Source organism: Chiloscyllium plagiosum, unplaced genomic scaffold, assembly GCF_037043375.1.
Source record: "Chiloscyllium plagiosum isolate Xiang-an unplaced genomic scaffold, Cpla_swu_hap1 HiC_scaffold_41, whole genome shotgun sequence".
Classification (NCBI taxonomy): domain Eukaryota; kingdom Metazoa; phylum Chordata; class Chondrichthyes; order Orectolobiformes; family Hemiscylliidae; genus Chiloscyllium; species Chiloscyllium plagiosum.
In genome coordinates, this window is record NW_028270179.1 from 38,599,457 (window position 1) to 38,671,545 (window position 72,089).

Here is a 72,089-nt window from a genome sequence, read left to right on the forward strand (position 1 = left end):
TTGTATGTAGTGTGGAGTTCACCATAATATTGTAACAATATTATGATATGTCCCTCATTAAGTATTAATAATCTGGATCTTGGTATGTGAGGAGTAAAATTTCAAACGTTTTGTCGTTGATACAAATATTGACGGAAATTAAATCATGAGGTTGGCAGCCAGAAACTCCAAACTGAAATTGGCAATTGGTTCAGTTGGCTGGTCGTGTGCAAATATAGTTTAACAATTTATTAGATAAAGTTGAGGTGATGCGCTTATATTGAGAGAACGTTTAAAGACTGTATAAAATCAGAGGTACACTTGTCAGGAGGGTGCAGGAGTAGAGGGATCTGCGTGAACATATGCATATTCAATGAAGATGTAAGAAGAGTGGGAGAGAGCAATAAATAATGTATTCACTATCCATGAATAGTAAACTATGTACAGAATGCCAGTGCAAGGTGGAAATGTTGAACTCGTGCCAAACCTTTGTCATACCTCACATCGTGTATAGTGTACATTTGTGGGTGCCACATTAGCAGAAAAATGTGAACGCATTGGCGATAGATTGCAGAAGACATTTAAAGGTATGTTTCAAAGAATGAGGAATTTCAGTGGTGAGGATCGATCGAAGAAAATGGTTCTGTTCTCCCTAAAGAGATGGAGTCTGAGAGGTGACCTAATAGATGTTTCTGAAACCGTGGAATGGGATGTGACAGAAGAGATAGGGAGAAGGTGTTCCCGCTCCCAAAAATCACAAAATCAAGACACAATTTTATTTAGATTAAGGTAAAAAAGGAGCAACAATGAAGTGAGTAGAAGATATTCTTCGCCCAGCAAGTCGTTAGGTTTTGGAATGTACTGAGTGGAAATATAGTGTAGACAGGCGATGTCGAACTGCGGGAAAGCGACATTTCATGGTTATTTAGTTAGATATGGTGTGCAGAAATACAGGGGAGAAGGAAGAGACTTGCTGGAGGGAAATGTAGAGCAGATGCAGTTTCGATGGACTAATTGTTTCTGTCGCCAACATGACACTTCCGGACAGTGAGTGATTCTGTTGCTACTTGATTTATCATATTCTCTGCTCTCCCTTGTCACAAGTAACTCGTCATGAGTATGTTACATTTCACAAGTGTTGTTTGGATATTTTATTGCCTTCAATCAATTAATTTACTTTCGAATGATCATGAAATGGAAACACGTATATAGCTTGTAATAATTCTACGTTGACAGACATATGATTGGCTGTAAAATGATGGTGATATGGGATATAGCAGCGTTGTTCAATTTGAAGAAAAAGCTTTTTGCCACTGTACGTTCCCAAGCAGTGAGTAAATTCTTTTTTAGCGAAAAGTAAACAGGTGACAATATGTTCTTTTTCTAAACAAAAAGAAATACTGATACATTATGCATTAAAGTTTACAGCTTTGCAGTAGTTTTTTTTAACATAAAAGGACACGACAAGGGGCACGACAAGGGAAAGAATGACATAAAGCCAAATCAAATCGGAGCAAAAGCAAATTAAAAGAAAGCCAAACTGTGAAAGCGATCCAGTTTATAGACTGATGTTGAACGCTTAAGTTAGAGGGCAAAAATTTAATGAAAGGATTATGATATGAAAAATCAGAGTTTGCTCGTATTAGAATACGGAATAAAAGTACAGAGACTTTTTTTTTAAATTGAGTGAAACTACAAAACTTTGCAACACAAAAAGAGTTGTGAGCACTTGTGCAGGAAACATAGAAAGCTAGCACACAGAGGAGTAGGTAATCAGGAAGCTTGATAGAATGAGACAATATACCATCGATAGTAACAGGTGCGGTGCCGGAAGACTGGGGGTTGGCTAACATGTTGGCACTGTTTAAGAAGAGTGGTAAGGACAGGCAAGGGAACTCGGTGAAAGTGAGGACTGCAAATGCCGAAGATCAGAATCAAGATTAGAGTGGTGCTGGAAAAGCGCAGCAGATCAGGCAGCATCTCAGGAGCAGGGAAATCGACGTTTCAGGCAAACGCCCTTTTGTTGATGAAGGGCTTTTGCCCGAAACGTCAATTTTCCTGTTCCGCGGATGCTGCCTGACCTGCTGTTCTGTTCCAGTACCACTCTAATCAAGCAAGGGAACTATAGACAATTGAGCCTGATGTCGGTGGTGAGCCAGTCTTTGGAGGGAATCCTGAGGGACAGGATGTGCATGGATTTGCAAAGGCAAGAGTATTTAGGGATAGCCAACATGGCTTTGTGCGCTTGAAACCATGTCTCAAAAACAGGTAGATGACTGAAGGTGGAGGTGAAGGAATGTCTTTCAGACTGGAAACCTGTGACCAGTGGAGTGCCACAAGGATTGGTGCCAGGTCCTCTTTTTTTTGTCATTTATGTACATGATTTGCAAGTGAGCACAAGAAGTATAGTTAGTAAGTCTACAGATAACACTTAAATTGGAGGTTAGTGGAGAGCGATCAAGCTTACTTCAGGTAACAACGGGATCTTACTCAGATGGGCCAATGGGCTGAGAAATGGCAGATAGTGTTTCATTTGGATAAATGTGAGGTGCTGCATTTTGGGAAAGCAAGTCTTATCAGGACTCATTCACTGGGCATGGATAGCTTAAATATACAGAGTCTCCTCTTGGAGTGGGTGAGTCCAGAACTAGTGGGTGTACGCTTAGGGTGAGATGGGAAAGATGTAAAAGGGACCTAAGGGGCAACCTTTATCATACAGAGGGTGATGCGTGCATGGATTGAGCTGCCTGTGGAAGTGGTAGAGGCTGGTATAATTGCAACATTTAAAAGGCTTCTGGACTGGTACATGAATAGGAAGGGTTTGAAGAGATATGGGCTGGGTGCTGGCAGGTGGGACTAGATGCATTGGGATATCTAGTCAGCATAGCCGAGGTGGACAGCAGGGTCAGTTTCCGTGTTGTCCAGCACTATAACTCTATGATTCTATCTCAAGTCTCTTATTTCAAGTATAGATTAGTGGGCGGCACGGTGGCACAGTGGCACAGTGGTTAGCACTGCTGCCTCACAGCGCCAGAGATCCGGGTTCAATTCCCGCCTCAGGCGACTGACTGTGTGGAGTTTGCACGTTCTCCCCGTGTCTGCGTGGGTTTCCTCCGGGTGCTCCGGTTTCCTCCCACAGTCCAAAGATGTGCAGGGTCAGGTGAATTGGCCATACTAAATTGCCCATAGTGTTAGGTAAGGGGTAAATGTAGGGGTATGGGTGGGTTTCGCTTCGGCGGGTCGGTGTGGACTTGTTGGGCCGAAGGGCCTGTTTCCACACTGTAATCTAATCTAATCTAATCTAATCTAATTTAATCTAATCTAATCTAATCTAATCTAATCAAATGTTACTGTTACTGTACTGCAGGACTGCGGACGCTGGAGCTCAGAGTTAAAAAGGGTGTTGCTCGACAAGTGCAGCAGAGCAGGCATTTTGGACATGAACCCTTCATTCTTGACGAAGTATTAATACCCTAAACATCGATTCTCATGTCCCTTGGGTGCTGCATGACCTGTTGTGCTTTTCCATCATCACACTTCTCAATTTTCATGAGATCGTATCTGGAGGACATTATAACCGTTATTTCATGGAAAGCAACCTTCTGTGTCTTCTCGATGGTGATCCCCTTATGGAGGCAGTGCCGTCTGAGCATAAACTAAACAGTTTGGGTCTCTATTTTCAGCAATGTCGAAGAAAGAGTGGTGATCTCATTTGAATAGAGAATTTTTAATGGGTGGTAAACGTCAATGCTAAGAATATGTTTCGCATTCACACAAGAATCTAAGACCAGAGAACGTAGCCTTAGAAGACAAGGAGTACGACTTTGGACTCAGAAGGGGAGGAATTTAATCTGTCAGAGAATTGTATGTCTTTGGAACTTCGTATAGAGCTGTCTGAGTAAAGTTCTTGTGTATATTTAAAGTTGAGCTGATTGATTCTTGACTGCAGTAGAAAATTGAGGCTTGGTTAGAAAGGCGAAGGAGGTGAACCCGAGATATGCCAGACCATCCGTGCTCTGATTGAAAGGTGGAGCAGGCTCAAAAGGCCTCTTTGTCCTACTTCCCATGGTCTTACGAACACCGCAGCGCTGCTGACTCATTAGAGAGGTGACTCAGTGCTTAGGCTATCCAGAGAGTCATCATGTCTCAGATGAGTGGTCATATGGTAACAGAACACTTTGCCCGATAGCCTCAACATTTCTGAGCAATCGACCTTGTTCTGCTGCCATCACGCTGCATTGCAAGCCTGCTATCCAGTCAACTGAGCCAGAAAACTCCCTCACCCACAACCGACCCTTTCGTCCATTACATTCCTGAAGAAGGGCCTGTGCCCGAAACGTCGAATCTCCTGTTCCCTGGATGCTGCCTGACCTGCTGTGCTGTTCCAGCAATAAAGTTTCAACGTCCATTACTTCCACCATTACTTTTTTAGTAATATCAACACAGTCCAACCCTCTGAGCTAATTAGCTGCATTATGCTTCAAACTGCTGTCCTGCAGAGAGATTTGGGTGACCATTTGTAAGTATCAAACACAACTTGCATGCACGGATAGTAGGAAATAAGGAAGACAAATTAGTTTTTGACATTAATTGAGAAAAGAACAGAGCATAAGAGTTATTCGGTGTCACCGCATCACTATAAGACAGTAGTCAGTATACTTGGATTATTGCATGTAACTTCGCTCCCCTCATTTGAGGAGGTATGTAGTTGCATTGGACAGAGTTCATAGACGTTTCATTCGATTTATTTCGGAGATGAGAAGTGTGGCTTGCATTGTGGAGTTTGGTAGAATGCGAGTAGATCAGTAAGATGGGACAGAGATTGATACAAAAATGCTTCAACATCAGTGCAAATCTGGAATGAGATGACTCTGTTTAAGGATAAGGGGTAATAGATTTAAAACAGAATTAAGGAAAAGGCATTTCTCTCAAACGGTTGCGAGTATGTCGACTTCATTACTCCAGAGTACAGTGGATGCTTGCACTCTGAAAATAAGTATTGGAGAAGACGTGCTAATTTCTAAATTGGTCATATGTTGAAGGGCGTGTGCAGAAAACTGAAGCAAAGGACGAGATGGCATTAACCACACTCGCATTAAATGGCAGGTCAGACTCGAGGGCCTGAATGGCTTTCCTCTGTTCCTATTTCTTTTGTTCTTAAGCTACACCTGGATAAAGAAGGCGGTGATGAGTAGGTAGAATGCTAATTGGGGAGTGGGGGCGAGAAAAGGTGGGGGGAAAATTCTAAATCATGTCTTCTAACTTGAAACTGCACCTCCGCCCCATCAGTCCAACTGATCAAATTGTCAACGTCCCTTTCGAGTTCCATACTGTCATCCGCACAGTTGTAAACAATGCTCCCAAATTTAGGGACAACCACAAACATTGGCATTGCTCCCTACGCAGCAATTTCCAGTTCTTTCATATGGATTGCAGTTGTGCATGTAGAAAAACCAGCATTAGGGGACTGAATCTTGGAATGGGCGGTAATACAAGGACACAATGGAAGAATGTGGAAGGAGAGCCTGTGCTGTTTAGAATCGGGATTTCAAACGTGACAGCTGTGGAGTCTGATGTCTGATTCAAGGGAAGGTTTAATAATGACAAGAGACACTCCAGGTATCCCTTCCGCACTTCTCTTCAATATTATGCTGGACAGCGCAACTCCCAATTTCTGGGGTGGGCAATCCTTGCATGCAGTGTTGGATCAATACCTGTGTTACATCTTTTTTTTGGAAACATGCGGGTAAAAAGAATGTTACACTGGAGGAATTGTTAACAAAATGGAAACCCACTCTCACCTGCCTTCTGCACATAATCCTTCCAAATCCTTCTTTCTCTGGTGAACAATCCTTACATTCATTTTTGGATCAATAACCTGTGTTAGACCTAAATCTTTTGACAATATGAAGGTAAAAAACGATGTTGCTTTGGTAGATTTCCAAAAAAGTAACCCACCCTCACTCGCCTCCGACACATAACGCTTCCAAGATGATCAGGGAGCCCGAGTCTAAATGGTAAAATGAGATATTGTCCATTTGGTTGTTATATTTTATTTTTAAAGCAAATAGAGGAAATGACGACAGGACGTAGGAGCAGAAGTAGGCCATTCGGCCCAGCGACTCTGTTCAGCTATTCAATGAGGTCGTGGTTGATCTGATCATCCTCACCTCCAAATTCCTGTCTCTTCCCACAGTAACATGGTTGCAAAGTGAATGCACTGCAAAGCTCCGTGGCGCAGTGGGATCCTGGTGTGTGAATTGCAAATGGGTAGAGGTAAAGCAACCATTGAGCCACAGACTCAGAGTCCTAGAGCAACGCTACCGTGTTGTCGGCCCAAACAGGTCCATGCCGATTAAAATGCCGATCAACATTAATTCTATTTCCCTGCAGTTGGTCCATATCCTTCTCAACCTTTCCTAACCATGTATTCATCCAAATGCCTTTTAAATGTTGTAATATACCCGCTTCAACAATTTCCATTGGTAGCTCATTCCACATGCAAACCACTTACTGTGTAAAAAAAGTTGCCCCTCAGGTTTCCATTTATTCTTTCCCCTCTAAGCATAAAGTGAAGCTCTCTAGTCCATGATTCATCACTCAATGGAAAAGACTTAGAGCATTCACATTATCAATGCCTGTCATGATCATATAACATCGGAAAGAACAAAGAGCAAAGAAAGTTACAGATCGTCTGTCTAAACCTTTCAGCTATTTTTTCAGGGTTTTTTTTAGATTAGATTACTTCCAGTGTGGAAACGGACCCTTCGACCCAACAAGTCCACAGCGACCCGCCGAAGCACAACACACCCATTCCCCTACATGTACCCCTTTATCTAACACAATAGGCAATTTAGCATGGCCAATTCACTTGACCTGCACATCTATGGGCTGTGGGAGGAAACCGGAGCACCCGAAGAAAACCCACGCAGACACGGGGAGAATGTGAAAACTCCACACAGTCAGTCACCTGAGTCGGGAATTGAACCCGGGTCCCTGGTGCTGTGAGGCAGCAGTGCCAACCACTGAGCCACCGTGCCGCCCACAAGGGTATCTTTCCCTTTTTTCCATGCCCATTCATGTATCTGTCCAGATGCATCATAAATTATGCTTTCGTTCACGTTCACTGACAACGCGTTGCAGTCACCTACCAAACTCTGTTTAAAGAGTTTTCCATGCATATCTCCTCTGAGTTTTCCCCTCTCCCGTCACGTTGAATTCGTGATTCCTAGTAATTGCGTCCCCTAAGATGTGAATAAAAAACTTCTTGCTATACACCCTGTCCATACTTCTCGTAAATTTCTAGATCTTAGTCAGGTTCCCCCCAATATGAATCTTTCTGACGATAATAATCCAAATCTGCTCAACCTCTTTTCAAAGCTAGCAGCATCCATACCAGGCAACATCCTTTTGAACTTCTTCTGCACCGTCTCTAAATCATCCACGTCCTGTTGGTACTGTTGCGATCAGAAATGTATGCAGTATTCCAAATGTGTCCAAACCAAAGTCTTGTAAACCTGCAACTTGGCCTGCCAACTTTCTAGTCAATACCCGAATGATGAAGGAAATTATGCTGCATGCCATTTTGATCACTCCATTGACCTGCGTTGCCACCTTCAGATTTCTCTGTACATCAATTTTGCACAGTACCTTTCCATTTACTTTATAGTTTACTCTTGAATTAAATCTCATCACTCGCATTTTCCCACTTCTCTGCTCTCCAGTCATTCTCTCTTCTGCTGCAATCTCAGATAGTCCCCTTTTTTACCTGCGACTCCACCAATCTTAGTGTCATATGCAAGCTTCCTAATCTGACCACATAAGCCTTCCTCGAAATCATTTATGTATATCATAAACAGCAGTGGTCTCAGCAGGGATCCCTGTGGAGCATCATTGCTCACAGTTCTCCATTTTGACAAACGTCTTTCTGCTACTACTCTCTGTCCACTGTTGCCCATCTATCTCGTTCACCGTGGACCCAATGCGATTTCACCTTCTCCATCAGCCTACCGTGGGAAACTTTATCATGCACCTTACTGAAGTCCATTTATATGACATGTACACCCCTTCCCTCAACAATCAACTTTATCACTTCCTCAAGGAATTCAGTTAAGTTGATAAGATATGACCTTCTCTGCACAAAACCACGTTGCCGATCACCGAAAGCTTCAGTCTGTCTTCAGTCGCCGAGACCTTATGTACGCGTCGATTTTTCTGTTAGTTTATCTCACAACTTCATCTGTCACCATGGTTCCCAAATGTTGTCATTTCTACCCCTCAATTTCATGGGAACATATCCCTCCAAAACTTTCATCAACGTCTCTTGAAAAGCCTCCCACATGTCATATGTGGATTTACCTCCAAACAGCTACTCCAAATCTACATCGCCCAGCTGCTGATGAAGTTTGGCACAGTTGGCCTTACCCCAATTTAACTCTCTTCCTTTCAGATCAGTCTCGTCTTTGTCAAACAGTTTATAAAACTTACGTAACTGTAATCACTATTTCCAATCTAAATCCCCGACTGAAACTTCAACCAACTGGCCCGGCTCATTCCCCAACTTCATGTCCAGGAACAGACCATTGCCGAGTTGGACTATTTACATGTTACTCGACAAAACGTTTCCTGGATGCTCCTACAAATTCTGTTCCATCTGGAACCAGATTCCACGAAGTGAACCTCAATCAATGTTGGGAATATCAAAATCTCTGATCATCCGCGCCTTGCTGCTCCTACATCTTTCCACAACCTGTTTACATCTTTGGACCTCTGTCTCATGCTCACAGTTGGGAGGCCTGTAGTACAGCCCCAACATTGTTACCACACCCTTGCTCACACTGAGCTCCGCCCGTTTTACCTCAATGCTCTAGTCATCCTCCTTCAGCACAGCTCTGATATCCTCTTTGACCAGTAATGCATCTTCTCCACCCATTTTACCTCCCACTAGATCCCACCTGAAGCACCAATAACCTGAGATATTTAGTTACCAATCATGGCCTTGACTCAACCAAATTGCACTAATAGTTAAAACATCATCCAAGCCATAAATTAATCTGCCTTACCTACTACACTTATTGCATTAAAATAAATGCACCTCAGCCAACCAGTCCCTTTGCGTTTATCATGTGCTCCCTGCCTACTATTCCCCTTAGTCACGCTGACTTCATGATCGAGTTGCTTAGAGGCTTTAGTTCCTACCTCCTTACTGTCCACTAATGACCACAGCTGGTTCCCATACCCTTACCACATCAGCTTAAACGCTCCCCAACAGTATTTTAAAAAAGCACCCCCAAGGACATTGATGTCAGCATGACCCAGGTCCAAACGTCCGATGCTTAATAGCTCCACCTTCCCCTGAATCAGACCCCTTCTCCCAAACATCTGAAACCCTACCACCTGCACCATCTGTCCAGCCACCCATTCATCATGTCTATTCTTTCATTCCTTCTCTGACGTGTGCGGGACACTGGAAGCATCCTGAGATGACTGCCGCTGAGTTTCTACCATTTAGTTGGCTTTTAAGGCCCTAAAATCTGCTTGTGGAAATTCATCCTGTTTTGTTTTATTTTAACCTTTGTCTGTGGTGCTGATATGCACCACGACAACTGGCTGATCATCCACCATCTTGAAAATGTCCTGCAGCCGATCTGAGACAGATCTGGCCTGTGCACCTCGCTGGCAACATAACGTTCAGGAGCCTCGTTTTCGAAAGCAGAACCGCGTATCTGCTTGCCTTACAATTGAATTCCCTATGACAATAGCCCTTCCACTCCTTTTTCCCGCCCTTCTGAACAGCAGAACCGTCCAATGTTACACGAACCTAGCTTCTGTGGCCCTTCCCAGATGAGCCATCGTCCACAACTATGTGCAAGGCCGTATCCCTATTTTGGAGGGAGATGAAGTCAGGAGACACTTGCATTGCCTTCCTAATCTTTCTCTGCCTTTTGGTCACTCACTTGCTTTCTCCCTCAGCAATCCTAATCTGTGGTGTGACCAATTTATGAAACGTGTTATTCACGACCCCCTCAGTATTGCGGATGCACCAGGGTGAGTTCATCCGCAGCTCCCGAGCAGTCATGCAGTCTGACAAATGCTGCAGATAAACAGACATCCTGCACGTGAAAGAATCAAGGACATAACTGTGTCCCTGAGCTCCCACCTCTCGCAGTCTCTTAACAAAAATGTTCTACATTGTCCAACCCCACCCGATAACTCAGACCCTTGCGTCTGGAAGCTTCCTTGTAAATTTCGTCTGCACTGGTTCCATTTTAATGGCATCCTTCCATTCGCTAAGTGACGAAATTGAACTCAATATTCTAAGAGCAACCGCACAATTGCGCCAGCACTACCCAACTTCTATATTCAATGCCGTGATTGATGAAGGCCTTTGTGACAATATCCTTCTTCATTGTCCTCTCTACCTATGATTCCAATTTCAGGAAATCGTGCACTTAATATCCAATATCCCTCTGTTCCATTACACGCCTTCGCATGTTTATCTGTCTCATCTTATTTTGAGTCCAGTAAGTCATTTCTTTCAGGAAGCATGCTTGGAGACTGAATGAGATTAACATTTTAAGGCCAGTATGATTTAAATATGCACAAGTGCTCTGGCCACTACATCTCTCTCAAATGATTTCTAAGGTAAAGAAATTCATCGTTGTCCAAAGAAAAAAGAACAAAGAAAATTAGAGCCTAAGAATAGGTTCTTCACCCCTCCAGGCCTGCGCCAATCCAAATCCTCTATCTAGTTCTGTCACCTTTTCTCAAATGGTCTGTATCCCTCTGCTCCCTGCCCATTCCTGGATCAATCTGGAAGCATCCTAAATGATTCTTTCATTACCACCTCGACCACGTCCACTAGCAATGCATTCCAGGCATCACCACGCTCTACCAAATTAACTTTCCATGCATATCTCCCCTAAAATGTTTCCCTCTCACCTTGAACTCGAGGCCCTCATACTTCAGTCCCCCATTCTGGGATACAAGTTCATCTTAAATGAATGCTTCTTAATTTTGAGATTATGCCCCTCTATACGTTGTCAAATGGCATGCGTGTGCTGCAACTAATGTATAATTTCCCGGTTTTATTGCTCTTTCTCACAGTTAACACGCTGGCGATTGCGATCCTCTCTTGTTATCAGTGCGGTCTATCCAAATGTGTTATCCGATATCTGGTGTACATGGCAGTGGCAGATCTACTGGTCAACATTCTTGACCTGATACTGAGACATATTCCAATTGTTTATGTGGACGAATTTCGGTTTGTGAAGTCCATCCCAGTGTGCAACATCCATGCCATCTTTGTCCACGCAGCGACGGACTGTTCTGTGTGGTTCACTGTTGCTTTCACCTTTGATCGATATGTGGCTATCTGTTGCCAAAAACTGAAACATAAATATTGCAACGAGAAAGTTGCATCTGTCGTATTGGGAATAGTAGCAATACTGAGCTGTTTAAAGAATATCTTGTGGTATTTTATGTTATCAGATCAGTATCGGCTAAAGAACCTTCCTTGGTTTTGTGAGGTAAGATCGGGTTTAAAATTATCTAAGTTCTGGGGAAGAGTCGAAATCAGTCATCACCTTCTCACACCATGTTTGGCAATTCTTCTGACTGTGCAGTTCAATGCTTTATGTGTCAGGCATATCCTAATGGCCAACAGAGCCCGCAGACGTCTAAAGACATTCAGTAAGGAGAACAACGTCACAGACTCAAAAATGGAGAGTCGAAGAAAATCCATAATTTTACTGTTTCTCATTTCAGCCAACTTTGTACTATCATGGGCAGTCATTATGTTCTATTCAATATGGAACCGGGCTTGGCTATTGGGACATAAGATTATGTTTCTACATTATTGTGTCCGGGAAATTGGATATATCTGCCAGCTCACAAGTCATTGCACAAATATTTGTATTTATGTTGGGACACTGACTAAGTTCCGGAACCAAGTGAAGGATGTGTTCAAATATCCAATTACTCCATTGATAAAATTGTTTAATTAATGAAAACCAGCTTTAAATAGAGAAATCAGTTCCAAATCAAAATCTCTGCAATTCACTTTTTCATGGTGGCAGAACGATAGGCCAAAGCAAGCCAATGAACGTGCACTAGCAGGTGATAAACCCACACAGTGGGATCAGTTTATTCTCTCATCGGTGTCAGTGATAGACATACATTGGACTCAGTCTGCTCTCTGCCCGGGCTTATTGATACACCAGTGGGGAGAGGAGTCAGACATATGTGTTCTGGGATCAGTGACACACACTCAGTGGGGTCTTTCTCTTTCTTCACTGAGTTCAGTAACACACATACAGAATCATTCATCTGTTGTCTCAGTAGTTTACATCATACAGATCAGTTGGGTGAGTCTGCAAACACCTTGGGGTCAGTGGTGTCAGTGATGCACACACAGTGGATTCGGTCTGCACTCTCCCCGAGGTCAGTGAAATACACATGGTGGACTGAGTGATGCATATACAATGGGATCAAACTACTCTCTCCCCAGCGTCATGAAACTCACACAGTGGAGTAAATCTGCCGTCGTTCTGGACTCAGTGATTTGGAAACAATATGGTAGGGACAGTGGCGGTTGATGTCCAGTCAGCAGTCTTCCCGTGAGCAGTGCTGGACACACAAAGCATTAGTCTGCTCTCTCAGCAGGGTCCGTGTTACACACTCAGTGGTGTCATTCTGTACCCGCCGCAAGATCTGTGATACATTTACAGTAAGGTTGGTCTGCGACTCGTCGAAGTCAGTTAATCACACAATGGGGTCATTCGGCTCTCTACCTATGATCAGTAATACACACTCAGTGGGGTCAGTTGTTCTCTCCGTTGGTCGGAGATACACGCACAGTGGGATCTGTCTGATCTCTCGCCGTGATCAGAGATGCAGACAAAATACGTTCAGTCGGCTCTATCCCTCGGGCCAGTTGTAAATACAAAGTATGGTCGGTCTGCTATCTCCCCACGGTCAGTGATGTACAGGCAGCAGAATCAGCTTTTTCTCTCCCGGTGGTCAGCAATACCCACAGAGTGAGGCCAGTCTGCATTCTCCACAGTGTCAATGATGCACATACAGTGGAATCAACCTGCTCTCTCCGCGGGCTCAGTGACCAATGCACAGTAGGTTCAGTCTGCTTTTTCCACAAAGCTAATGACACACACACACAATAGGTCAGGCTGCTCTCTCCCATGGATCAGTAATACAAACTCAGTGCTCTAAGTCTGTTCTCTGCCCAGGATCAGTGAGACAAGCACAAATGGGTCACTCTGCCCTCTCCCCGTGGTCAGCGACACAGACTTACTGAAATCATTCTGCTATCATCCGGGGACATTGATGCACGCAAAGTGATGCCAGTCGGCATGTTCTGTGGTCAATGGGACGCATACAATGGTGTTGATCTGCTGTTTCTCCCCCGGGTCAGTGAAATTTGGAAAATGGAGTCGGGGACGGTCTCTCTGGGATCAGTGATACGCAGACATTGGTGTAAGCCTGTTCCATCCGGGGTCATTAATGCACATAGATTGGGATCAATCTGCTGTCTCCTCTGGTACCATTGATGTAACTGAAGTCGTGGTCAGTCTGCTGTTATCCAGGGATCAATGATACAGACACAATGGGTTACTTCTGATTACTCCGTGGGCTCAACGAAACGCATATTGACGGGTCAGTCTGATCTCCCCCGGTGGTTACTGATATAGACTCAGTGGGATCAGTCTGCAGACGCTTTGGGTCAATGGAGAGTACCTTTTCCCTCCCGGGTCAGTGCTGGACGCACAATGACGTCAACTGCCTACTGCCTGTGGTCTGTGGCAAAGACACAGTGGAGTCAAATTGCTCTGTCCTCTGCGAAGCCTCTTCTAAGGCTGGCTACCTTGAAGACATTCTCCTCCTCTCTCGAGAAGGACCTCAGTGAATCCCTCTCTCACTGTATCCCTCAAGTCATTTCCTCTGCCCTGAAACTCTTCAGCAACGTCCTAAAGCTGACTCGCTATCACAGCCATAACTCCTTCTTCGATGCCTACAGACGGAACGGACTGATCCCACATGGACTCCAGACTACATCCAAGCCAACACAATTTGGAAGTGAACAAGTCAGTCCTGATGAAGTGCTTTTGCACAAAACGTGGATTCTCCTGCTCCGAAGATGCCGCCAGACATTTTGTACTTGACCAGCACCACACTCTCGACATTCTCTATCCCCATGACCAGTGTTACGGACAGAATGGTGTCAGTCTCATGACTCCCAGGAGACAGTGTTGCATGTACATTGGTGTCAATCTGGTCAGTGATGCACACACAAATGGGTCATTCTTTTCTGTCCATGCCATAAATGTTAAAAATTGGAGTGGTCAGTCTGGTCTCTTCCGGGATCACAATTAGAAACAGACAGAAGTGTCAGCATGCTCGGCCCACAGATTCAGTGATATCCATGCTGTCGGGTCAGTCTGTTCTGTCGCCAGAGTCAGTGACACACACACACAAAGCGGCCAGCCTGTTTTCTCCCCAGGGTTAGTCATAAACGTATAACAGGGTCAACATGATATCTCCTCGTGATCAGTGATGCACAAATGGAGGAGTGCGTCTGCTCTCGCCCCTGGACCGTTCATGCACACACTGTAGCGTCAGACCCCTCTCTCCCTGTCTTAGTGATACGCACAGAGTAAGCAGTCTGCTCCCACCCCAGGTTCAGTGACATACTGACAGTGAGGTAAGTTTGATCTCTTCACGGGATTACCGACACACACATTTTGGGTCAGCCTATTCTCTCTCCGCGGCCAGTGACACACATGCACAGTGGAATCTGTTTGCTGTCTGCCAAGGTCCAGAAAAACAGGCACGAAGACGAGTCAGTCTGCTCTGTCCCTGGCTCCTTGATACCCACATAGAGAGTTTTCCTTATGATCTCTGAGATACATATACATTGCGGTTAAGTCTGCGCTCGGGCTAGGCACTGTGATGCACACACAGTTGTGTGTTTCTGCTTTCTCACCAGTGTCAGTGATGCACACACAGTGGTATCAATAAGATCTCTCCTCATGGTCAGTGATGTGCACACAGTTGTATTATTCTGCTTTGGATATCATACTGGCTGGCTGGAAGAAGACTGAGTGGTAGTGGATGGAAAGTATTCAGCCTGGTGTTCGGTGACGAGTGGTGTCTTGCAGGCATCTGTCCTTGGGGCTCTGCTCTTTGTAGGTTTCATAAATGACGTGGATGAAGAAGTGGAAAGGTGGGGTAATAACTAAATTATGACACAAATGTTAGTGGAACTGCAGATAGTCTCGAGGAATTTTCAGGCTACAACAGCATATTGGCAGGATGCTGAGCTCGGTTGAGCAGTGGCACACAGAGTCCAACCCGAATAAATGCGAGGGATTCTTTGTGGAACGTCGAATTTGAATGATGAATACAGGGCTAAAGATAGCATTCTTTGCAGTGCGGAGGAATAGTGGAATCTTGGACTCGGCGAACACAGATCCCTGAAACTTGCCACCCAAATTCAGAGGGTAGTTAAGAAGGGGTATGGAGCTTTGGCTTTCATTAACTGCGGGATCCACTCGAAGATCCATTAGAGGATGCTTTAGAGATGGTGCACAGGAGATTTACCAGGATGCTGACTGGATTGCAGGACATGCCTGATGAAGGGAGGTTGAGTGAGCTCGGGCAGTTTACGTTGGAGAGAAGGAAGAGAGGTGACTTGATGGGCATGTCCAAAATAATAAGAGGCACAGATAGACTAGGTAGCCAGAGACTTTCCCCAAAACAGAAGTAGCTGTCATGAGGGGTCATATGTATATGGTGTTTGGAGGAAGGTACAGGGAACATGTCAGAGGTAGGTTCTTTTTGCAGAGGGTGGTATTTGCGTGGTATGCACTGTAAAAGATGGAGGTTGAGTCAGAGACATTTTAACAATTGGTGGATAAGCACATAGACGTTCTTAAATTGACGGGTGAGTAGGTTCGGTTGATCTTCAGAACCTACTCAACGTCCCTTCATCAGGCATGTCCTGCAGTCCAGCCTAGAAAGTTAAAATCCCCTTCCATAACCACCCTATTATTCTTACAGATAGCTGAGATCTCCTGACAAGTTTGTTTCTCAAATTCACTCTAATTATTGGGAGGTCTATAATACAATCCCAATAAGGTGAGCATCACTTTTTTATTTCTCAGTTCCACACAAATAAATTCCCTGGAGGTACTTCCAGAAATATTCGCCCTCAGCACAGCTGTAATCCTACCCCTTATCAAAAACGACACTCTCCTTCCTCTCTAACCTCCCTTTCTGTCCTTCCTGTACTGGGAGTAATCCAGATATTACTACTCTCGAGAACCTCCTTTTTAAAATCATCCGCAATCACATGTCTCCTCATTTTCTCCAAAAGCCTACCATGATTAACCTTATCAACGGCTTTACTGAAGTCCATGTACACCACGTTAACTGCCCTACCCTCATCTACATGCTTGGTCACCTTTTCAAAAACCTCCATGTGGTTTGTGATACGCGACCTGCCCTTGACTAAACCGGGTTGACTACCTCAAATAAAATTATTTTTTGCTACATGATTATAAATCCAATCTCTTAAAATTCTGTCCAAAACTTTTCCTACCACAGCTTACTGGTCTATAATTCTCTGAGTCATCTCGGCTGCACTTCTTGAACAAGGCTTCAACATTTGCAATCTTCCAGTCCTCTGGTACTAAACCTGCATACAATGACGACTCAAAGAACAAGCCAAAGGCTCCACCATCTACTTCCTAGCATTCCAGAGATTCATCTGATAAATCCTATCTGGCCCAGGGAACTTAGCAACTTCCATTCCTTCTAGAATTGATAACACCTCCTCCTTACCAACCTCAATTCTTTCAAGCCTAATAGCCCGTATCTATGTCTTTTCCTCGACAATATCCTCCTTTTCCTGAGTGAAAACAGATGAGATATATTCGTTTAGCAGCTCTCTGATCTCCCCAGGGTCCACAAACAGCGTTCCACTTCTGCCTTTGACTGGCTCCATTCCTACCCTTGTCATCTTTTTTTTCCCTATATACCTGTAGAAAGCTTTGGGGTTCTCTTTTATTCTACCTACTGAAGATTACGCATGTCTCCTCCATGCCCTTCTTAACTCTCTCTTTAAATATGTCCTAGCTAATCTGTAAATCTCCATCGCCTCACCTGAATCATCTCGTCTCAACGTCACATAAGCCTCCCTCTTCCATTTAACAAGAGATAGAATTTCTTTGGGAAACCACGGTTCCCTTACAATATCACTTCCTCCCTGCCTGACAGGGACATACCTATCAAGTACACGCAATATGTTTTCCTTCAACCAGCTCCACATTTCGATTGTCCACGTCTCCTACATTTTGCTTCCCCATTCTATTGCTTCCTCAGTCTTGGCCAATCGTATTATAATTGCCCTTCCACCTTCAATAACTCTTCACCATTGGCATGTACCTGCCCCTTTCCATCGATCAATTAAATGGAACCGAATTATGGTTACTCTCTCCAAAGTGCACACCAATCACTAAATCAATATCTGGTCTGGTTCATAACCAAGTACCATATCCAGTGTGGCACTTGTTTCTGTATGATATGTCGGCCCTTCAACATACTGTGTCAGGAAACCATCCTGCACACTTTGGAGAAAACCTTATCCATCCGACGTACAAGACGTACATTTCCAGTCTATCTTGGGGAACCAAAAGACCCCCATAATGACCACTCTGCTCCTTTCACTCTTACCCAGAATCATTTTGCCAATACACTCCTCCACGTCCTCAGAACTTTGCAGAGGCGTTTAAAACACTCCGAGCTGTGTGGCCTCTCCTCTCATGCTTCTAACCTCAGCCCATACCACCCCGATAGACAGGCCCTCGACAAGAGTTCTTTCAGCCACCGTTATACGGTCCTTGAATAAAAAAAACACATCGGAGGGTCGGTGTGGACTTGTTGGGCCGAAGGGCCTGTTTCCACACTGCAATGTAATCTAATCTAATCCCTCCCCCTTTTACCACCTTCCCCCATTTTAATGAAAGACCTAAACCGCGGAATCTGCACATCCATTCCAGACTCTGCTCTATCCATGTCTCAAAAATGGCCCAACATTGAAGTCCCGGGTACCTATCGATGCTGCAAGTTCACCTACATTATTCAGGATACTTATGACGTTGATTTCGACACACTTCAAACCGGCTTGCTGTCTGCTACCATACTCACATGAAGGTGAAATGCTGTTCATGTCCTTCCGACTCACATTGTCCTGTGCACTGAAACTACACAACCGGATCGCAAACCCTGTTGCGTTACTTTAAACCCACCTGAATACCAGTAGCAACTTTTCCACCCAGGATATTAGTACTGCCCTGCTCAAGTGAAGAGCGCCGTGTTTGCAGAGGTCTCACCTTCCGCAATAGGGCACCAATTATCGATACTCTGGAAACCCTCCATCCTGAACCATCCCTGCAGGCACGTATTCAGCTGATGTCTATCCTTGTTCCTCGCCTTGCTATCACGTGGCACGGGTAACAAACCAGAGATAACAACTCTGTTTGTTCTCGCTCTCAGTTTCCAGTCTCACTTCCTGAAATCCTGCCTTACATCCCTATCCCTATTTCTCCCTATATTGTTGGCACCGATGTGAACCACGACTTGGGTCGGGTCACCCTCTCCTTTCAGGACTCCAAAGACACGATCCAAGACATCACGGACCTTGGCACCCGGGAGGCAACACACTAACCGTGAGTCTCTTTTGTTCCCAACAAACCTTTCCTCTGATCTTCTCACTATTGAGTCCTCAATGACCAACACTATCCTACTTCCCCTTTCCTTTTGTGAAACAGGGACAGACTCTGTGCCAGAGACCTGCACCCAAATGCATGCCCCCGGTTAGTCATCCCCCTCAATAGTATCCAAAACGGCATACTTGTGTTTACAGGGGAACGACCACAGGGATCGCTGCCCTGACTTTTCTATGTCCTGCATAATCCACGAGGTCAGTGATACACCACAAATTGCGTCAGTGTGCTGCCTCCCTGGACAATAATACACACAGTTATGTCAGTCTGTTCTCGCAGCTTTCAGTGTTACCGACGCCCTGCAATCCATCTGCTGTCTTCCCAGACTGCGTAAAACATACAATGAAGTACACTCACTCTCTCCCTGAGGTTAGTGATACACATACCGTGGCTTCAGTGAGCAATTATCCCGGGGTCAGCAATGCTCACACACAGTGGAGTGAATCTGCTTTATTCCTGCTGTCAGTGATAGACGCACAATGGGGCCAGTCTGCTGGCTCCCCTGGGTTAATGATGCAGATGCAGTGGAATCGTTCTACTCTCTCTCCAGGGTGAGTGATGCACACAGGTTGGGACAGTTTGCTTTCTCCACAGGATCAGTGATAATTAATTCCCAACTCGGGCGACTGTCTCTGAGGAGTTTACACATTCTCCCTGTGTCTCTGTGGGTTTCCTCCCGGTACTCCGCTTTTCTCCCACAGTCCAAAGATGTGCAGTTCAGGTGAATTGGCCATGCTAAATTAGTCAGGGGTAAATATTCAGTCGGGAATGGGTCTGGGTGCGCTGCTCTCCAGAGGGTCAGTGTGGACTTGTTGGGTCGAAGGGCCTGCTTCCAATGTGTCGGGAATCTATTTTAAAATCTAAAAATACACAGTGGGGTCATTCGAAAATCTCCACAGGTTCGGTGATACGCACACCGTGGCTTCATTATGCTCTCTCCTTGCACCAAAGATAAACACATCGTGGAGTCAGTCGACAAGCTCCTCATTATCAGTGAGTCACACACATCCAAACGTTTCAATATGATCAATCATCGGGATCAGTGATACGAGTTTTGAGTCAGTCTACTCTCTCCTCAATGTCAGTAACAGACACACACAGTTCCACCTTCCTGGTGTCTTCCTGCAGAGAGTGATAGGCACACAGTAGGACAATATGCTGTATCCTCGGGCTCAGGAATGCACACACAGTGGGGTCTGTCTACTCTCTACTAGGATCAGTGATAAATGCATAATGGGATGAATTCCCTTTCTCCCCGGGGTCAACCTCCATATCTGGTGACAACAGACAAGAAGGTGCATGGCGTCAGCAATATGCACACACAGTGAGGTCAGTCTACTCTATTCCCCGAGGTCAGTCATGCACACAATATGGGTTCAGTATGTTCCCTGCCCAGAGTCATTGCAATGCACGCAGATATGGTCTCCTTTACATCGTGGAGGGCGAGTGCCAACTCGTGGACCAGTTCAACACAGTCTTCCAAATGTAGAATAGTGTTTGTATCAATCGTTGTGACTGCATTAACTTTGTGATAATCCACACGTAACCGTTGGACACCACATGATGTTGGGACCATTACTCTGGGTGTGCTCCAGTCATTGCAACACACTTCAATTATGTAATCTTGGAGCATGCATTCGAACTCTTTTTGAACTTGTGCCAACTTTAATGGGTTAAGCCTTGAAGGATGTTGCTTAATCGAAACTCCATTTCCTATATCTCCAACATGCACAATTAGGTTGGTATTTCCCAGTTTATTTCCATATATCTCCCCATACGATTGCAAGAACTTTTTTTTCTGTTCATTTCGATTTTTCTCCAGAAGGAGCCTAATCATGTCACCGAATTCTAGACAACGTTCTCGTTGTACAAGCTAATTTGAAGAATGTTCAATTCAGAATCCTTTGAAATTGGTTCTTCATTATGTGCTGCAAGGAACAACACAGTCTCCTTTGGGTTTCCTTCCCAGTCAAAATACTTTATCAGTATATTCACATGACGCATTTCATGAGAGTTTTTTTTCTGTTCAGCGTTCTTGTCAACTGGTTTTCCACTCAATCTCCTTTCGACTTGATAAGGTCCTCTAAACCTTGTTTTTAAAAGATTTATCTCCCACTGCCAGTAACACGAAGACCATATCTCAGTAGCAAAATTGCGAGTTTTCGAGTCATTCCCTGCGTCCGAATTTATTGTTTGCTGTGGTATTTTAGATGCTGCCGAAACAATTTATCCATCTATATTTAATCGCTTCCTAAAATCTGACACGTTTTCGTATTATGTGGTCTCTGGTTTCTGATTTACCAATTTCTCCATAATGACATTGAAAGATCCTTTCATTTCATGCCGAAAAATATTAATTCAAATGGATTCAAAGGTGGTCAATTCATTTGTTGCAGCACTGATTGTAAAAAACGTACAGACAGACTTCCTTTATCCTTTGCATTTAGACAGTCCTGACTATAAGCTTTGAACGTTGCCTTTATGTCTGATGCTACATTTCTCGCTACCCATGTGATTCTGGATGGACTGCAGCAGATTGGAATTATTTTATTCCGAACCAAACATCAATACTCTGAATGATTTTGATGCAAAAATTAACTATCGATCTGACTGTATCTCAGTGGCTCTTCTGTACGTCTTGAAAAATTTGAGTAATTCGTCAACAATAATTCTAGCTGTTTTATTATTTAGTGGAAATGTTGTCGACATACCCATTATTGTCAGATTGATTCTAACTTTTGTTCAATGCATTCAGTTAACAGTGGAAAAACTGTGACGCTGGAAGAGCGTAATAAGTCTGGCAGCATCCAAGCTTATGACGGGCTTGTGCCTAAAACAATGATTCTCCTGATCTTTGGATGCTGCCTGACCTGATGTGCATTTTCAGTGCCAGACCTTACCACTCTGACCTCCAACATCTGCAGTTCTCACGTTATATCAGTCAGTTTTAGGCTCTTGTAAAATTCACTTCAAATGCAGGAATTTATATCATAGGTGTGAATTTATTACTGCTTTTTTCACAAACGCCTGCCAGGTATGACATGACCAGCATAATTCAACTGCGTCCTTAATTAATTTTAGCGATCATGTCACCTCCTGTGCAAAAACCAGTACAAACAGACTGAATTTGGCCAATTCATTTGCTGCATAGTAAAAATACAACTCCTTTATCCTGATCATCTGGTTACTCTAGGTTTTTGCGTTCTTAACCTGCTCTTTAATCTTGATGTCACCTTTCCAACGCTACCTGTAATTCTTCAATGTATGTAATGAACTTAAATTAATTTATTCCAAAGCCATACATGACTTCCCTGGATAACTTTGTTGTAAAATGTGAGCCTTAAACTGACTGTATCTCTGTGTGTAGTCCATCTCTGATGCAAGACTTGATTTGTTCTGCTACAGTGCTTTTCGTAGTGATATTATGCAACTGAATGGCCTCTGGAAATGTGGTGAAGATATCCGTTAACGTGAACACATAGCGATACTGAATTTTTGTTTTCCGTAATGGTCATATGCAATCAATTAATTCTCCTGTAGAAGATCCCTCAAATGCAAGCACGAGTGTTAAACGTTCTGCTTGTATTCCTGCCTGAGGTTTTCAATTACGTGGCATCTGTGGCATTTTGGGAAATTACTTGTACATCCTTCTGCAGTTGAGGCCAAGAAAAATGTTTTTTTTTGTATTTTCGCTTGAGTTTTTCTACCTCCTAATTAACCACCTACTAGTAATTTATGTGCTACCCGCAACACCTCCATCTTGTAAACCACTGGCAATGCAACTTGATGAACTTCAGCCGAGTTCTCATCTGCGTGATTATGTGAGAATCTCCATTTCCACATCGAAACATCATTACTAAAGCAGTAACATACCGGAATACGCTCATAACATTCTTCTTTGTATGTTTCCCGGTATAATTGCAGCAGTTTTTCACCAGTCTGTTGAAACTCAGTTAATTTGTCTTGAATAAAAAAAAATCCACTTTGCCCTCTTGTTACTTTTTTTTGTCTCAGCCATTCGATTACAAATTGTTGCTGATAACTCTTCTTCAACTTCGTTTTCTGCACTTACGGATTTCTCTTCCAATTTCAACTGGTGATTTTGTGATCTTCTACTCACACAATCACGAAAAATCCCAAGATATACTTCCAGTTAGACATAAGTTGCCTGACTTTCCATTGTGTTTTGTCAGCCACAGTAGGCACTCCTACCTTCGATGCAGCTACATCATTACTAAGGAATATTTGGATTCCTGGAACTGAGAGTTTCTGCAGTACGTTATCACCATTTCTCCACTGGTTTCCACCACTCCAACTTCATTCTGCATGATCGAGCACTTTTCATCTCACCGTGATTTCCAGATATTAGGACTTTTTACTGGCTATGGTCTGTGAGGATGCTGCTACTTTACAAAGGATTTGCTGTCCATGATCTTTTTTAAGAGGCTTGTAAAAGACAGACGTTCTGATTTGTCTTCGTGTGGGCTACTTTGATTATGGCCAATTTTTGCTGCCTCAGGCAACAATCTGGAAAAAAAGTCTTTTCGGATTAGTTTTGCTTTAGCTGCTAGTACATTGAAATCGGAGTGCCCAGTTCTCCCAGTTCAGGGTTTTTGTCTAGTCTGGTTTAGTTCTTTTTTGTTATCTGGGGACCCAGAAAAGCTTCTGGGATAAATACAAAAGTTTTCATTCTTCAGCTGTGATGATGCTGTATCTTTAAGAAGATTATGTCAATCTTGCCTAGTTTTAAAGTTCGAAAAGACACAGAATCCGATAAATCCGAAGTGAAGAGCCAATCCGATTACAGCTAACCGATACTGGCTCAGGTAAACGGTTTTTAAATTAAATAAAATGCACAATGAAAGTTGAGTTGCCAGAGTCCTCAGCTAAGTTTTCCACTGCTTTTGTCTGAATAATCAATGAAGGCAGTCAAGCAGTAGTGAAGCTGCTGGAGGCAAGAGAAGTAGTTCCAGGCTGATCCTCCTCTCTCTCTGATATCTGTCCTGTAAGACCCTGTGATGGATGTTTTGTGCCAAGGGTTGTTTATGAGGATTGTTGCAAGGATTAGAAATAGCATCATTGAGTTAGCAAGACCTCTTGCGTTTTCAGACAGTTTAAGGTATTCGGTATTATGTTCTCTTTTATTTGTGTTTCAATTCGTTTTGGTCAAAACTAATTGGTACGAGAAGCTGCATTACTCCTGGAATTTTCACGTTAAAGCTACTTAAAGAAGTGTGTATTTCGGGTCAGCAGACAGGTAGAGAGGGCTAAAGGAGATGGTGGTTTGTGGGGGCGGTGTTTCGGGGTGGCAGGGTGTTGATTATGGTGCAAGGTGGAGGCTTTTCATCAGAGGTGTTGCTTTGGGGCGGCTGGAAATGGCACAAAGGAGTACTTTGTCGGGAGCATGTTTCAAAGCGGCAGGACACGATGTATGCGGGTATGGTTCATTGGGTGGTTGTTGAAGCAGGGGAAGATGTTGCTGGGGATGCGTTTTGTCAGGGCTGGGTTTTAGGCATCGAGAGTGTTTTGTCGGTGGGGGTGATTTGCGGAAGCTGAGATGCCAAAATGGCAGTTGTGTTTCACTGGGGTGTGTATTTGAAGGCGCCAGGAGATGGGACAAGCGGTTGTTGTTTCATCTGGGGACGTGGGGTTTGGGATAGTGGAAGGTGAAGCAAGGGCGGGATGTTTCGTCAGGTGTTTGTCCTTTAGTACGGTAGGGTGGGCGAGAAAGCACAGAGCTTATTGTGGGTGGGTGAGTTGTTGGTCGGGATGTTTTGGGAAAGCAGATGGCGCAGGTGATGGCGCAAGATGGGTGTTTCATCAGGTGGCGATTCAGGGCTGCAGGAGAAGGTGCGGGGGCCTGTGTTTCATCACATGTGTGTTTCAGGTTGGTGGCAAAGAGCGCGGGGATCTTTTTCATAAGCTGGGAGTTTCACGGTGAGATAGCACAACGGGGGCTGTCTGGTTAGGAAGTGTGTTTCGGCGAGGCGGGGCGGGCAAATGTCGCAAGCAGGGTGTGTTTCCTATGAGGGGTGTTTCGGGAGATGAGACAAGGGGTGGGTGTCTCATCAGGACCATGTTTCGTGACCATGTGAGATGTCGCAAAGGGTGCTGTTTTATCAAGGGTGGATGTTTTTGGGCTCCGGGTGATGGCGACGTGGAGTGGATGTTCTGATGCAGCGGGGCGGTGGAGAAAGTGCAAGAGGGCCATGTATCTTTGGGGATGTTTCAGAGTGGAGGGAGATAGTGCAAGGCGGAGTGTTTCATTGGGTGGGTATTCGTCAATGGGTTTGTTTCAGATCAGCAGAGTGGCAGGAAATTGCTCAACATGGGGTTTCATTGAGGAGTGTTTTAGGCTGGCAGGAGGGCGTGCAAAGGGGTTGTTACATTGGATGGGTTCTTTCAGATCAGCGGGAGATGGTGTGTGGGGTTGCGTTTCCTCATATGCGTGTTTCGGGCAGCAGCAAAGAACATGGTGAGTATTTTTTCGGGTGCGTGCTTCAGCGTGGGTGAAGATAACAAATGTGTTTCACTGTGGCGGGAGGTGACACATGAACTGTGTTCTTTGGGGAGATTTTTGTATGGCTGGAGGTTGCGAATGGAGGGTGCATGTCAACAGGGGTGCTTCAGAGTGACGGGTGGTGGTGCAATTAGAGCGTTGCTTAAGTGTAGTGGGGTGGGGCCGAAGCAGATGTGTGTCATTGGGATGGTTGTTTGTAGTGGCAAGAGATGATGGAAGAGGTGGGTGTTTTGTGGAGGCTGGAGATGGTGCAAGGGTGTGTGTTATTGGGGGAATGTATCAGGGTAGTGGAAAATAGCGCATGGGATGGATATTTCATTAGTTGGGTGTTATGTGGCAGCGTGAGATGGCGCAAGTGTTGCTACAACAAATAGTGTGCTGCACAGCTGTAGGTGATGGCTCAATGGGGTAGGGGGATGTTTCACCAGGGGGATGCTTTGGGGCTGACGAGATGGCGTAGGAAGTCGTGTTTCTATAGGATAGTAGTTTTGGGTCGGTGGGTGATAGTGAAAGGTAGCGTATTTCATCGGGTCAGTTGTTTCAGGGCGTTGGGTGATGTCACAGTGGTATGTTACAATGGGGCAGTCGGTTGTAGAGGGGAAATGGCACAAACGGGCGGTGTTTCATTGAGGGGATCTTTTGAGTTTTTTAAAGAAGTAACAAAGAAGATTGATGAGGGCAGAGCGGTAGATGTGATCTATATGGACTTCAGTAAGGCGTTCGACAAGGTTCCCCATGGGAGACTGGTTAGCAAGGTTAGATCTCACGGAATACAGGGAGAACTAGCCATTTGGATACAGAACTGGCTCAAAGGTAGAAGACAAAGGGTGGTGGTGGAGAGTTGCGTTTCAGACTAGAGGCCTGTTACCAGTGGAGTGCCGCAAGGGTCGATACTGGGACCTCTAATTTTTGTCCTTTATATAAGTGATTTGGATGCGAGCTTAAGAGGTACAGATAGTAAGTTTGCAGATGATACCAAAATTGGAGGTGTAGTGGACAGTGAAGCAGGTTACCTCAGATTACAAAAGGATTTTGACCAGATGGGCCTCTGGGCTGAAAAGTGCCAGATGGAGTTTAATTCAGATAAATATGAGGTGCTGCACTTTGAGAAAATAAATCTTAGCAGGACTTATACATTTAATGGTGAGGTCCTAGGGAGTGTTGCTGAACAAACAGACCTTGGAGTGCTGGTTCGTAGCTCTTTGAAAGTGGAGACGCAGATAGATAGGATAGTAAAGAAGGACTTTGTGTTGCTTTCTTTGATTGGTCAGAGTATAGAGTACAGGAGTTGGAAGTTCATGTTGCGGCTGTACAGGACATTGGTTAGGCCACTGTTGGAATATTGCGTGCAATTCTGGTCTCCTTCCTATTGGAACGATGCTGTGAAACTTGAAAGGGTTCGGAAAAGATTTACAAGGATGTGACCAGGGTTGGAGGATTTGAGCTACAGGGAGAGGCTGAACAGGCTGGGGCTTTTTTCCCTGGAGGATCGGAGGCTGAGGGGGTGACCTTTTAGAGGTTTACGAAATTATGAGGGGCATGGATCGGATAAATAGACAAAGTCTTTTCCCTGTGGTGGGTGAGTCCAGAACTGGAGGGCATAAGTTTAGGGTGAGAGGGGAAAGATATAAAAGAGACCTGACAGGCAACGTTTTCGCACAGAGGGTGGTACGTTTATGGAATGAGCTGCCAGAGGAAGTGGTGGAGGCTGGTACAATTGCAACATTTAAAAGGTATTTGGATGGGTATATGAATAGGAAGGGTTTGGAGGATGTGGGACGGTGGCTGGCAGGTGAGACTAGATTGGGTTGGGATTTCTGGTCAACATGGATGGGTTGGACCGAAGTGCCTGTTTCTGTGCTGTACATCTCCATGACTCTACGACTGTCTATGTGCAGGTTAGTTCGATTGGCCATGCTGAGTTGCCCATTGTATACGGGGATATGTATGTTGGTGGATGAGCCACTGGAAATGCAGAGTTTTAAGGATAGGATCGGGGAGTGAGTCTCGGTGGTATGGTATTCAGTTGGTGTGGACCTGTTGGGCCGAATGGTCGTTTTCACACTGTGGCAATTCAATTATTCTATGAAAATGAAATCTGGTAACCACAACATGATGTATGACCAGGAGTAGTGAGTAGTTTGATTGGGATTTGTTTCAAAATATGCACACGTACCAGAAGCGGTGTAAAAGACAATCAATATGTAAATTTCTGATATGAAGATTATTAATATTGAGAAGAACTAAATAATGTATAACTTTAATAATTAGAATTATGAGGAAGCATGTATTGAATCACACAAGACTCTAAAAATCTTGATAACACATATATTTCGGAATGTGATCAAAGATGGGACTGAAGGCATACTTACAGAACCACACAAATTCACTTGAAATTGGGATGTGAGAGAACTTTGTCGCTCAGAGGATAGCTATGTCGGTCAAACCCAAGACTTTGATGGCGAGAGCGCGGCAAGTATTTAAAGATGCACAAATTAGAATCTTGACATTTCCATGTTTTGAGAGTGGAACAAGCTTAAGAGGAACCGAATAGAAACCAGACCAGTCCAGCACAGGCATAGGTTGTTGGTCCACAATATCTGCGCTGATAATCAAGCCATTCTGAACGGATCCCACACGCCTGCACGTGGTCCATAATACTCTATTTGTTGGCACTTCCAACGATTTCTAAATGTCTCCTGAAATTTCTATCGGATCTGAATTTTACCATCTCCCCAGGCAGCGCATTCCAGGCAACTACCATTCTTTGCGTTAATAAATTGTCTTTATTTTAACTTTAACCTATGACAATGTGTATTTTACGTTTCTGTTCGGAAAAAAAAAGTGTGATAAAAAGAACTGTTCGAATATCTACTCAATCCATGCCTCTCGTAATTTTATTAAATTTCACCACTTCGCCCTTCAGACATTGATGTTCATGTTGCACAGTATCATGTAAAAAAGAAAGCCACGGATATCTAGGCAGCCAGAGCAACAGCCATCCTTACCGGTAGATGCAGTGTCAAAGCCCTTCGGTCATTGGCACATGTCGGAAATGTGCACAGACAAGACAACATATGAATTAAGTTCGGAATGGACCGACAGCAAAAGCGCCAACATTGGGATTGTTCTTACCACAGGAAATGGGAGATATTCTTCAACCAAATCGCAGTAGAAATTTTGAGATGGGAAGAATTTATCATGACTCATTTCTGAACATTCTGTGTTCTAACAGCAACAGGCTGCCAGAGGGACTCGAAAAGGTAGAACTCGTTTCAGTGTACAAACTGTCAAGCTTTGTAAAAATTGAAGACATCTTCGTGCAATACATAAACTAATTGTCGCCTGCCTTAGACCACATCAGACACTAAAACGGCAGACATAAGCCATAAGGAGTAATGCTTAAACTCTTGACTCTCACACCTCCTGGGAGCAAATGTGGATTTGGTAGTCAAGTATACAGATGGATCCATGAATTTCAATAATCTCTCATGCCCTTGTACAGGAAACACACAATTGTGAAACAAAAAGTATTGGACAAGAGTGTCTCAGTTATGAAGTGAGATTAGACAGACTGCAGATATTTTCCTGAGATTGAGAGGAGACAAGATTCAGAGGCATAAAAACATAACAAAAATATGGTTGAAAGGATGGTTCGTTTCCTAGTTCAATGATCAGAGGCATAAGATTAAGTTATGATGGAGAGTGTTTCGTGCTAAGTGAGGAAAACACTATTCGCCCAGTAGGCTGTGGGAATATAGAACTCACTACCTGCAACAGTGTTGGAGGTGGAAACCCTCATAAAATTGTAGACGAGTTTTGATGTTCACTTCCGATGCTAAGGGAAACAAAGTCTATTAGAAAGTGCTGGACCATTGGATTGGAATTATTAGGTAGTAGTCTTTGACTGGCATGGATACCATGGGCTGAGAGCGTTTTCTGTTTGCTGTAAATGCGATTAGACAAATCATTAACCTGCGATGACCCACAGAAAGATCCTCGCTTTGTATTGAAACAGATATAAGATGTCCACTTGCTAGATCTGTCGACAAAGAAGAAGAGGACCCTATGCAGCTGTATTGTACACATGTGTGTTCCAAATGAGATAGCACTTCAGATTAATGCACTAATGTTTCTTTGTCAGCAAAATTCAAAGGAGGTAGACCGAAAGCTGTACATTACTTTACGTATCAGATCCCAAATCCCAGACCCATTCAGAAAATGTTTCGACCATACAGTATTCCCCTCACCTTCTTTGCAGTAATTATGTAGCGATAGTGTGTCACTGAGGCCAGGATTCCATTGCCTGGTTTGTTACAAAGGCAATACAAATTTATTTTTGACCTTCATATGTTCAGCTCATGTTGAAATGAAGTGTGAATTTTGTTGACGTTTAATTAAGATTCTCACTAAACTTACATTGCCTTGCTCGGGAACATTAATTAATCTAGCGATAATCTATAACACTGAAAATTTTAAAAGTCCCACCAGACGTTATGAACAAACAAACTGGTGAATTTCCAGTCAAATCTCGTTCACCACAGAATTGTCTGAAAGTGGAGTGATTTGCCTCTCTCCATTAAATTTTGCGTTCATTGATGGTTGACAAATAGAAACATAACCTTTAGAGCCTGGGTGTCCCTGGAGAGGGAAAAAGTGAGGTCTGCAGATGCTGGAGATCAAAGTTGAAACTTTATTGCTGGAACAGCACAGCAGGTCAGGCAGCATCCAGGGAACAGGAGATTCGACGTTTCGGGCACAGGCCCTTCTTCAGGAATGAGCAGAGAGTGTTCAGCAGGAGAAGATAAAAGGAAGGGAGGAGGGACTTGGAGGAGGGGCGTTGGAAATGTGATAGGTGGAAAGAGGTCAAGGTGAGGGTGATAGGTCGGAGTAGGATGGAGGCGGAGAGGTCAAGAAGAAGACTGCAGGTCAGGAAGGCGGTGCCGGGCTGGAGGGATTCGGCTGAGACAAGGTGGGGGGAGGGGGGATGAAGAAACTGGTGAAGTCCAAGTTCATCCCCTGTGGTTGGAGGGTTCCCAGTCGGTGTGGCCTCCTCTATATTGGGGAGACAGGCCGCCTACTTGCGGAGCGATTCAGAGAGCACCTCTGGGCCACCCGGACGAACCAACCCAACCACCCTGTAGCGCAGCATTTCAACTCCCCCTCCCACTCCACCGAGGATATGCAGGTCAATGGACTCATCCACCGCCAAACCACAACAACGCGACGGTCGGAGGAGGAGCGTCTTATCTTCCGACTGGGAACCCTCCAACCACAGGGGATGAACTTGGACTTCACCAGTTTCTTCATGCCCCCTCCCCCCACCTTGTCTCAGCCGAATCCCTCCAGCCCGGCACCGCCTTCCTGACCTGCAGTCTTCTTCTTGACCTCTCCGCCTCCATCCTACTCCGACCTATCACCCTCACCTTGACCTCTTTCCACCTATCACATTTCCAACGCCCCTCCTCCAAGTCCCTCCTCCCTTCCTTTTATCTTCTCCTGCTGAACACTCTCTGCTCATTCCTGAAGAAGGGCCTGTGCCCGAAACGTCGAATCTCCTGTTCCCTGGATGCTGCCTGACCTGCTGTGCTGTTCCAGCAATAAAGTTTGTCCCTGGAGAGGGAGCACGCAGTGTCCACCAACACCCTTGAGCTGTTCAGGGAGAAGTAGGCGCCACAGGAAGTGCAGTGCATTTTTCCCCCTCCAACTCTATTTTGATTTAATCCCTGCCCTCCCCTTCACTGTTTGATCACACAGCACTGCCCTTTGATGTGAAGGACACTGCCTGTCACTGGCCACTTGTGTGTTTTCTTTTCTTCCTAGTGGTGTAAATTGAATAAAGATTCATGCACCTTATGTCTTTCACTGTGTCTCACACCTGTACACACACAACATGGGTGCGGGGGAAAAATAAGCACTACCGCAGTTGGACAGTAGTGTGGGGAAACGAAGAAAAAGAAACATAACCTCAGACTCCCCCAATAGTAGACAATGGTATTAATTTTCGTCTCACTGATCAATTCTAAATTAATCCCTTTGCTACACTAATCTGTACAGTGGCTCATGAACTGAAACATGAATAGAAATATCAAAGTACGCAGATAAAAATAGATTGAGTGGTCGAACAATGTGTGCAGGGGATACTGAAATCTCGCAGAGTAATATAAATAGATTAAGCAAGTGCCAAGTGTCGAGCAGATGGAGTCGAATGCTGGTAACTGAGACGTCATCCATGTTGGTAGGAATACCAGCAAAATGAACTATTACTTAAAAGGTGAAAAATCGCAGAATGCTACTGCACTTAGGGACAGGATGGTCATGTGCATGAATCACAAAAAAAATGTTTACAGGTGCAGCAACTAATTAAGAAGACAATTGTTCTTCATTGCTCGAGAGATGGCATTTAAAGGTAATGAGGTTATTCTATAGCTGTATCGATTGCATTTTAGGCCACACCACAAGTACACAAGTATTGTGTACAGTTTAGGTCTCCTTACTTGAGAAAGCAAGTCCTGGCAGTTGAGGGAATGTTGTGGGTGTTCACTCAGTTTACTCAGGAATTGGGAGTTTTGGGTTATGAGGGATTGAATAGATTAGAATTCTACTAATTGGAATTTCGAAGAATGAGAGGGGACAATTAAAAAGATTTAGAAATCCGATAGGAATAGAAGCAGAGAGGATATCCAGTGATGGGTGATACTAGGAATCGGGGACATATCATCAAAATAAGAGGGAGCGTTGTGCAGATTCAAGACTGAGTTGAGGGAAGAATTCTTCACCCAAGTGTTTGTGAATCTGTGTAAGTCCCTGCGCAGTGGAGCAGATAAGAGTACCTCTTTGAATGGTCTTAAAGTGAAGACGGATTTTTGAGCAGGGAAGGAAGTGTGTGTTCTGGTAGGCAAACATATAAGTTGGGTTGAGTGCAAGAAAATGTCAGCCATGATCTTATTTAATAGCGCAGAAGGGTCAATGAATCAGATGGTCTACTCCTGTTCCTAATTTTGACGTTCTTCTATTTTTGCTGTTCTCACAGCTGCTGCATCAGTTCAAATAAACTCACAATGTCCACATAAGTTTTGCGATACAAAATGCAAGTCTTTTATCAATCCAAAGTCCAAAAACTCTGGTCTATCCCTCACAGGCACTTTGATCCAGATAAATTCCAAAGCCTTCTGTCTTCATAAACTGCACTCAATCGACATTTTCCTCCTTCCTTTGCAACACTGACAAGATTGCAAGGATCCCACTCATAATTTCGTTTAGTATAAACTGTAAGAATAAATGTGACTTATTCCACTCTCCCTGAAGATTTAGAAATTGGGGTATAAAATTAAATCTGGTCCTAATGTTCATCAAAATTTCAAAATATTGAAGCAATACAATTTCCCTTTGCACTACAGCGTAAATCTCATGTCAACGATCAAAATCACTTACAATGTATTCTCCTGCCATACAATTTCTTTTTTTCAAAAATGATATGGATAAATCCTGATATATTTCCGCTACCACATGCCATCTCGTCGAATCTAACATGAACTTACTGAATGGCAGAAATGACTTGAAAGACGGATTGAACTACTCCTCCTATTTCATATTCTTGTGTGTCATGAATAGAGACTGCAGATAATAAACCAAATTGCATAACTGCTCCCTAAACCTACTCTGAGTCACCGCATAAATAAAGGTGTTTGTGCAGCAGCTTAAAGGCTGAAACATATTTCCACAATCTCACAGAATGAATAGAGGACCAGTGACATCCCTAATTTTATATTTTTTCACAAATCTGTCGACAAAGAACTGAGCAACATATCTTACCCACGGAAGATCAAAACTGCCCGAAATGGAGAAGAGTAAAATGTAGACTTCCTCCTGTTCTCCACCTCTGGATCATGGTGATTGTGTTTAAAACTCCTGCGGGCTCTGCTGGCTGCCAGAATGTTCCTGACGGTCAGGGTATTGAGGAAAACTATTAGGAAGAAAGGAAGACAAGGAGTAAGAATGCGATCAGTCCATTGAAATGTTCCCCACATTGTTGAAGTGTAACGGATTTCCTTCGGTCAACAATACCACGGGATATGATCAATTACGTAGATGGGTTCATGCAAGAAATATCATGGTATATTCTTCAAGCAGCCAAGAACACTCACTACTCCAATGATCACTGATGCCATTTTTTGAGTGTAATATTTTACTTTCAGCTTTTGACAACAAATGGCCACAAATCGATAGAAAGTGAATGCAGACAGAGGTATCTCTGGCTGCATAGATTAACGCAATGCTGAGACTACACACAAGGATAATGGAGAGGAAACGATTTGGAAAATAGATTGCAGGAATCCGGTTCAAGAGAATCACACTTGTAATGACCATGAGACCTGCCATTGCCATTGAGACCAGATACTTAGTGATGCACTTGGATAGTTCACGTCTTCCTCGTAGTCGGACTGCAATCGCCAGTAAGTTCACTCAAATAATGAAAGCGAGAAAAGTTAAGTTTTCTTTTCCACAGAAATAATGAATGAATTTGAGCAGGTAGCAAACTAAGCAAAAAAAAATGCAGATTTTCTTTCACACACTTCAAATTTTAGATTTTTCTTGCTTTTGAGAGATGCTGGATAACACCAGCCATTGTCAATATTTTCCATTTTCCTTAAAAATTATTCATGGGTCTGTTTATTTTATGACAAACCGATATAATCTATATGGTAGCTGAAAATGTGTTGCTGGAAACGCGCAGCATGTCAGGCAGCATCCAAGGAACAGGAGAATCGACGTTTCGGGCATAAGCCCTTCTTCAGGAATTTTAACCTGATCTATGGTAGACCGACTCGCCTGCCCTCAGTATAAAGATCAAACAAAAAATACTGCAGACGCTGGAATCCAAGGAAGACACATAGAAAGTTTGGAAGAACACAGCAAAACAGGTGGTATCAGGAGTTGGAGCAGTTAACGTTTCTGATATCACCCTTCTTCAAGACTGATGTAAGAAGAGCTGCAGATAAGCAGGCAGTGGAGGAGGGGGCGGGGTAGTCAGGTAGGTATCTCAGTATAAACATTAACTACCTAATTTAGATTTCATCATCATTCCTCTTATAAAAATATCCATGTCATGCAAACCTCTCTCAATTCTTCAACCGTAGTTAATTATAAAGGACATAAATGAGGTGTCGAAATAGTAATTCTTGCTCTGGCAGGCGGAGAATGACTAACATCAGATTAATAAATGTGCAATATTGACAAGAACGCCGACTGAGATTAATTGCATGACCTTTTTCTGAGCATTCGGGCGATATTTTCAACATGGCCTTCCAAATACTTGATTGAAATAGAATCATGTATCATAGGCGAAATGTTTGGTTTGCAATAGGTAATGTACAGCTACACGGCCATGTTAGATATTTAAAGAAAACTATCTGCTGCAATTGGAATTGGGCTATTACAAGTTGCAGGCTGATTTCAGGATAGGACGGGCACCCGTCGTGAACAGAATTTGTTTTCGATAAAATGGGAATGGCTCAACGTTGGAATATGAACAATGTTTATATCATGTCAATCAAAGTAACATCGGGAGCATTAAATATGCTTATACACCCATTACCCACTAGTACTCCCATAACCCACTAATACCCCATGAGGCATGGAACTTAGTGTGTCCAAAAATGAACTCCCAACCCGGTGTCTCACATCCGGGCTCACAAAGTATGATACTTGCTACACACCAAATGTGATTAGGGGCCATTGCTGTCCATGTTGATTGTCATTGATAAATTTATTTTGGATTCTGGATTGATTTAATTAAAAATAACACAACGCCAGGTTATGGTCCAAAAGGTTCATTTGGAAGCAAGAGCTTTCGCTGCTCCTTCACAGAAGTTGGAGCAAAAACCACAGTGTCATGAAACTTAAGTGATACATTGAACAAACCTGGACTGCCTAGTCTTTCATCTTTTAGAATGTGTTGTAAGTCGTGCTTCATTAATATGTAAATCCCAGAACTTCTTTTAAGTCAAGATGTACTATAGACAACTTTAGATTTTACAACAAAAGGTGACATCACAGCTCAGACAAAGGTGTGAGGTCAGAGACTGTCTGTATTCCCGTCTTGAGTCAGATTGTTTTTTTCCAAAGTGGTATTTACAAAATATTATATGCATTGACTGAATGCATCTGTAATTATAATTTTGCAAAAACACATTCACCCAATAGACTTATACGTATGGTAGTGAACAAAGACCTGCATCCTATTTTAAAAGAGGGAACAGTTAACAATCCAGATTTATTCAATTTATCATTTCATTTACATGACATTGTAATCTTTTGCAATAAATTATGTCTCTTCACATCTTAATCTTCACCACCACCCGATGAAGGAGCAGCGCTCAGAAAGCTAATGCCTTTGCACTATAACCTGGTTTTGTGTGATTTTTAAACTTTGCTCACTTCAGTCCAATACTGGCTCCTCAACATTGTGGATTTTTTTTGGCAGTCTGTCTCTGTGTCATTGCCATTATATTACACAGATGAAAATAGCCAGAGACCTTTGCACAGGGCAGAAATGGCTGTCACGAGGGTGACATAAATTTAAGGTGATTGAAGGAGATCTCAGAGCTAGGTTCCTTATGCAGAAAGTGCTGGGTGGTGGATTGCATTGTCATCGGTTGTAGGAGAATCGGACATTTCAGTGACTGCTACACAAGCACTGAACGACAGTAAATTGAGGGTTGTGTCGGTTAGATTGAACTTAGATAAAGATAAACACTCAACACAACATCGTGGGCCGATTGGCCTGTACTGTGCTGTACTGTTCCATATTCTATCTTCCATGTTCTATGTCTCATGTTCTATTGCTAGCTATCGCATTTGACGAACATCAGCAGGTCGTATTCACTTTCACAATTTCAAATTACCTTACCTCTGGTTATCTCAGCGTTTAAACGAATAGAACAGATACACCAGCTGTACTGAATCTGAAATATTAAATATGTTGCTATTCACTGTCTGTTGGAGCAAGTCATTAAGTATCAGCCACGTAATACCTTCAGAATTGTCGAAGTACACAATGAATTCATGAAATCTATTTATTTAATTCCGATCTTCAGGCTTCGGCTACAATAGCCTTCGTAATATTATTACAAATAAAGTATACTGTCATTTCTAAATAAACTCATTACACCAGTTTCTCGAGGTACGTGTTCCTCATCTTTCCAAACCTCTGTGAAAAACATCCAACGTCAAATTTTGAATTCAGTAACATGTGCCTCCCTTTAGATTAAAGCCTCCTTCCCCTCTTATATAAGTTAGCTCAAAGACGATGGGGCAACATGGAATGTGATTGCAGGAGCAGGCCATTCCGTTATTCGAGCCTGCACTACCATTCAACTATGGAATATGATGATGATAGCTGATCATGCGATTTCAGTATCCCATTCCTGTTTTCGCTCCATAAGTTTTGATCCCTTTAGCTGTAAACGCCAGGCCCACATCACTCTCAATGTATGAAATCAACTAATCCCAATGTCCTCCTGTGGGAGAGAGTTCCATAGTTTCACACCTGTCTGAGAGAAGAAACTATAAATGAATAAGGCAGAAGAGCAGAAATTCGGCCATTCGACCTTCCGAGTCTGCTCCACCATTCATCCACATTTTCCCGCTTCCTCCCCATAAGTTTTGATCCCCTTGGTAATCAAGAACTTATCTATCTCTGCTTTAAATATAATCACTGGTTTGGCCTTCACAGTTTTCAGTGACAAGGAATTCCACAGACTCATCACTGTCTCACTAAAGACATTCCATCTTATTTCCATTGTAATGGGAGTTCTCTTTACCCAAAGGCGGTGCCCACAGGTCCTCGTCTCTGCTGCCAATGGAAACATCTTCTCAAAATTCACACTATCCAGGCGGCTCAGCATTTCTGAAATTTTCAGTCAGATCCCCTTATCCATCGAGTATAGCCCCTGAGGTCTCAAACTTTCGTCAGCTGTTCAGCCTTTCATTCCTGGGATCATTCTCGTGAACCTCCTCTGAAACCGCTCCAGTGTCATTATATCTTTCCAGAGGTGTGAAGTACAACATTGCTCACAAGACGCCAAATGTGTTCTACCCAGAGCCTTATAAAGCCTCAGAAGTGAATTCCACTTTTATATTCTTGAAAATTGTATTTGCCTTCCTAACTGCCAACTCAACCTGGACGTTTTCCATCAGAGAAGCCTGAACGCGGACTCGCTACTCCTTTTGCTTAGAATCAATGAATCCCTATAAGGTGAAATCATGCCATACAGTCCAAGAGGTCCCTACTGATCCACCGGAGAGGAGCCGATCCGTGTATTTCCCCACTTTTACACGTGCCTAATACACCTATTCCTATATATGCATGAAGACTATGGGCAATGTAGTATCGCGAATTCACCTGGTTTACACATTCTTAGACTGTGGGCAGAAACTTTCGCTGACATGGTGGGAATATGCAAACTCCACGGAGAGAGTCACCTGAGGTTGGAATCGGACCTGGGTCCCTGAAGCTGTGAAAGTAGGAGTGCTAACCACTGAGCTACCGTGACACCTAACTTCAGATTTCTGAAATTTCTCCCCGTTAGAGAATAGTCCCTGCCTCTATTCCTCCTCCCAAAGTGCATGAGCTCACATTCTCCCACGTTGTATTTCATCTGGTACTTCATAGCTTACTCTGCTAACCTATCTAAATCTTTCCATAGTCTTTTCGCCTCCTCAATACTACCTGCCACCTCCACCGAAATTTGGAAATTCTTTCTCAGACTGTGACCCCAATTTCTAGGCTTTCCCAACGCTTCTTATATTCAGTCTATCCAAGTCCCGAAAGGATTTCATTTTTCTATGACGCACCCCAACACCCCCCCCCCCCCTCCGCCTCATTCTTCTCAGTTTGAGCGAGTACAATCCCAGTCGATCCAATGTTTCCTCATGTGTCAGTCCTGCCATCTGGGAATCAATCTGGTGTACTTTCGCTGGACTCCCTCAATAGCAAGAATGCAATTCCTCAGACGAAGAGAGCAAATTGCACACAATAATGAAAGTGAAACTTCATCAAACCCTGTGTAGTTGCGGATAAACATCCTTAGTCTGACACTCAAACCATCTCGCTGTGAAGGCCAGCATGCCATTCGTTTTGCTTACCATCTGCTGCACTTGCATGCAAAACTTCAGGGGCTATTCCATCATGAAACACAAGTCTCATTGCACTTCAACCTTTCCTGAACAACCACCCTTCAGCTGATATTCTGCCTTCCAGTTTTTGCAGAGCAAGTCGATAACTCCACATTTCTCCACATTGCATTGCACTTACCAAGTGTTTTCCCAGTCAGTTTGGTGTCCAAGTGAGTCTTCAGCCTCTCAGCATCCTCTTCACAGTACACACTGCCACCCAGATTTAGTATCTTCTGCAAACGTTGTGATATTGCTTTGTATCTCTTCATCCAAATCGTTAATGTATATTGTGAACAGTTAGCGTCCCAGCAATGAAAACTGCAGCACTCCACTCATCGTTGTCGGCCACTCTGAAAAGGACCCATTTATTCCGATTCTCTGATTACTGTCTACTGACAACCTCTCGATCCATGTCAAGACGTTACCTCCTATACCATGAACTTTATTTTCCTTATTAATCTCTTGGGTGTAAGCTTGTCAATGACTTTCAAAGGTCCAGATACACAACATTTACCGATTTGGTCTTGCTCTTTACCACCTGCTGCACCTGCAATCCGCACGTGCAATGATCATTGCACAAGGACACCCCGCCTCTCCGACTTACCAATCTGTCATCATTCAGATCATAACATACCCTTTTTTGCCAAAGCGATAAGTTTACATTTATCTACTCTATGATATATCTGCCATACATTTTCCCACTTACTGAGTTTGTCCAAATCACACTGAGGCATTCTGTACCCATCACACAGCGCACCCTCCCATCTAGCTTTGTGTCACCTGCAAGTTTGGAGATATTACATTTACTTCATCTGAATCATTACTATTTATCGTGACAAGCTGGGTTCCAAGCTCTGAATATGCAAGATGGAGCAGGATGGGAGGAAGAATACTCGAGAAACCATTCTGTTTCCTCCAGCAATTATGATCCTAATCTTATCCAGGGTTATGCCTGTTTTTCTGTCCAATCGACATCAAATCTAAATTGTTGCTTATTCACAAATGTTGTACAAACTCGTCGTAAAATCCTGATGACTGTTTCTATGTGTAATTTAGTTTACGTTGGTAACGAACCACAACAATATATCAGTGTTCTTGTATATGTGAGTTAAACACAGTGTGTGTATGAGGCTTATTTTGCGTGCTGGTGTGTGTGTGTGTGTGTGTGTTTGTGTGTGTGTGTGTGTGTGTGTGTGTGTGTGTGTGTGTGTGTGTGTGTGTGTGTGTGTGTGTGTGTGTGTGTGTGTACGCACACGTGCATGCTCGCTTGTGTCTGTGCATGTGAAAGCAGTAGTGTGATTATGCGACTATGTATAATTGTGTGTAGTTCACTGTAACTGCTTCTGTGTTTCTGCCTGGGATTATGTTTGTGAGTTTACATGCAAGAAGCAGTTGTCAGATTATTTGCGATATATAGATTTGATTGTGAATGCGCGTATGTAAGTGTGTGTGAGACTGCTTTGTGAGTGAGAGTATGTGTGAAGGTATGTGTGTATAAGTGTATGAGCACATGTGCAAATGTGTAAGTGGATGGTAATGAGATTGTGTTTGTAGTAATGCATTGGAATGATTGTCAATGCATGCATAAGTGAAAATGCATATTTATGCAAGTGCCTGTTTTTTGAGGATATGTCAGTGGGTGTCTGCAAGTCTGTGTCTTTTTGTGCATGTGTGCGATTGTAAATGCATGTTCGCAAGAAAAGTCATAAGAATATAAGAAATAGGAGCAGGAGTAGGCCATTTGTCCCATCAAGCCTGTCCACCATTCAATAAGATCATGGAGAATGTTTTCATGGAAAGAGATCCACTTAGATGCCCGCTCACTGTAACTCTCATGTCGTTTACTGTTCCACCTCATTCTTCTAATTTCCAAAGAGTGTAGTCCCAGTCAACTCAATCTCTCCACATAAGCCAACCCTCAATTCTGGAATAAGTTTAGTGAACCTCCTCCTGTGCTCGTGTAAGCTTTCTTAATTGAGGAAAGTAACACTGTACCCAATACTCCAGACACGAACTCCATGCCACGAACAATGAAAGGCAATATTCCATCGGCCAGCTGTACAGGGTCAGAGGGTTAGACAGGGTGGACAGAGAGAGCCTTTTCCCAAGAATGGTGACGGCGAGCACGAGGAGGCATAACTTTAAATTGAGGGGTGATAGATATAGGATAGATGTCAGAGGTAGTTTCTTTACTCAGAGAGTAGTAAGGGTATGGAATGCTTTACCTGCAACGGTCGTAGGCTCGCCAACTTTAAGTACATTTAAGTCGTCATTGGACAAGCATATAGACGTACATGGAATAGTGTAGGTTAGATGGGCTTCAGATTGGTATTTCAGGTCGGCACAACATCGAGGGCTGTAATGTTCAATGTTCTATGATCTATGTACAGTACCTACTGCATCCTAAGAGTGTGGTTCTGAGATTGCACATATGTGGGGTCCCTGTGTGGACGCGTTCAGTGTGGGATTCGTGCGTGTTCAGTGTGTGGTTCGTCTGTGTCCGTACAGTCCCCAGTCTGTGTGTTGAGGAAATGTTACCTTCAATTTTACAGCACAGGAAGAAGCTTTGCCTTCACTTCAAAATAGTAGAGGCGGGTTCAATTTTGTGGCAGGCACAAAATAATATTATTATCTTTATGAAAGGACAATATGTTGAAAATTATTGGTTTTGTGAAAGCGCTGTGTAATTAATTACAATCAGAAATGTTCAGTCTGCACTTAAGACAATGAGCACGGCTGCTAGTTGACGGCAGGAACCGTCACAGAAACGGAACATGATCTAGGTCAGGTGTCAATATGTACACCCTCGTGCCCCACAGCAAATGAAAGATCGCTGTCTCCTTTCATCAATCTCAGTGCAGCGTTCAGGAGGAGCATATCCAGACATCGATCACATTGTCACTCTCCATCTCATTTTCCTTGCAAGTGTTGCTCTCCAACAGCTCAGCACCGTCAAAGTGGAAAGTCAGCCAACATCGCTTTTGTGTCATCCGGTCCTTGTAATCCCCTGTCAATGTCTTCAGCGAATCTGCCTGTGTAAGATCAGTAGGTAAAAAAGACCTACAAACAGCTGCCTGATACAGAGGCTTATTTATAAAACAACAAAGAAAGGGGCGTGACTTGCCCACTGCATTCTGAAAGAGGTGTTCCCACATAAAACAAAGTAGACTGGTGAAGAAAGTTACACACTGCACTCCGAACGAGATGTTTGTATGTAAAACAAAAGATTGAGCAAAGATTTAGACACTACACCCTGATCGAGGTCTTCATTTTTGGAAGTAAACCTGTCTGGAGAGACAGTAACACACCGTAGTCTGTTCTAATGCTTTATACGTGAAGAGGTTGTCCATTTTGGAAGGACAAATAAAAATGCGGAATACAGGGTTAACGGTAGGGTTCTTAGTAAGGTGGAGGAACAGAGGGATCTTGAGGTCTATGTTCATAGCTCTTTGAAAGTTGCCACTCAGGTGGATAGAGCTTGTAAGAAGGCCTATGGTATATTAACGTTCATTAGCAGAGGGATTGAATTCAAGAGTCGTGAGGTGATGTTGCAGCTGTACAGGACCTTGGCAAGGCCACATTTGGAGTACTGTGTGCAGTTCTGGTCGCCTCACTTTAGGAAAGATGTGGAAGCTTTGGAGAGGGTGCAGAGGAGATTTACCAGGATGTTGCCTGGAATGGAGAATATGTCGTACGAGGAAAGGTTGAGAGTGCTAGGCCTTTTCTCATTGGAACGGCGAAGGATGAGGGATGATTTGATAGAGGTTTATAAGATGATCGGGGAAGAAGAGTGGTGGGGGCATGGAATGCGCTGCCTGTGGTAGTGGCAGAGCCAGAATCATTGGTGACCTTCAAGCGGCAATTTGGATAGGTACATGGATAGGTGCTTAAGCTAGGACAAATGTTCGGCACAACATCGTGGGCCGAAGGGCCTGTTCTGTGCTGTATTGTTCTATGTTCTATGGGGAGTGAGATATATGCTGCACTCTGATCAACGGCTTTAAATATAAAACGAACTAGGCTGAGGAGAGTGTTATACACAGTACTCTGATCGAGAGGTTGACATGTAAATCAACACAGTCTGGGCAGAGTGATACAGATTGCACGTTAATCCAGGGGTTTTCACGTAAACAAAACACAGACTGGGAAGTGGGTTACACCATGAAAGAAGGTCGACAAGCTTACCTGGAAACAAAATATTAGAGCAAGTAAGTTATACATTGCACGGTATTTGCAGGGTTCATACGTATGTCAGCATAGACTTGGGCAGGTCGCACTGTGTTTGACGAAGTTACACAAAACAACCAAAGCTCTGCAGATGCTGAAATCAGAATGACCTGTGGAATGAAAGCAGATTTAACATTTCTGGTCCAGTCCTGAAAGAGGGTCGCTGGACACGAACTGTTGACTGTGTTTTTCTCCCCCACAGATGTTGCCAACCTGCTAAGCGTTTCCAGAATTTCTGTTTTTTCTTAAGCATATACTGGGGAATGTGGTACACACTGCACTCAGATCAACGGGTGCATGTAGAATGAATTATACTGACATGTGAATTACAGACTGCACTCTGATTTAGGGCAATAAATCTAAAACAGTACACGTGGGGAATGAGTTAGAGATGCACTCCGATCAAGGATTGTTTATTTAAGATATATCAAAACTGAGTGAACTAATACAGCTGCCTCAAATGCGTGCTTTGTAGAATAACCAAAACTGTAATTTTCGACAGCCTGCTCTGTGACGGAAGGGTTTATATCGAATATGTATCAAGAAGTTTGCTAAAAACTGCACTCTGATAGAGGGATTTCTGGGTGAAACAATGTCTGTAGTGAGTAGTCAGGTGCACTGATCAAAGAGATTATGTTTTAAACCACATACACTTACGACTGCGCAACAAATTATATTCTAAGGTATTAATGGAGAAAACAACACACTCTGTCTGCACCGACCCTCCCACGTAGACCCCGACTATATCCCTACATGTGTGTCTCTGGCACTGTGAACATCAGTGCAAAACGCTGAGTCACTGTTCCAGCTCTGAAGTCTGAGGTGAGTTTACTTGAATTAAAGGAGTGCAACAGGTAAGGTAGAGATTAGCTTTATGAGTAGATGAGATGAATAGATGAGATGACAACGTGGTCGCTATTACAGAAACGTGGTTGAGTGGGCAGGACGAGCAGCTCAACTTCCTTGGTTTAGATGCTTCAGACGAGAAAGGGATGGTTGTAAAAGCCATGGGAGAGAAGTGTTACCGATTGACGAGAATGTCACAGTAGTACTAAAAGAGGATATCTTGGATTGCTCATCCAGTGAGACCATATGGCCAGTAATAAGGAATGAAAAAAAAGGTGCAGTCACTATAATAAGATTATACTGTGAGCCTCCCAGTAGCCAGGTGGAAATGGAGGAACAGATATGGAAACAGATCACGGAGAGACGCAAAAAAACAGTAGCATTGCTGTCGTGGATAATTTTGATATCACAAATATTCACTAGGACTCCTTTAGATTCAGCCTTTCTAATGGTTAGAATTTGTTTTGTGCATCCAGAAGAGTTTTTGAAACAGTATGGAGGTAGTCAAGCCAGTGAAGGGGCTGTACTGGACACTGTGCAGGGGAATGAGCCTGGTCAGGCGATGGACGTTTCACTGAGGAAGAATTTTGGGAACAGTGATCATAATTCCGTCCGTTTTAAGGTAGTTATAGGTAAGCTTAATACTACATTCTCGTTTTAAAGCGTTAAAGTGGGAGAAGGTTAGTTGAGCAGGAACTTCAGAAATTTCTCAAACTGGCAGTTAGGTAGTAAATCCATATCTGAGAGGTGGAATCTTTCAAAGTCCCGTTGATCAGAGTTCAGGAGTTGCATGTTCCTTGAGGGTCAAAGAAAAGGCTGGTAAAATTCGGGAACATTGAATGACAAGGCATATTGAAAAGTGAGTCAAAAAGCAAAAAAAGGAAGCAAATGCAAAATTTAGAAAATTAAAATCGCATAAAGCCTTGCAGAGTTCCAGAGAAAAAAAAAATCTTTAACAAAAGTGAAATTGGTAGGAAAAGATGGAGCCAAGAAATGATGCTATTAAGTAGGCTTAAGGATAATTCGAAGATGTTTTCTGCATATATTAGGAGCTAGTGTGTAACGAGCGGAAGAGAAGATTAACTCAAGCACAAGGACAGCATTCATACAGGAAGTCAGAGTATGTGGGTGAAGTTATTGATGAATACTTCGCATTTATATTTACTAAGGAGAAAGACATTGATGATGGTAGGTTTATGGAGGAGTCTGTTGATATTCTGGGGCATGTTAATTTTAAGAATAAAATGGTGTTGGGTTTCTTGAAACACATTAATTTAGATAATTTCCCAGCGCCCGATAGAATTCATTGCAGAATACTGAAGGAGACAACACGGTGATTGGTGGAGCCTTGACAGAGATTCTTAGAACATAGAACATAGAAGAATACAGCGCAGTACAGGCCCTTCGGCCCTCGATGTTGCGCCAATCCAAGCCCACCTAACCTACACTAGCCCACTATCCTCCATATGCCTATCCAATGCCCGCTTAAATGCCCATAAAGAGGGAGAGTCCACCACTGCTACTGGCAGGGCATTCCATGAACTCACGACTCGCTGAGTAAACAACCTACCCCTAACATCTGTCCTATACCTACCCCCCCTTAATTTAAAGCTATGCCCCCTTGTAATAGCTGACTCCATACGTGGAAAAAGATTCTCACTGTCGACCCTATCTAAACCCCTAATCATCTTGTACACCTCTATCAAGTCACCCCTAAACCTTCTTTTCTCCAATGAAAACAGCCCCAAGTGCCTCAGCCTTTCCTCATACGATCTTCCTACCATACCAGGCAACATCCTGGTAAACCTCCTCTGCACCCGTTCCAGTGCCTCCACATCCTTCCTCTAGTATGCCGACCAAAACTGCACACAATACTCCAGATGCGGCCGCACCAGAGTCTTATACAACTGCAACATGACCTCAGTACTCCGGAACTCAATTCCTCTACCAATAAAAGCCAGTACGCCATATGCCTTCTTCATCGCACTATTTACCTGGGTGGCAACTTTCAGAGATCTGTGTACATGGACACCAAGATCCCTCTGCTCATCCACACTACCAAGTATCCGACCATTAGCCCAGTACCCCATCTTTTTGTTACTCTTACCAAAGTGAATCACCTCACACTTACCTAAATTGAACTCCATTTGCCACCTTTCTGCCCAGTTCTGCAGCTTATCAATATATTCTCTTTAAACCAGGCAAGGTCACAGATGATTGGGGAATAGCCAATGTTGGTTCCTTCATTTTAAGAAGGGTAGTAGGCATATAGAGGGCATTATATGTCGGCAAATCATTCATCAGTTGTCGAGAAATTATTGGAGAAGGTTCTTAGACACAGGATTTAAAGAATAAGAATAGATGTTACAGAAAAAAACGTGGCTTGTTGCAGTGTCGACCCAAATTGAGATTTTTGAGAAAGTAACAAAGATGATTAGTGAGGATAACGCAGTGAAAGTTGTCTTCATGGTTTTTACGAACGAATTTGACACCGTCCCTCATGTGAGATTGATCCAAAAGGTTAAATCGCATGAGATCCAAAGGGCTGTCGACATTTGTTACCAAATTGATTTGGTTACAAAAGAAAGCACAGCTCTGAGGGAATGTTATTCAGACTGGAGGTTTGTGACCAGTGGTGTTCCACGTAGGTCAGTGCTGGGATCTCCGTACTGACTTAGGCAGGTAAATGAAGGATGGAGTTTAATCTGGACAAGAGCGTGGTGATGCATTTTGGGAGATCAAAAGGCAAGAGAAAAGTATACATTTAATATTACGACACTGGGGTGCATTGCTGCAGAGAAGGGTATTCTGGTACATGCTCAAAGCTCTATGAAAGTGGGAACATAAGCGCTAAGGTGTTAAAAGTGGCCGACAGCATGCTTCTCTTAATCAGGCAGGAAATTGCATTTGAAAGGTGTCAAGTCATTTGGCAGCTGAAGAAGTGAGGCCACGTTTCGAGTATTGTGTGCAGTTCTCATCGTCGCACTTTAAGAACGACTTTGGTCAGTGTGCAAGACAGGTTTATCAGGATGCAACCTGAATTGGAGTGGATTAGATTTCAGAAGAGATTTCCGAAGTTGGATTGATTTCAGGAAAGCATTGGGGGCTGAAGGACAACCTGAGACAAACACATAAAATTATGAGATGCATGGATAGGTTTAATCACCGGAGGCTTTTCCCCAAGATGGAAACGCTAAACATTCGCTGGTACAGGTTTAAGGTGACAGAGGTAAAGTTTAACGAAGATGAGAGAGGAACGTCTTTTTTTTATATACACAGAAAGTGAGAGGTGCATGAACTTGCAACTAGGGGAAGTGGGAGAAGCAAATTAAATAGCAATATTTAAGAGGCATTTACCCAGATGTGTCAACAAGCAGAGAGTAGAGGGATATGAACTATGTGCAGGCAGACGGAACCAGATGACAATAACCTCACAATTGGCACAAACATGGCAGGCAGAAGAGCCTGGTGTGGTGCTGCACTTTCCTATGTTCTATTTCCTCAACGTTTCGTGGGAGTGTGTGACAGATTGAAACTTAACTGAGGGCTCAGTATTAGTTTATACAAACTAACACATACTGAAGAGTGAGGTGAAAATGGGAATTTGATTGAGACCTTCATATTTGACACTTGACCCTTATCCAGCACAACAGTTTTGTTCCAGATTCCAGCCATCCATCCTACAAAAGATATACAACAGAACGTTACGATCACTCTTTCCAAGCGGCTGCTAGACAGAAAACGTAATTGACAGTGATGCCCTGATGTTTGGGTCTTTGCCTTTGTGACGCAAGGTTTCGCCTGCCCCATCCCCACACCCCAGCCACTCCCAATGGTAATGACCTGGAACAGGTTTCTCTCCACTCCACGTCTGCAGGCACACATTTTGTCCTATTGACCAGCGGGCTGTGTGGGGCATGCAGACATCATAAAGCAATCTGAAAACAGAGCACACACTCAATTCGGACAGTGAGTGTCAATGCACCCACACACAAATGCACGTGCATGCCCGGCTGACTTTGAACACATAGCTGTTTCCTATCTGACGAGTGTGCCTGCACGCCAATGTCTCCGTGCATCAGTGTGCGCTCACGGCAGGCACGTGACTGGTTTGTGCGAACCACTCACTACAGGAGAGGCCTTTCTGCCCATCGAGACTGTACCATAAAAAATACACCACTACCCGCACGAGTCCCATTTTTTCCGCATTATGCCCTCTTACTAAAATGTTATGACAAGTCAGGTGCCTCATCCAATTACATTTTAAAGTTTGTGAGGTCTGCTGTCTCAACCACTCTCTCAGGCAGTGCATTCCAGACCCCTCACCTCCCTCTGGGTGAATTTGTTTCCTCATATCCCCTCTCAACCTTCATCCCTATCACTTCAGAGTTATCCCCCTTTTATTCCTATTGACGTATTGAATAAGGAGAATGTAGCTCTGCAAGCGTCATGTCTATGCTCCTCATAATGTTAAATGCCTCCATTAGGTTCCCACTCAATCACACAATCTTGTCCCACCTCTCCTCATAGCTCAACCTCACCATCCCATGCTATACATTGGTGTGTTTCCGCTACCGTGTGTTCACATCCTTCCTGCAGTGCAGTGATCAGAACTGCATTGAGTACTCGAGCTGTGGCCTAGTCAGTCTGAGACAAATACGGCCTACCTCAGTGCTATTATAATCTATACCATGACTGTAGTGAGCAAGGTTTGTTCTTAACTACTCTATCAGTGTTTTCACTGATCTTTAGACGTGTACTCCTCGGACCTTTGGTTCTCTGAGTTTCCGCGTGTAATGTCATTCATTCAGTATATGTGCCTGTGTACAAGGGGGCTGCCTTGTGCGAAAGGTTGTCAACAGGTCATTTCAAAACACTTACCAGTCATCGTTTTTGCGAAGCAGCAAGGGGATGATGCGTTTAGTGCTGCTAGAAATGTTTGAAATCTCTCAGCATTGAGCAGAGTGTGGTGTATCACACACCATAGTGAAGGACCTATTCGACTCTGAGATGAGTTCCTGCACCCACCCACACCCAATTCCCCACCTCCCCCCCCCCCCCCCCCACCACGCCATATCGAAGTAAAGTCGTCCCGTTTAACTCAGTCCATTTCCCTCCAATCATTTCTCATTCATGCAATTCTCGAAATTCCCGCAGCCAACAAATCCTCTGGACGTTCATTCACACAACAGCCACTCTGTGCATAAAGTTTGCCCCATATCATTTTATGCATTTCTCCTGTCCTCTTTACAATATGTCCCCTTGTCTTAAAATCCCCCTCCATAAGGAAAATACACTTGTCATTCACCTCATTTCAATATTTGCAGATGATACCAAGTTGGGTGGGAAAGTGAACAGTGACGAGGATCCCGAGATCCTCCAGCATGATCTGAACAGGCTGGCTGAGTGGGAAAATCAATGGCGGACGCAGGTTAACTTGAATAAATGTGAAATTATTCACTTTGGACGCAAAGGTGAAAAGGCAGATTATGATTTCCATGGCTGGAAATTCAGAGAAGACAGTGTGCTGCGGGACCTGGATGTCCTTGTGCACCAATCACTGATGGTAAGCATGCAGGTGCAGCAGGCGATAAGAAGGTCACATGGTATTCTGGCCTTCATTGTAAGTGATTTCGAGTACAGGAACAGTGGTGTGTCATTAAAGTTCATGCGACATCTAGATTATTGTGTGCTTTTGCTCTTCGGGCGTGGGGAGAGTGTTAAACTAATGCAGCAGATAATGGGAACCTGAATTGCAATTCCAGTATGCAGAAGGTTGAGGTCAGGGATAGGTTTACAAGGTTGCGAGAGGGCACCAGCAATCAGGACATTGGTTTGATTTGTGTGTACTTCAATGACAGAGGTATCCAGAATAAGGTAGGTGGACTTGCAGCATGGTTTGGTACCTGGCACTTCAATGTTGTGGCCATTCCAGAGACATGGCTCGAGGATGGACAGCAATGGTTATTGCAGATTCCGTGATTTAGATTTGGATTTTTCAGCAAGAACAGAAAAGATGGCAAAAGAGACAGGGGTGTGGCACTGTGAATCACAGGTAGTATTACAGCAGCTGAGATAATATTTGAGGACTGGTCCACTAAGGCAGTTCGGACTGGTGTTAGAAACACGAAAGGGAGAGGTCACCCTGTTGAAAGTTTTCTAGAGGCCTCTGAATTGATCCAGGAATGTCAAAGAAAGGATAGCAAAGATGATTCTCAATAGGAACGAGAGTAACAGAGTAGTTGTTATGGGGACTTTGACTTCCCCAATATTGACTGGGAATAATATAGTTCAAGCAGATGGGTCAGTTTTTGTTCAATGTGTGCAGGAAGGTTTTCTGACTCAGTATGAAGACAGGCCAACAAGGGACCTTGCCATATTGGATTTGGTACTGGGAATCAACCCAGCTATACTGGGGATTCAACCCGCCCAGGTGTGAGATTTGGAGGTAGGTGAGCATTTTGGCGATAGTGACCATAATTTGGTTATGTTTTTTAAAAAAAAGCAATGGGGAGGGATAGTTGTACATGCAGAGTAAGAATTATAAATGGGGGAATGGCAATTATGATGCGATTAGGCAAGATTGAGGATCCATAGGGAAGGAAACTGCAGGGCAAGGACACTTTTGAAATGTAGGAGCTAATTCAAGGAACAGCGAGCGCGGGTTTTTCATAGCTATATAGCTACCAGGCAAGGAGGACGTTGTCGTGAGAGGGAGCCATGTTTTTCTAAAGAAGTTGAAGCCGTTGTCAAGAAATGAAGAAGGCTTATGTGGAGGAAGGCGTGAATTCTCAGTTAGGGGTCTTGAGAGTTATAAGTTAGCCAGAAAAGATCTAATGAGAGGGCTGAGAAGAGCCTGGAGAAGACATGAGAAGTTTTTGGTGGATAGGATCAAGGAAAACCCTAAGGTCTTCTATAGATTTTTCAGAAATAAAAGAATGACGAGAGTAAAATTCGGGCCAATTAAAGGTAGTAGTGAAAAGTTGTGTATGGAATCTGAGGACAGGGGAAGCGCTTAATGGATTTTTTTTGTCAGCATTCATATTGGAAAAGGGCAAAGTTAGTGAGAATGCTGAGATACAGGCTACAAGATTAGGTGGGATTGAGATCGTCAAAGAGGAGGTTTTAGCAATTTTGAAAGATCTGAAATTAGATAACACCCCTGGGCTGGATGGGATATATTCTCGAATTCTCTGGGAAGTCCGGAAGGAGATTGCAGAGCCTTTGGCTTTGATCTTTGTGTTATCAGTGTCGACAGGAGTAGTGAGGAAGACTGGAGGATAGCGCATGTTGCTCCCTTGTTTAAGAAGGGGAGACAGTTCAACCCTGGTAATTATAGGCCGGAGAGCCTGACTTTCTTTGTAGGTAATATGTTGGAAATGTTTATAAGATTTATCAACATCTGGAAATGAATAATTTGATTAGGGATAGTGAACACTGTTTTGTGAAGAGTAGGTTGCGCCTCACTAACCCTATTGATTAATTCGAGAAGATGAAAAAACAGGTGGATGAAGTTAATCCAGTTAATGTGGTGTATATGGACTTCAGTAAGATATTTGGAAAGATTCAACACGTTACACTATTCCACAAAATAAGTTTCAGGATAGAAGGCAATTTAGCTATTTGGATCAGAAATTCGCTAGTAGAAAGAAGACAAAGGATTGTGGTTGATGTGAAATGTTCAACCTGGAGCTCAGTTACCAGTGGTATGCCACAAGGATCTGTTTGGGGCCACTGCTGTTTGTCATTTGTATAAATGATCTGAATGCGAGTGTGGAAGAATGGGTTCATAAATTTGCAGAACACAAAAGTAGGCAGAGTTGTGGATAATGCTAAAGGATGTTGTGGGTTACAAAGGGACATACATAAGATGGAGAGATGGGCTGAGAAGTGGCAAATAGAGTTTAATATGGAAAAGTGTGAGGTAGCGCACTTCAGAAGAAGAAAAAACAGGAATGCAGAGTACTGGGCTAATGGTAATATTCTCCAAAAAGCAACCCAACCAGATCAGTTCCCCTACCTTGTTGTTCCACATTTACCCCTGACAAATGTACCTAAAATACATGAACACTTTAGACAAGTTAGCATGGCAAATTCACGGAGTCTGCACAACTTTGGATTGTGGGAGTAAATTTGAGCGCCTGGAAGGAACCCACACAGAGACATTTTGAATGTACATTCTCCATACAGACAGCCGCCCAATGCGGGAATCAAACCCGAATCCATGGAATCGTAAGGCAGCAGTGCTAACGATTGAGCCACTGGGTCAAGCCAAATTTGAATAAATTTACAACCTCATTTCGATTTTCTGTCTTTCTTCTGAAGGCATTTCAAATGTCTGTCTAATGTTGCAATCGTTCTTTCAAATTGACTGAACAATTTTGCAATAAGAGAATGCCTGGTGACTTGATTGGGGACTTTTTTTGTGCAGCAATATTATTTACTTCAATAGAGCTTCCTCTTTAGTATAAATACCAGGAGTCTGGGTTCATATTGACTTTGAAGCAGCCAGCATCACTACTTCCACACCAAAGTTTTCTGTGGAAGAAGATGATGTACCCATTAATATTTCAGATTGAACGTATTTACTATCCAATTCTTGCAGCTATTGGTGTTATTGGTAAGGTTTTAAATCTAATAATTTATCTCAATGTGTAATTGCTGTTGGTGCTCTTGTCGTGTATTGATATCCATTATATGCATTGAATGTACATGTCATATGTTGCTGACAGTGATTGAACCAACGGCTCAATTGATCACAATTCTGAAGTGTCCTTATTTCGAACATAAATTATGTTTCATTACATATAATGCAATTTTTTAAAGCAAGGAAACTTGGTTAAAATATGCAAGACCGTTGTCAGACTTCCTTGGAATATTGTGAGCAGTTCTGGATCTGTTATGTGAGGAAAGATAGATTATCATCTCAAACAGTGTTCATTCGACTGATAGAAGATATGAAAGAGCTGTATCATGACGAAATGCTGAGTAGATTGGTCCTGTATTTCTTTGGAATTGAGAAGAATGAGATCAGATCTTAAAGAAACTCTCAAGATTCTGAGGGAATTTGAACTGAATTCAATGTGTTTCTCCTTGTGGGTGAGTCTACGACAGAAGGCATGATCTCAGAATCAGGGCTCTCACAGTTCAGTCAGAGGTAAGGGCGAATTTCTTCTCTCAGAGTGTGGTGAAAATTATGTCCCAATACATGTGTGAATCATAATGTAACACATGTATTGGGCCAAGCAGTGGAATGTGGTGAAACGGTTAAAAATTATGTCCCAATACATGTGTGAATCTAACCGGAATGGAGGTGTTGCTTAGTCCCGTTAGAATCTTATTACACACCTCCCCGTGTGAATCTTCTTATCTGTATGTAACCAGAATGGAATGTGTTTTTTAGCCTTGCTCTGCTGTTCACATGAATGTTTATATCTGGAAAAGAGTATATCAGCTGGAAAAGTCTCCAGTTCGGTGAGTCTGCTCCGGGGTTACGTTTAACCGCCGAGCGTGGGTTGTTGGCAACCGCTCTACGAGAACTGACGGCTCCCAGTTCCGGTAACATGTAGAGTGAGTATAAGCCAGACCCGTTGTGGCGACGCTGCGGGGAATAAAATGCCCATATTCTAGCAGACTCGCCTCTTGGTCGTTTGTTCTGTGTCAGACTACTCTCCTACGAACCTGACCTTGAGAATTCTTTAAAACACAGAGGACCGTTGAAGTTGGGACATTGAATATACTTTAGGCTCAGATTTTAAATCAGAAGGCAACCGAGGGTTATGATGAAAAGGCAGTAAAGTTGGAAGGTGAGTTATTGGATCAGTCACATTGATGGACAGAAAGTCTACTGCTGCTTCTATGTTTTATGATCTATAACTTCAATAAATATAAACAATTTGCAAATTTTATTGATGTGACCATAAAAGATATGATTCATGATTGACTTTACAGTTTTATCGAACGTTTATTTACAGTCTTTGGCTCCTTCTTTGTTGTTTATTGGGGATTTTTGTGTTTCTTGAAGTGAGATAATCACTTTTACATTCGAAGATCTCCCAGCATTGGAAGTAACAGAGAAAAATAGTAACAACATGCATTGAGAGATTAATGAATCCCAGCTATGGCAAATTGAAGTATTGAGAGTTTTAAATTGTTTCAGAAAATGTAAAATTTATATGCCATAGTTGGATAGAAATATGTCTTTGCAATTTTAGTCCTCACATTAGAAGTTGTTATCCTTCACAGATTGACAATATGAAATTTACAATATCAAACTTAGTTTGTGAAACATTCAAGGAATTATGTTTGCTGTGCAATTCAAATCATTACACTTTATTTAGATGATTTATCACATCCTCTGATTGTTCATATTTCGGTTGTGGTTTACTTGATTCGGTTTGACTTTTTTATTTGACTGGACAATGGTTTTCCACTGGCCAATGTTTTAAAATATTATTATGCTTCATGTTGAACTGAAAACATTTAACAAATGGTCTACAATTGCAATCCTGAATTTGATAATGCTAACGATATATTCACTTAGAATTCGCAGCTAAGGTTTGCCCACTTTTTTTGCCTTTCTTTCAGTTAATTTAGTGGCGATTGTGATCCTTAATCGAGGAAACTGTGGCCTGTCCAAATGCATTACCCGTTACCTGATGGCGATGTCAGCAGCAGATTTAGTACTAGTCATCATTAACACCATACTGAATCGAATTAATAACATTTATTTCCCACCGACTTTCCTATTCATCACCCCTGTGTGTGCTGTGAGAGCTGTCTTGTTGCTTGCAGCTCTTGACTGCTCTGTTTGGTTCACAGTAGCTTTCACGTTTGATCGATTTGTGGCCATTTGTTGCCAGAAGCTGAAACCAAGATATTGTACTGAGAAAACTGCAACTGTGGTGATAGCAATAGTGGCAGTCATCAGCTGTTTGAGGTCTACTGTCTGGTACTTTCTGTTTGTTCCATCAATTATCATTGACAATGTCCCATGGTTTTGTATTCAAAGACCAGACTATTATACATCGTCTTTCTGGGCAGCATATGAGTGGATCGACAGTATGCTAACACCATTACTTCCCATTTTCTTGATTTTGGTGTTCAATGGTCTGACTGTCAAGAATATTATAAGAGCCAATCAACTCCGAAGGGGATTCCGATGTCGTGGAAGCAGAGAGGGTAATTTCGATCCAGAGATGGAGAATCGACGGAAATCTATTATTTTGCTTTTTGCCTTGTCTGCTAATTTTATACTTTTGTGGATGACGTATGTTACACACTCACTGAACTGGCAAGTCATCAATTATAATTATTCAGACAAAACCATTAGTGGTCCAGTATATGTTGCTCAGCAATTTGGCTTCATGCTCCGTCTTTTGAGCTCGTGTACCAATACCTGCATTTATGCACTAACACAGACTAAATTCCGAAAGGAGTTGAAGAACGGGATAAAATATCCTTTTAATCTCATTATTACATTGTTTAAATAAAAGCACAGAATGGATCTGCCGTGGGAAATGCACTTGAACAACTGTACAGTCCTTTCAGTTGAGAATTTATCCTATGGCATCACGGTAAACCTTTGGCACTGCAGAATGCTGCTGAATTCTATGACTGCCGTATCTTAAATCAATCGAATGCTAATCTGTTTTCATTTCACGAACATCTTCTCTGCATCCCGCAGTTCCTTACGTTCTCAAAGACATTGCAACTTCAACCCTCAATTGCATTATGTAGTACTTGATCGTGACCATTGTTTATTGCTTTGTCCTTTCTTCATTGGTCTTTTCACAGCGAGTTTCCTGAGCTTTCCTTTCAGCCTTACAGCAGTACTTTGTTATTTTATCTGAGGCTTGAAATTGTTTACAATACTAATGGTTGAGACTTGATTCTTCTGAATATACTTCAAATGGTTTCCTGTAACAAACTGTATTAACTTCCACTCTGCTGCTGAATATTAATGCTTTATTAAAAGTTCAACTTTGCTTTGCTTTTTTTAAAAACGTCCTTAAATGAACAAAATAGCCTAACCTTCTATTACACATAATATTTCCATGCCCCGTCTGGTTTATAAGGCATTGACTATTTGGAATAACTTTGCTGACTTGTTAGCATACCTCACCAAAAGGCCAGGGTTTTTCGCTTGTCAGTCCATGCTACAGTGCATTGCGGGGAAAGATTTGTATTTAAGGCTGAGATATTGAGATTCTTGATGAACATGGGAATCAAGGATGAGTGGGACAACATAGGAATGTGAAAGTGAGGAGTGACTGTTCAGTCATGATCTTATTAAATGGTGGAGCTCACTGGTCGTGAGAAATTGCCTACTCGTGCTCCATTTCTTTGGATTCTGGGTTTAAGTCGGCTCTTCTGCCTCATTGTTTTATATATAAAAATGAGTTTCCTCCACATTTCTGTGGTTAGAACGGTCAACCATTGTTTTCTTTTAACAACGGTCTTAACTTTATTCCTACATGCAGAAAAAGGGTATGGACTGATGCTTTTAATTTTAAAAAAAATTCATTCATGGGAGACGCTCGTTAACATTTAATCTGACCATTGAGATCATGGTCGTGAGCTTAATCCCACCTGCTGTAGGTTGAGTTAAGTTGGATATTCAGTCAACAGCACTGCAGGAACCGCGAGATATTTCCTAGTTGTGATGGTGAGTGCTTTGGAAGCGATCTTCCAAGTGATGGCGTTCCTATTTATCCACTGCCCTTGTCTTTTGACATGCAATTGGTTGTTCGTTTGGAAGGTACTGTCGAAGGGTCATTCGTGAATTTCTGCAGTGTATCTTGGAGATGATTCACACTGCTGCTGTGGAGTGTCAGTGGAGCCAATCAAACGAATCTTATGTTCTGCTTCGTGTCAAGTTTTTAAGTGTTCTTGGACATGCACCCATCCAGGCAAATGTTGCAATAAAATAGCATACCCTTTTCTAGGAATGGACGAGATTTCAAATAAATTGAATCAACGAAAGTGATCGAATAACCATGAATATTGGATGCATTTTGAAGATTCCTATAACGTTGTTGATTTTGAAATTCTTAATACTGTTCTAAAGAGGAACTAGAAAGTCCAACCAAGGATATTCCTGCGTGTGTGTGTGTGTGTGTGTGTGTCAGGGGAAGAGTATGAGTAGGGATGCTGGTTAGATAAGTATGTAGAAGGGGAGAATTGCATAATCTATTATAAGGAATATACTCACACAAACAGCAATATGCTGAAATTATTGTTTTTTTTTTCAACTGTTCTGCTTTTGTTCCATCAGAAATAATGAAATGAACCTCTTCGTGAAACACTGACGGATGCAAAGAGATCGACAGGACTGAACAAGGTTCTGCAGCTCATTTATTCCAACCCCCCATCTAATTACTCTCATCCCATTTTCCAGCTAATAGGGAGAGACAAAAGATGGTGATGTGGGAACCTTATCAAATGCCTTATTTTAGTATTTTAGTAAGGCATTTGATAAGGTTCCCCATGGTAGGCTTATGCGGAAAGTCAGGTGGCATGGGATAAAGGGAAATTTGGCCAATTGGATAGAAAACTGGCTAACCGGTCGAAGTCAGAGAGTGGTGGTAGATGGTAGATATTCTGCCTGGAGCCTAGTTACAAGTGGAGTTCCGCAGGGATCAGTTCTGGGTCCTCTGCTGTTTGTAATTTTTATTAATGACTTAGATGAGGGAGTCGAAGGGTGGTTCAGTAAATTTGCAGATGATACGAAGATTGGTGGAGTTGTGGATAGTGAGGAGGGCTGTTGTCGACGGCAAAGGGACTTAGATATGATGCAGAACTGGGCTGAGGAGTGGCAGATGGAGTTCAACCCTGCCAAGTGTGAGGTTGTCCATTTTGGAAAGACAAATAAGAATACGGAATACAGGGTTAACGGTAGGGTTCTTAGTAAGGTGGAGGAACAGAGGGATCTTGGGGTCTATGTTCATAGATCTTTGATAGTTGCCACTCAGGTGGATAGAGCTTGCAATAAGGCCTATGGTGTATTAGCGTTCATTAGCAGAGGGATTGAATTCAAGAGTCGTGAAGTGATGTTGCAGCTGTACAGGACTTTGGTTAGGCCACATTTGGAGTACTGTGTGTAGTTCTGGTCGCCTCACTTTAGGAAAGATGTGGAAGCTTTGGAGAGGGTGCAGAGAAGATTTACCAGGATGTTGCCTGGAATGGAGAATAGGTCATACGAGGAAAGGTTGAGAGTGCTAGGCCTTTTCTCGTTGGAACGGCGAAGGATGAGGGGTGACTTGATAGAGGTTTATAAGATGATCAGAGGAATAGATAGAGTAGACAGTCTAAAACTTTTTCCCCGGGTACAACAGAGTGTTACAAGGGGACATAAATTTAAAGTGAAGGGTGGAAGGTATAGGGAAGATATCAGGGATGGGTTCTTTACCCAGAGAGTGGTGGGGGCATGGAATGCGCTGCGTGTAGGAGTGGCAGCGTCAGAATCATTTGTGACATTTAAGCGGCAATTGGATAGGTACATGGATAGGTGCTTAAGCTAGGACAAATGTTCGGCACAACATCGTGGGCCGAAGGGCCTGTTCTGTGCTGTATTGTTCTATGTTCTATGTTCTAAAAGCAGGGAGAGCTGCTGGGAATGGGATACCGCAGGAAAGGTGCAGAACTAACAAAGTAAGTAACAGCACTTGACAGAATTCCATGATGTCTCAGTGTTGGACAGACATGTAATGACTAATCAGTGTTGTCACTGGATTAATAGAGGAGACACGGCAGCCAATTTTCATGCGATCAGCTCTCAATGTTTGCAACTATAGTAGGGCTAGTCCAGTCGATGGATAGTTATTGGTTACAGAGCACTGCAGGTGGGAATCCTGAGGTCCTATTCCAAGAAATAATTGCGTTTATGGAGGTTTAGTGCCTGGTAGAGATACACCAAAGGGAAATGGGAAAGGGCTGAACTGAAAAATCAGGAAAATTGCTTTCCAGGTTGGTTATCTGTAACCTGCCAAGCAAAGGGGAGCTGGAATTTGACTCAGTTGTGACATACAGTGTTTGGAGTAGATTGGCAATTGAAAAGGAAAGTCACAGCTGACGCATTGGGAAATCAGAGGCGATGATGCAGACATAATCTCCCAGCCTGTTTGAAAGATCCAAATGAAACATTCTCTGCAGGATTGTAGTGAGTTTAAAAGTACATAGTTGCTGCTTTCACTTATGCCAATCATGGCCTCAAAAAACAGCAAGCCATTCGTCATCATGAACAAAACATTGCAGTCATTATAAAGTTGGTATGAATCTTTCTAGGTCTGTATAGACAATGGGGTACACGAACCTCTTCATTTAAGGATAGGGGCACTGCCATTGCATGTCAAGAGCCCTCAGGAGGTAACTTGTTATTGTTATGCCTTTGAGAATAACCGAGTTGGAGAGAATCAACTGGCGGCTAATCTATCCTCAGGGATACAAGAACAAAATAAAAGCCTGGAAGTGGACACAACTGAGAGAAATAATCCCACTTCAGGAATGTGAGATGAAACAATCCTTGATCATTTTGGACAGTCGATTGACCTGTTGATTGTTTGGCTCTAACGCTGTCCTCAATGGCCATGTGGCATTACTCAGTGTGTCAGATTTCTAAAAAAAAGCGTCATTGTTCAACACTAAAGACTGGTAAATATCCAGCATCTCATTGTGTGATCGGATGTTCAATACACAGTGTTACTATAGCTGAATGTCCAAATATCAGTTCCTCATACTGTAGGTAGCGCATGACTAAAGCCGGTACACAGGCTGCTCACTGTGCAGTGTCCACTTATCTCTTGTCCTACTGTCACTCACTTCACATTGTAGATGTTGTAAATGTTATATTATTGTATACTATACACAGGCTGCACAAATCTGAATCCAAATATCAGTTGTCCCACACTTTGGACATTGTATTGCTGTAGATGGTAGACACATGCACACTGCTAAATGTCCACATGGTCATGTTACTTGAGATGGTATTCCCACTTCCAATTGTTCTCTTTACATTGGACAGTATTCCCACTTCCACATGTTATTTTAGACAATATTCCCAACTTAAAATCTTCCTTGAAATTTAAGAGTATTCGCATTTCTTGATGTTCCCTTTATTTTAGACTATACTCCAACATTCAACTCGTCCTGTATTCCTGTGTTAGACAGTATTCACTCCTCTATTATTTTGCACAGTATTCCTACTTCCATGCGTTATTTTGCCGAGGATTGCAACTTCCACATGTCTCTGTTAATGTGGAGGTATTGAAACTTTCACATTTTCTTTTTTAATATTCGAGGGTATTCCCACTTCCATGTGTGCCTGATATTTTAGGATGTATTCCCACATATTCGTAACGCATTCTTCCTGTTGTTTTTGGGAGTATTCCAAACACCTCACATTCTTTTCATTTCATATGGTGTTCTGATATCCATATTTTCCTTTTATTGAATATAGTTAAACCCATTCCACACATTCACATATTTATCTGTGCAGTACGATCTTCGATATGTCTCAGTTAATTTAGATAATACGCCCAGTTCAACACATTCCTTTTATTTTAATTAGTATTTCCATTTCCGTATGTTTCCTGCTATTTGAGATAGTATTCCCACTTGCACAGGACCATATTATTTTAGGCAATATTCCATTGTTGATACATCCCTGCAATTTGGTACAGTATTACCACTTCCATATGTTCCCTGCTAGTTTATGCAGTATTCGTATTTCCACATATTCCCCGTCATTTTGGACGGCATTTCCACTTCCTCATGCTGCTGTGCTGTTTGACTCTGTCAGAGAGAGATTTTAAAGCAGAATCTTGAGACCTGTGTGCAGCAGCATAAGTCCTCTTTATTCTGAGCTCCTTACCCATGCAGCATCGAAGAAGGTAATGGTGACAGACTCCAGGTCGCCACCCTTCCCATGAAGTACTGGACATTTACACATTCCATGATACCATGAGTCTATGCAACTTTCCATTCAGTACTTCCTAACTGCCCCCTCACTATTATTAACCTCTACATACATTTACCAGCTGCATCATACTGAGCGGGCGTTGTCTGTTACTTTGTGAAGCCGTGATTGTTTATTTTCTCAAGGTCATAATGACTCCGAAATGTTTTGCAATTTACAATGCTATCTGTCATCCCAGTTATCTTTTCCTGAGGTTAACTGTTTATACCGCTCACTGCAATCGTTCTATCCTTAGTGTTGTTATAGACCAGGCCAGATCCCAAAAAGCAATTCAAGAAAGTAGGTCAGACCCTAATGTTGCTCGTTGTTTTAAGCAGATGTAAAGTGGGTATTCCAGGAGAGAATTAGCTGGTCAAACCACTTACAGTCGAACAAAAGGGAATTTATTTACAAGATTACTGAATGTAACAGAAAGAACAGAAATCAGAACGTTGAATAATGTCTCCTAACTTAATGATGCTGTTCCAGATACTTGCACCAATCCACACAAACACCCCTTGGCACAAAAGATAAAGTCAAACATGCTCTTCCAGAATAGAAGTCAAAGAGATCAGCATGGACCTGCATTCTGGGTCCAGCAGCCTTTCTTCACACTACTGCTAACACCAAACCAGAGAAAGCTGAGCTGTGATAACTGGTCACTCCCCTTTCATTGTACAAATTCTTTTTTGTTTTAACTTGAAAACCTTCTGGCTGATGTAGTATCTGTTAGCTATAAATAAATTGGCCTTAAAGCCTTTCACTCTTCAGATTTTTGAGTGTCTGTCCTTTACAACCACTCTGACAAAGAAATGGAAAGGGCAGCATTCATTATGAAAGGAACAACTTCGCCACACCCTCTCCACTTTAAAAAAATGAACCATCAATATCCAAGGATTTCATCGTTTTAAAACCCTTTAAAATTTGTTGGCTCTTTAGCACACATATCTATTACATTGGCTATAAACATGCAGGCATTCGGTTTCAGTCTGTTGTACTCCTGCCACCGAATGTCTCTGTTTCCCATTATAGTCTTGACAATGCGTTGGCAATCACGTTTTCTTGTCCTGCCACATGCACAATTTTCAAATTGAATAACTGTAACAATAAGCTCCATCTAAACAGTCTCCCAAACTTCAATGGGTTATGATCAGTGCATATGATTGTCTCAGATGCGTCACTGGTAACATAAACATTGATATGTTATCATGCCAAAACCAAGCTCAAAGACTGCTTCTCAAAAGTCGAGTCTTTCTGCTGATGAATGTTCAGCTCCCTGTAGAAATACCTGACAGGTCTTTCTATCTTCTCCTCATCTTCTTGCAACAGCACAGCACCGACAACCAGATCATTTGCATCGATAGCCATCTTGAATGGTTTTGCATAATCGGTGTGGAGAATGCCGGGGCACAGCCGAACACAGCCATCAGCCTGTCAAATGCCTTCTGACAGTTCACTGTCCACTGAAATCTTTTGCCTTTCTTTAGCAATTCAGTGAGTGAAGCAGCCACATTGATAAAATTTGGTACAAATTTTCGATAAAATCCAGTGCTCTTTTTGTCGATGTTATGGGAAACTGCCCAATTTTCTTTGTTGTTGCATCCTATGGGGGTATTTTTCCGAGTCCAATACATGGTCCAGGAAGGTGACTTGGACAAATTCACTTTTAACCAAGTTTTTAACCAAGCCTCCCTTCCAAAGTAGATCAAACATATCTGATAAGTGTTGTAAATGTTCCTCCCATGTGTGTAAACGACACAGTTGATTACTGCAACAATGACCATATTGGTTAGTCTCTGAAATGTGGCTGGCGCCTTTTTCCTATGAAATGTCATGACTTTAAACTGATACAATCCATTCGGTGTTGTGAAAGCCGACGTTGCCTTCACTCTTTCTGACAGGTGCCTGCCAGTATTCTCTGACGAAGTCCAACTTAGTCAGATAAGTTGCTTGTCACACCTTCTCAATACAGTCTTCCAAACGCAGATTCGGATATGCATAAGTTTTTTGTAACTGCATTGACTGTATGACAGTTCACACATAACCATTGAGTACCATCTGGTTTTGGCAGAATTACTGTGGCTGAGATCCAGTCGCTGTAACTCACTTCAAATATTTCATCTTTTGAACCTGTGTGAACTCTAGAAGGTTACACCAATAAGGATGTTGCTTAATCGGAATAGTGTCTCCGACATCTACATCATGCATAATTAAGTGAGTAAATCCAAGCTTATCTCCACTTATCGCCCGATGTAAGGGTAATCACTCCTTCAGGTCATTTAGACTTTCCTCTGGAAGGTAGCACAATAAATTATCCAAATTTTTTCAACTTCCTCATTGTCCAATTTAAGTTGAGGAATGCCCAATTCAAAATTCTTTGAGGGAAAGTGAGGACTGCGGGTGCTGGGGCTCATGGTCAAGAGTGCAGTGCTGGAAAGGCACAGCAGGTCAGGCAGCATCCGAGGAGCAGGAAATTCGACGTGTTGGGCTTAAACTGCTGAATGTTTCCTGATGAAGGGCTTATGCCTGAAAAGTCAATTCTCCTGCTCCTCTGATGCTCCCTGACCTGCTATGTTTTTTTCAGCACTACCGTATAGACTCAGAATGCTCGGAACTTGGTTCTTCCCATTATGTTATAATCAATAACACATTCTCCTCTTGCTTTCCTTCCCTGTCGAAATACCTTTTGAGCCTTTTCACATGACACACTCTGTGAAATGTCTCTTGCTGTATGGAGTCCCTATCAAGTAGTGAACCTCATTCAATATCCTTTCGACTTGGCAAAGTCTATTAAACCTTGTTTTTAAAGGTTCACGTATCACTGGAAGTAACAGTAATACCTTATCCCCGATAGCAAAATCACGAACTTTTGGTTTCTTGTCTGCTTTCTCTTTCATTGTATGCTATGATACCTTTAAATGCCGCCTAGCTAACTTCCTAGCTCTAGTTAATCGTTCTCTAAAAACTTACACATAGTCTAGATATGTGGATTCTGAATTCCCACTTACCAATTTCTCTTTAAACAATTTTAACAGTCCTCTCACTACATGCCTAAAAATGAATTCAAATGGACAATTGAAATGGATTTGGACAATTCATTTGATACATCTTTGATCACAAAAAAGCAACAACAAAATTCCCTTCTCCGAATCATCTTGATAGTCTTGAGTATACTCCCTCGACGTGGTCTTCAGTGTCTGATGCCACCTTTCTAACGCTCGCTGCGATTTCGATGGTGCTCAGTAGATTTGAGTTGTTTCATTCCTAAGCTGTTATAACTTCCTTTCATAATGTTGGTGTGAACTTTGACCTGTGAACTGATTGTATCTCTGTCAGTAATCCATATCTATTCAAATAAAATTGAGTAATTCCTCCACATCCTTTTTTCCTGTGGTATTGTGTAATGGAACGGCCTCTGGATTCTCGTCCATACATACGCTATTGCTAACAATAACTAATTCCCACTTTTTATTTGAAGTATGAGATCTACGCAATCAATTGTGACACTTGTAAAAAGTTCCTCAAAAGCAGGAATAGGTCTTAATTGTGCATGTTTTATTAACATCGGTGGCTTTCCAATTACCTGACACATATGACATGTCTGGCAAAATTCAACTACAAACTTGTGCTGTCCAGCGATGTAAAAATGCTACTGCATTTTAGTTTGTATTTTCCTCACTCATAATGATGCCCAAGTTTGTGCGTCCCTTGCAACACCCCCTTCCTATATCCCACTGGCAATACGATTTGATGAACTTCTGTCCATTTTTCATTTGTCTGAATATGTGATGGCCTCCATTTCCTCATTAAGACATTTTTTTTTAAGATAATAACATTCAGAGATATATTTAGGTCCCTTTTCTGTATATTTGTTTTGATACAATTGCTTCAAGTTTCATCATTCTGCTGTAACTCAGATAATCTGAGCCAAAGATGTCTGCATTGTCATCTATCTGCTCCTGCTTTGTCTCCACCATCTGATCAAACAGGGTCTCTGCCAATTCCACTTCGACTTTCTTACCTGTACTCTTTGATCTCTCCTGTTTCAACTGGTGACTTTGTGACCTCGTTACCACACAGTCAGGTAACATTCCAGGATATGTGTCCTGCAAAAGTTCAGTTGCCTGAGTTTCTGCTTGCTTTTCAACCACAGTAGGCAGCACTCCTCCTGGTGAATCAGCCATTTAGTTATCAAGGACAGTTTTCTTTCCTGGATTTGAGAGTTTGCCCAATACTCCTACCACGAATTCTCCACTCTTCTCTGGACACTCAAACCTCACTTTATATAATTAAGCGTTTTTTTTGTCTCACTGCTAATTCCTGTAACCAGTAACCTTTCTGGGAACTTTTCTTAGAAGTACATATCTTACCATGTTGCAGCATCACAGACTGAGAGGATGCTGTGTCTCTTAATATTGTAACCTCTTTACCTGTTGTTCCAGGTTTGTGCAAATAAAATTGACCTTCGCAGTTATATGGTTTAAGAAGATCTGGCACTTCCTCCTTAACCAAACTCCAACGAGCTTGTATATCGTGGGTGCAGCTTTTTAGCATCCACTATACTTTCTGTTACCACTCCAACAAAATTCACTGGCTTATCCTTTTTTTTTTCCGACATCTGGTTTCCCAGTGCTTCTTATAACCCACCAACACTGATTTCATATGGCCTACTTTATTGCAGTGAAAACACCTGAGCTTTTTAACATCTCTATCCCCTTCAAGGGTTTCTTTATTTATCCTGTTGTAGGTTATCCTTATGATACTCACTGAGATCCAGCTTTGCCTTTCCACGTGAGGATTTATTTTTCCCCCTATTTCAATCCTTCATGGATTGAAATTGATTCTTGAAGAAAACTTTGCTTTGAGAAGCCAATTATAATCATCTGCCATTTCAGCTGCTAAACCTGGCGTTTTCACTCTCTGCTCTTCTGCACGAGGTCTCACTACGTCAAGAAGGGAATTTTTGAACTCCTGTCTAAGTGGCAATTTCTGAAGTTCAAACTCTATTTTTCTCTCTCTCCTCTCTCTCTCTTTCTTGTTGCTCTGCTTTTAAACATAATGTTTTTTGCATCTCACTCAATCTGCTTCATTTTCAATTGACTTGTAGCCATCTCTAAAGGTTCTGATGGTGTTTCCAACAAATGTAGATGCTGAGCTATTGCTGTAATTACCTCTCCTTTCCTCACGGAAGTAGACAGCTCCAACTCCAGCATGTCTGCTAATTCCAGCAGCTTGGCCTTAATCGCCTTTTGCAAAACCCCCCAACGTCACTTCTTCCAGCCCCAGAAAACTCTTGGTGCCTGAAAGAGCCATTGCTAGCCCAAGTACTGTTTAAGACAAGCAAAACCACCCCGAACAAAAGAAGCTAACACCTACCATTCGCTCCCTTTGAGTGCAACAACACAAATCCACAACTTGGAACGACAACCAAACGCCGAAAACAAACCGCAATCTCTTGTGGATCAGGCCAAATCCATCCAAACATTGCAGAAAGGTAGCCCAGGCATGAATATGCTAGTTGCTTTAACAGGTGAACAGTGGGTATTGCAGGAGAGAATCGGCTGGCCAAACCAATTGGTTATAAACAAAATAGAATTTATTTTCAAGATTACCGAGTGAAACTCAAAGAGTAGAAAAGAGAATACCGAATAACTTATCCTATCCGAAAATGCAACCGACGACCCCGAATTAATGATGTTGTTCCAGATACTTGCAACAATCCACATAAACACTCCTTGGGACAAAAGGTAAAATCAAGATAGCAGTCAGAGACAGAGCAGCATGGAGCTGCTTCTGGGTCCAGCAACCTTTCTTCACACTGCTGGTAAAAACAAACCAGAAAAATGCGGAGAGGGGAGTAATGACCATCCCCCTTTCATTGCACAAGGGTTTTTGTTTTCCCAAACTTCGAAGTTTTCCACCTGAGGCAGTATCAGTTAGCTATAAACAAATTGGTTCTAAAATCTTTCAGTCCTCCGATTTTTCGGTGTCTGTCATTTACACCTTCACTGACAAAAAAAAGCTAAGGACAGCACAAATGGTTAAAGGAGCAGCTTCGTCATTGTGTTTTCACCATCCCGTCATACACCTTCCAGTCCTTACACCATTTGCCATTCAATCCCACCAGTCATTGGTTGGAGGTTTTTCTCGGCTATGTTTCGCAAGTTGTCCAAACTCATTCTGCGAAATTGCTTAACATTAGTTTGTTCGGCGCACTTATAATTTCAACATGTATAATTTGTAACTCCTTAAAAAGCCTTTGAAATATGGTGAGACCAGACTCTTCCTTTTGCTCTTTACTAAATAACAATATCTCTTTTCCCCACTAAGATTTGTACGAGGCACTTCATTATCTCATTTGTTAGTCATGCGCATGAGGGCCAGGATGCAAACTGAGTAAACTCCTGCTTCAGGTAACAACTCTCTTTAGCCATGGACAACTCCAACAGGCTATTCCCACTTCCATATGTTTTCCATTACTTCAGACAGAATGCCTACTTCCAGATGTCCCCCCTATTTTGAAAAAATCCACAGTTCCGCATGCCCTGCAATTTAGGATAGTATGCTCAGTTCTACCCCTGTGTCATGGGCCTTCAGCCAAGACTACTCTCTTCTGCTCTCATCCCTTTCCCTCCATTTCAGAACAAGTCATCCATTAATACTGCTGGACTTACAATATTTGCACATCTCAGAGAAAGAATTGCACACACTAGAGATAGATAGATTTATAGAAGAATACAGCGCAGTACAGGCCCTTTGGCCCTCGATGTTGCGCCGATCCAAGCCCACCTAACCTACACTAGTCCACTATCCTCCATATGCCTATCCAATGCACGTTTAAATGCCCATAATGAAGGAGAGTCCACCACTGCTACTGGCAGGGCATTCCATGAACTCACGACTCGCTGAGTAAAGAATCTACCTCTAACATCTGTCCTATACCTACCCCCCCCTTAATTTAAAGCTATGCCCCCTTGTAATAGCTGACTCCATACGTGGAAAAAGATTCTCACTGTCGACCCTATCTAAACCCCTAATCATCTTGTACACCTCAATCAAGTCACCCCTAAACCTTCTTTTCTCCAATGAAAACAGTCCCAAGTGCCTCAGCCTTTCCTCATACGATCTTCCTACCATACCAGGCAACATCCTGGTAAACCTCCTCAGCACCCGTTCCAGTGCCTCCACATCCTTCCTATAGTATGGCGACCAGAACTGCACACAATACTCCAGATGCGGCCGCACCAGAGTCTTATACAACTGCAACATTACCTCAGTACTCCGGAACTCAATTCCGGAGTACTGAGGTAAAATCTGAGATAAAATCTCTCCTGCTGAGGAATCATCAGAATTGAAATGTCAACTCCTTTCTTCTTACATATGCTATCAGATTTCTTGAGTTCCATCAGCAATTTCTCTCCTTGGCAGTTGAACTTTCTGTTTATAACATGCACAAACTGCGGTTTTGTCTCCAATGTATAAATTCAATCAACATTTGCTTCTCCTTGCTGCTTCTGAGCTCTACTCAAACTGATTGTGTGGATTCTGGGCTATGGCAAGTTGACTGGTGTGTTCGTCGAATCGTAGTTGCTTTCACTGCCTTCTGTTCATTCTTCACAAGTGGAACAGTTAGATTTTCACTAGGTCTCCCCCTGAACCTAGTGGAAGAGTACGGTGAGACAGGATCACAACAAGGTGAGAAAGGAAACAGGAGCACAATGATCTCAATATCTTATTGAGCATTCCGCCAGATGGTTGAGTCTGTTCTAACTTCGGCAGGCTGACATGTTCTGGCATCATGGCCTCCACTCCGGGCCCTGGGTGAGATGGAAGTCCTCCCTGTGGGGCTCCCTATCGATAAGGACGTCCATGACTATGCCTGCAATGCAGGGAGAAGGCGCAAGGTTCTCTCGTTGATGAGATATGACACATTCTGATAGATTTTTCATTCAGTCTTTAAACCATTATTCCTTTCCACAATGTCGCCTTAAATTCAAACTCTGACTGACCGAGAACCAACCTGACATCATCAAACCAACAGAATGACCATGACAGACAATGTCTCCAGAACCACTGCAACAATTCCTGGGTATATCCTGCCCAAACTTCAGGACAAGTCCATTATTGGTGGTTGGTCTGTGGTATTGAGATACACTGGAATTACTCAGGATGGACACCGGAATTATAAAGAAATCTCATGGTAACAGTTCAAAGAGAGTCAAGAAAACTTCCTGCTGATGGATATCTACCACTCGCCCTTGCATCTCTCAGTGATAAATGGGATAATGCACCGAGGTTGACAAGGGCACATTCTGTACTCTGGGTGCAATACTCCAAATTTCATTATTAATAAGACAGCGTGGTGGCTAGCATGGCCGCCTCACAGCACCAGGGACCCAGATTTGATTCCAGCCTTGGGCGACTGTATTTATGGAGTTTGCGCATTCCCCCCGCATTTGTGTGGATTTCATCTGGGTGCTCCGGTTTCGTCCCACAGTCCAAAGATGTGCAGGTTAGGTTAATTGGCCATGGGAAATTGCCAAGAGTGTTCAGGGATGTGTAGGCTATGTGTAGTGAGAGTAGGGGAATGGATATGGGTGGGAATATCTTCAGAGGGTCGTTGTGGACCTGTTAGGCCAAATGGCCTGTTTCCACACCGTCGGGATCCCTCCATTCTATCATCAACATTGTCTCCACAGGTCAACAATGGGCTGAGCAGACAGAGGCATAGAAGGCACAGCAGGCAGACTGTGGAAAAGGATGAGCGAACCAACGAGATGCAAACATCCGAAATGAAGTGTCTCTGAAACAATCGACCTGTCACAGATGCATTTGTCCATGACAGCATCTCGAGCAGTGTCCAGCTCATAGGCCGGGTGGGAATGAAATGCAAAACATCACAGAAATACCGCCAATCCCGTTATGTGCTACTGCAAGTGGTGAAGTATTGCATCCTTCTCAAGGATGTAGTGAACTGAAAGTGGACACGCATGAGGCAATAGCGGCATTTGTAGCAGAACTCTAGTCAACCACAATCCTGTAAGTCAGAGATGTTGAGGATTTTCTTACATCAGAAAGTGTTATTCAGAATCGTTGCTGCAGTAGCTTCTCAAGGCTTGGTCATTGTGTGTGTTTCAGGATGAGACACACAGTTTTTAAAAACAATGAACTTGGATTCTGAATCTGAGAATTATTGGAATAGTCACGATTTTCTTTACTGACTGGTGAAGAGTTGTTGGGCTAAATAGCCTTCATCCAAACATATATCTGTATGGTGATGTGCCATGTGTTTGACTGTTTCATACAGAAGAGGAGTCAGAATGGAGTAGAGATGCTACTTTTGTCAGAAAGATCGACCAGAAATTCAAGGATTGGTACAAGGTGTGAAAAGAAACAAGAGTGAAGAATTCCAATACAAATCAAGAAAGATTCAGCCTATCCTTAGAACTCAGACTCCAATCCTGGGAAGATCTAGTTATTTATTTTCTGAACAATTTCCTATTTAATAAACAGGCTTCCTACAGCTGGGCAACCAGAACTGGACACTGTACTCGAAAAATGGCCCCTCCAAAGTCCTGTACAATCTCAACAAGACGTTCCAACTCACAATGGTGAGAGCAATGAAGGCAAGCGTACTAAATGCTTTGTTAACCGCCATCTATCTGTAAATCAAATTTTAAAGAACTGTGCACTTGGCACAGCCTCGTCGACAATTCTATGCAGGGTCCTATGATTAACTGGATAAGTCCTGCCCTTTTATTTGTGTTTTAACATCTAAAATAAAGAAGATTACCACTCAGTACAGGTCCATCAGCCCTCTACGTTGCACCCAATGTGAAAAAATCTGAAAGCTATCATCCAACAGTATTTTATTTTCATCCATATTTCTTTACACAGGCCATCAACAAAGGGCGAGGCCACATTAGATTTGGTACTTGCTAATGGAAGCAGCCAGGTGTTAGATTTGGAAGTAGATGAGCACTTTGGTGATGGTGACCAGAATTCGGTTCTGTTTACTTTAGTGTTGTACAGCAATAGGTAGAAACCGCAGGGCAAGTGGTATAGCTGGGGAAAAGGCAATTATGATGTGATTAGGCAAGGTTTAGAATGCATAGGATCGGGAAGGAAACTGCAGGGGGTGGGTCGCATTAAAATGTGGAAATTAATCAAGGAATAGCTACTGTGGATCCCTGGTAAGTATGTACCCATCAGGCAATGAAGAAGTTCTCGAGCACAGGAGCTGTAGCTTACCAAGGAAGTTGAATCTCTTGTCAAGGGGAAGAAGGCTTATGTTAGGATGAGACGCGATGGATCAGTTAAGGCGCTTGAGAGTTCCAAGTTAGCTGGGAAAGACCTAAAGAGAGAGCCAAGATAAGGGAACAGGGACATGCGAAGTCGTTGGCAGAACGGATCAAGGAAAATACTGAAGCTTTCTACAGCTTCATTATGAATAAAAAATGACAACAGTCAGATCAGGGCCAATCAAGGACAGGAGTTGGAAGTTGTGCATGGAGTCAGAAGAGATAGGGGAAGTGCTAAATGAATACTTTTCATCTGCATTGACTCTAGAAGAAGAAAATGTTGTCGAGGAGAATACTGAGATAGAGGCCACTGGGCTAGATAGGATTAAGGTTTACAAGGATGGGAAGTTAGCAATTCTGCTAAGTTTAAGAATAGGAATGTTCCCTGGGCCAGATGGGATTTTATCCTAGAATTCTTTAGGAAGCCAGGGAGGTGATTGTCAACCCTTTGGCTTTGATCGTTATGTCGTCATGGTCTACAAGCAAAGTAGCAGAAGATTAGACTATAGCAAATGTTGTCCAATTGTTCAAGAAGGGGATTAGAGATAACCCTGGTAATTCTAGGCCAGTGAGCCTTACTTCAGTTCTGGTGAAGTGTTGGAAAATGTTATAAGAGTCTGGATTTATCATCATCTGGAAAGGAATAAGTTGATTAGGGATAGTCAACAGAGTTTTGAGAAGATTAGGTGGTGCCTCGCATACCTTTGAGGTTCTTTGGGAAGGTGACCAAACAGGTTAATGAAGGTAAAGTGGTTGATATGGTGTACATGGATTTCAGTAAGGCTTTTGATAAGTTTCCCAATCGTACACTATTGCACAAAATATAGAGGCATGGGATTGAGGGTGATTTAGCGGTTTGGATCAGAAATTGGTCAGCTGAAAGAAGACAGAGTTGGTGGTTGATGGGAAATATTCATCTTGGAGTTCAGTTACTAGTGGTATACCACAAGGATCTGCTTTGGGTCCATTGCTGCTTGTCATTCTCATAAATGACTTGGATGAGGGCAGAGAAGGATTGATTAATAAACTTGCGAATTACACGAAGGTCGGTAGATATGAGAATAGTAATGAATAATGTCATTGTTTACAGAAGGACATGGATAAGCTGGAGAGGATGGGCTTAGAGCTGGCAAATGAAGTTTAATGCGGAAAAGTGTGAGGTGATTCACTTTGGAAGGAGTAACAGGAATGCATAGTACTTGGTCACTGGTAAGATTCTTCACAGAATAGATGAGCAGGGAGATCGCAGAGACCCTTGTGCAGAGACCCTTGGAAGTTGCCAA

The 72,089-nt window shown here is 42.8% G+C and overlaps 1 protein-coding gene across 1 annotated transcript; it reads left to right on the forward strand.

The window, feature by feature from the left end:
- The first annotated feature begins 10,016 nt into the window (after positions 1–10,016).
- LOC148138237 (uncharacterized) lies at positions 10,017–55,043 on the forward strand. Its single transcript, XM_087981900.1, has 6 exons — positions 10,017–10,026; positions 11,086–11,507; positions 44,601–44,739; positions 48,879–49,117; positions 52,126–52,171; positions 54,139–55,043. Exons 1-6 carry the CDS (start codon positions 10,017–10,019, stop codon positions 55,041–55,043), a joined length of 1,761 nt encoding a protein of 586 aa, XP_087838026.1.
- Positions 55,044–72,089: the final 17,046 nt, after the last annotated feature.

Coding starts and splice junctions, on each gene's coding strand:
- LOC148138237 (XM_087981900.1), top strand. Junction 44,740..48,878: donor GGAGAAAGACATTGATGATG/GTAGGTTTATGG, acceptor CAATATTTGCAG/ATGATACCAAGTTGGGTGGG. Junction 49,118..52,125: donor TTGTGCACCAATCACTGATG/GTAAGCATGCAG, acceptor TTAATATTTCAG/ATTGAACGTATTTACTATCC.